This window comes from Ovis aries, chromosome 8 (genome assembly GCF_016772045.2).
Source record: "Ovis aries strain OAR_USU_Benz2616 breed Rambouillet chromosome 8, ARS-UI_Ramb_v3.0, whole genome shotgun sequence".
Taxonomy (NCBI): domain Eukaryota; kingdom Metazoa; phylum Chordata; class Mammalia; order Artiodactyla; family Bovidae; genus Ovis; species Ovis aries.
The window spans coordinates 65,646,773-65,718,861 of NC_056061.1; positions in this window are offsets into that span (position 1 = coordinate 65,646,773).

The window sequence follows — 72,089 nt, forward strand, 5'->3', positions numbered from 1 at the left end:
TAAACATGAATATTAGACATAAATCATGAAGCATGTATGTTGTAATCTCTTGGCTAAGTCTTAAACAATAATGAAAGAGTAAATATTTCTGAACAAATAAAGGAGGAAACATAATTAAATACACACAGAGAGACATATCTTAAAAAAGGGAAGAAAAAGAAAAGGAAATAGAGGACATATGAAAAGCAAAAAGTAAGATGGTAGCTTTAAACTCAAACATGTGAATGATTGCATTAATTATAACTCAGCTAAGGTTCAGATGAAAAGACAACAGCTCTTCTAATAAACAGCAAGGCACACACATAAATATAGCTACACAGACATAAATAATATAAAGAAAAACATTATAATGATAAAATGCTAATTGCAGACAGATCATAAAAATTATATATTTTAAAAACCAACTAATATATCCTGAAATAGCTATAAAACAAATACTTATAAAATTGAAAGGCAAATCTACAGTTATAGTAAGAGATTTTAATATATTTCTTTCAGTGACAGAGTAAGATAAAAAATTCAAGAACATAGAAAATTTCAATATACAACTAGTAAATTTGAATTATTTGATATATATGAAACACTGAACACATTTAAAAGCAAGCTACTCAATAGTTAAACTGTACTTAAAACCTTAAAAAACACTGCATGCTTCACCACAAAGCAGATCTCAATTAATTATGACGAAGTAAAATTATAGAGTATGTTTTATGGCTACAATAAAATTAGGCTATAAATCAAAAACAAAAAGATTACTAACAAAATCATAATTTGGAAATTAAGAAATTTACTACTAAATAAGCCATAGATCAAATTTAAATCAAAATTGGAATAATAATGCAGGTTAATCATAATGAATTAGATACATTAGAATTATTAGGAACAAATAAGCTATATTTAAAATTTATGGCTTTAATTCACATTTTAGAAAAGAAGAAAAGTTGAAACTCATTGAGTTAACTGTGCATTTCAAGAAGCTAGAAAAATGTGGAAAATTAAACCTGCAAAAATATGAAGGGAAAATAAGAATGAAAGTGAAAGTCACTCAGTCATGTCTGACTCTTTGCGACCCTATGGACTACACAGTCCATGGAATTCTCTAAGCCAGAATACTGAAGTGGGTAGCCTTTCCCTTCTCCAGGGGATCTTCCCAACCCAGGGAGCAACCCAGGTCTCCCGTATTGCAGGCAGATTCTTTACCAGTTGAGCCACAAATACAACAGAAACAAGAGTACAATAGAACCAGAATGTTAAATTATACTTCTTGGAAATTTGATCTGAAGAGAGCTATCAAGAGGGTGAAGTTCCACTACTTTGGCTACCTGACATGAAAAGCCAACTCACTGGAAAAGACCCCAATGCTGGGAAACACTGAAGGCAGGAAGAGAATGGGAAAAGAGAGGATGAGATGTTTGGACACTATCACTGACTCAATGGGCATGAGTTTGAGCAAGCTCTGGGAGATGGTGGAGAACAGGAAAGCCTGGTGTACTGTAGTCTGTGGGATCTCAAAGAGTCAGATCCAATAACAATCAAGTAATGAGAGAAAACACAAAAAAACTCAATATCAGGAATTTTAAAAAAAGCTATTTACTATAGTTCTTGCAGATTTTCAATATTGTAAAAATAGAATATGAGCTAAATGTCCATGATTTGGAAAATTCAAAACTGTCAGATGTCAAATGTCCCAGGAATTAAGTGTGAATTAAATATAATACTAAAAAATTCAAGGTTTTTCATTCCTTTATAAAGGTCTTAAGTTGATTAAGAAAATATCATTACTAGAATGATTATCCTTAGTATGATTTATTTTTATTTATTTATTTTTAATTTTTATTTTTACTTTATTTTACTTTACAATACTGTATTGGTTTTGCCATACATTGACATGAATCCACCACAGGTATACATGTGTTCCAAAGCTGTTTTACAAAATGTCTGCTTCTTACATTAAAAAAAAAAAAAAGACCCTTAAAAAAAAAAAAAAGAAAATATCATTAAAAAATAGCCGGTTCATCCTTGAAAATAACCATGGTGCACGATTACTCAAATTGATAAATTAACAAAAGACACAGAACAGAAACAAAGCAATTCAATGAAATCCCTATCAAGCTACCAACGATATTTTTCACAGAGCTAGAACAAATAATTTCACATGGAAATACAAAAAACCTCGAATAGCCAAAGCAATCTTGAGAAAGAAGAATGCAACTGGAGGAATCAACCTGCCTGACTTCAGGCTCTACTACAAAGCCACAGTCATCTGTGGTTACTGGCACAAAGACAGAAATATAGATCAATGAAACAAAATAGAAAGCCCAGAGATAAATCCACGCACCTATGGACACCTTATCTTTGACAAAGGAGGCAAGAATATACAATGGTTGAAGACAATCTCTTTATCAAGTGGTGCTGGGAAAATTGGTCAACCATTTGTAAAAGAATGAAACTAGAACACTTTCTAACACCATGCACAAAAATAAACTCAAAATGGATTAAAGATCTAAATGTAAGACCAGAAACTATAAAACTCCTAGAGGAGAACATAGGCAAAACACTCTCCAACATACATCACAGCAGGATCCTCTATGACCCACCTCCCAGAATATTGGAAATAAAAGCAAACATAAACAAATGGGACTTAATTAAACTTAAAAGCTTCTGCACAACAAAGGAAACTATAAGCAAGGTGAAAGGAAACAGCCTTCAGAATGGGAGAAAATAATAACAAATGAAGCAACTGACAAACAACTAATCTCAAAAATATATAAGCAACTCCTGAAGCTCAATTCCAGAAAAATAAATGACCCAATCAAAAAATGGGCCAAAGAACTAAATAGACATTTCTCCAAAGAAGACATACGGATGGCTAACAAACATATGAAAAGATACTCAACATCACTCATTATCAGAGAAACGCAAATCAAGACCACAATGAGGTACCATTTCACACCAGTCAGAAAGGCTGAAATCCAAAAGTCTACAAGCTATAAATGCTGGAGAGGATGTGGAGAAAAGGGAACCCTCTTACACTGTTGGTGGGAATGCAAACTAGTATAGCCACTATGGAGAACAGGGTGGAGATTCCTTAAAAAACTGGAAATAGAACTGCTTTATGACCCAGCAATTCCACTGCTGGGCATACACACCGAGGAAACCAGAATTGAAAGAGACACGTGTAACCCAATGTTCATTGCAGCACTGTTTATAATGGCCAGAACATGGAAGCAACCTAGATGTCCATCAGCAGATGAATGGATTAGAAAGCTGTGGTACATATACACAATGGAGTATTACTCAGCCATTCAAAAGAATACATTTGAATCAGTTCTAATGAGGTGGATGAAACTGGAGCCTATTATACAGAGTGAAGTAAGCCAGAAAGAAAAACACTAATATAGTATACTAACACATATATATGTAATTTAGAAAGATGGTAACGATATGTATGTGAGACAGCAAAAGAGACACAGATATAGAACAGTCTTTTGGACTCTGTGGGAGAGGGCGAGGGTGGGATGATTTTGGAGAATGGCATGAAACATGTATAATATCATATATGAAATGAATCAACAGTCCAGGTTTGATGCATGATACTGGATGCTTGGGGCTGGTGCACTGGGACGACGCAGAGGGATGGTAGGGGGAGGGAGGAAGGGGGGATTCAGGATGGGGAACACACGTATACCTGTGGCGGATTCATATTGATGTATGGCAAAACCAATACAATATTGTAAGGCAATTAACCTCCAATTAAAATAAATAAATTTATATATAAAAAAAGAAATATCTATAAATTTTACAAATGAAACAGAAAGCAAAACAAAAGCAGAATGGAATAACAAAACCAAAAGTATACTCCAAGAATACGAAGAGTTAGTCAAAGATGGTAATAGTGATCACGAAAGAAAGAGAAAAGGCATATATAGACACATGACTTTAAGAAAATAAACTGGAATATGGATATGAAAACATTTAAACATTATATTAAGGATAAGATAAATAGCCTTCTATCAATACACGCAAGAAAATTTAATTCAATCACTGTATTGGAAAAACTACTTAATACTCTGCCTCAAGAGAACACCCAACAAAGCCTATAATTAAAACAATTAAAATAATTTTTTTAATTCCAAAAAACAAAAAATTAGCCACAGAACAAATAAATGCATCTGAAATCTCAACAATACCAAATTCACATGGCTTTATAATTCATTTTACTAAACCATCAAGAATCAAAAAGCTGTTCCCTTATATATAATGCTTAAGAGATTTAGAAGTTAGAACATTTTCCCAACCCTTAATGATCTTCATAAACTCTTATTACAAAAACAATAATTTTTCTTATTATAAGAAAAAATAAAGATATAATTAGAAAGGAAAACTATCAACACAGATACAAGTATCCAAAATAAAATACCAGCAATCAAAACTAGCAACTGACGTGAAACAAGCAAACGATAAATACGTATAGTGCATCTTAAGAATGCAAGAATACTTTAAAAAATATTGACTCTTAAAATAGTTGAAATATGTTATGATATTTGCCACATTAACCTCTTAAAATATGAATCATTTAAAATATATCAATATATAAGGAAAATATTGAATTTCAACACTCACTTGCTATTACATTTACATACTCATAACATTAGCTGCGATTCATGGGGTCACAAAGAGTCATACACGACTGAGTGACTGAACTGAACTGAACATTTACCAACACTGAAATTTAGGGAGCAGAAACCTCTTATGGAACTAAAAACAGAAAGGAACCACTTCCTAGTAATGGGCTCTAATCAATACTATATCAAAGAGATACACTTCAGAGTAGGATATAAAGATCATGGTTTTATATTCAGAAGTAATACAAAGACACTGCTACTACAGACACTAATAAAGATTGTACTAAATAAAGGCATAAGGAAGATAGTTGTGGGAAACTAAGAAACAAAATATAGTTTCTCATTAAGTAATGTAACCATCTAAACAGAAAATCCAATGTATCTATGGCTCTAAAAGTCTTAGAAAATCTGGATAAAACAAGTGAGAAGAAAATTAGGAATGTTGTACATAAGCTTAGACTATTTCTAAGATATCCTTTTCTAATAAAGGCCTTATTTACAATATTATCACAATGCTAAGTGATCAGTCACTTCAGTCATGTCCGACTCTGTGTGGCCCAGTGGACTGTAGCCTGCCAGGCTCCTCTGTCCATGGGATTCTCCAGGCAAGAATACTACATTGGGTTGCCATTTCCTTTTTCAAGGGATCTCCCCCACCCAGGAATTGAACCCACATCTTCTGCATTGCAGGCAAATTCTTTACCACTGTACCATCAACTAAATTACTGAAAATTTCATGTGGAATTCAGATATTTCACATATGCTTTTTGCTTTTTTTGTTTTATTTTTGGACTTTTTATTTTGTATTGGGCTATCAGTTCAGTCCAGTGCAATCGCCCAATGGTGTCTGACTCTTTGTGACCCCATGTACTGCAGCACCCCAGGCTTCCTTGTCCATCATCAACTGCCAGAGCTTGCTCAAACTCATAAACGTGGAGTCAGTGATGCCATCCAACCATCTCATCCTCTGTTGTCCCCTTTTCCTCCAGCTTTCAATCTTTCCCAGCATCGGGGTTTTTTCTAAAAGAGTCAGTTCTTCACATCAGGTGGGCAAAGTATTAGAGTTTCATCCTCAGGCATCAGTCCTTCCAATGAATATTCAGGACTGATTTCCATAGGATTGACTGGTAGTCAATTCATTGGTGCTCAGCTTTCTTTATGAGCCAACTCTCACACAGAACTGACTCTACAGACTTTTGTCGGTGAAGTAATATCTCTGCTTTTTAATATGCTGCCTATGTTTTTCATAGCCTGTCTTCCAAGGAGCAAGTGTTTTGATTTCATGGCTGCAGTCACCATCTGGGTTGATTTTGGAGGCCAACAAAATAAAGTCGGTCACTGTTCCATTGTCTCCCATTTATTTGCCATGAAGTGATGAGACCAGATGCCATGATCTTAGTTTCCTGAATGTTGAGTTTTAAGCCAGATTTTTCACTCTCGTCTTTCACCTTCATCAAGAGGCTGTTTGCTTCTTTGCTATCTGCCATAAGGGTGGTATTATCTGCATATCTGAGGTTACTGATATTTCTCCCTGCAATCTTGATTCCAGCTTGTGCTTCATTCAGTCTGGCATTTCACATGATGTACTCTGCATGTAAGTTAAATAAGCAATATGATAATATACAACTTTGAGGTACTGCTTTCTCAATCTGCAACCAGTCTGCTGTTCCATATCCAGTTCTAACTGTTGTTTCTTGACCTGTGAATAGCTGATTAACAGTATTGGGATACTTCCAGGTGAACAGTGAAGGAATGCAGCCATACAAATACAGGTATCAACTCCCCCCAAATGAGACAGAGTAGTTTTAATCCTCATCTGCCTGTGATATACATTCAGAGATAGATTATTTAGAGATGATAACATTGAATTTAAGCTTATAGGTATGAGAAATTTTTTAATCTGAAATGATATAATGCCATCATTATAATTAACATGCTGAAATTAACCTTGTTGAAAACAAGATGAAAAAGTGGGAGGTAGTAGAGAATCATGGACCTTTTATACATTAAGTATTATCTATAATGCTTTCAGTGGAGAAGGAAATGGCAACTCACTCCAGTGTTCTTGCCTGGAGAATCCCAGGGACAGCGGAGCCTGGTGGGCTGCCGTCTATGGGGTCGCAAAGAGTCAGACACGACTGAAGCGACTTAGCAGCAGCAGCAGCATAATGCTTTCAGAGCAGTAACTGAGTTGTCTGCCCAGTGCTTTTAATTTTGTTGTTGTTTTTGTTTAGTCGCTAAGTCAAGTCCAACTCTTTTGCAACCTCCTTGGACTGCAGCCCGCCAGGCTCCTCCGTCCATGAGAATGCCCAGGCAGGAATACTGGAGAAAGTTGTCATTTCCTTCTCCAACTAGCACAATACATTGTACTAAAATGTTTTGATTAATGCAACCAAGAGTCAAGAAAAAAACCTATTAAAATTTAATGAAGGGTACAAATAAACTGAGATGTATTTAAAACTTGAAGGCTATTTCCAATGCAATATCGATAAAGACTCTCCTGGAAACACATTTTTTTTTTTCACCAAAATTCCCAGGGACAAATAAAGTGAAAAAGGGAAGCAGGAAGAGAATAAAAGAGGAAGATGACTTGTCCTACTCAGGTGGTATTGAACAGTCAGGTTAGAACTACAATTCCTAGAATCTTTTAATATAGTTTTAGTTTATAGTTAAGAAAAAGAGAGATTGCACTATATCTAGAAGATAAAACTGAAGCAGAGTTCATTGTATTCTGAAGGCTATCTTAGGGCACCAGGCATGATTGCATTTCAGAGACTGAGGACAAGCTGCCTCTGCACCTGAAGCTCTTGCCAGCTGGTAAACAAAAGCATAAATGGGAAGAAAGCATACTAAATCTTAAATAGTAAGGTGTGACAGTGAATGAAATCTAGAAAGGGTACAAAGTGGACTTAAAGAAAAATTTCTCAAAACAAAGTTAAAGGTAAAAGCGGCAAAATGTATATTTCATATATCTCAGTGGTGAGATGGGTACGTGTTTATACTATCTTCTAAATACTTATTTCAAATAGTTTTCATTTCAACAAATTACTGAAATAGGTAGATATGGAAGAATATGTAGCTATACAGCATGAAACAAAAATTATTAAAGAAAACAGTTACCAAATTTGAATTTATTCAGAAATATGTGAGATAAACCATCATAATGTTAAGAAATACAACTATCACATGTATATCTTGTATTTAAAAATGATAAGCAATATATAGTCTAGATATTTTTCATTCTTTAGATATTTGATTGAAATTTGTATTGATCTGTAGGTTATACCTTTTTAGCCTGCTCATATTCCATTATAATTTTCTCTCAATATTCAAGTAAATAGGAGTGTGGGATCTCTGTCACTAGACTGCTGATTTTGACCAAAATGAAATATATTTACTAAAGCTTATTGGTATGTTACTCTAGGCACTATCATTTTTAATTTATACTCACAATACTATTTTAAGTAACTTTTTTATTTAAGAGCAATTCATTAACTAAAGTATGCATATATTTTATGAAAATATCTTTTTTAGTATTTACTCTATTAATGTTTTATCTGTTAAGTCCTGAAATGATTAGAGTTACTTGACAACTGCATGCTATAATTCTACATTAAATATTGAAAATCGCACTCAATTTGAGTGGTATATAAATAATAAAACAGTAACTATTTACAACTTGTAAGTTATGTTACTTTCATCTACTTAACCATTTCATATTTATTTATAAGCATTGAAACAAAGATAAAATTGTAATTGGCTTAGAAAAATCATCAAGCTTTTGTGATTTATGTAGATGTTTGGTCCCAAAGCAAAAATCCTAGCAGAGTCAAGTAAGTAAATTATATTACACCAGTTTTAGAAAGGTAACTTACCTCTAAAATAACAAAAGATTTTTACTATGCGGTATTTGGCTTTCTTTGCCATAAACCATCCTTACTGTTAATTGTCATCTCATGTTCATCAAGTAGGACTTAGAATGAACATAAACAACCTAGTTAGAATCCATGATGTAGGTCCTTAAGTAAAAAATTTGGTGATAAAAAAGCTGCCATGCATATGAAGAGATGTGAGCTAAAGGGAATGCTTCACATGGAAAAGATTAAAATGAAGGATAACAGCCGGGAACTAAGATGAACTGGAGGTACCTTAGAGAACTGTGATGTGAAGAGAAAACCCGAGAATAATGCAAAATCTTCAGTAACACTGGCAAGGATTTGGTTGTCTCTAATCATCAAGCCTGGGACTTCCTAGGTGGCACTAGCGGTAAAGAACCCACCTGTCAATGCAAGAGGCAGGTTTAAGCCCTGGACGGGGAAGATCTCTTGGAGAAGGAATTGGCAACCCACTCCAGTATTCTTGCCTGGAGAATCTCATGGACAGAGGAGCCTGGCAGGCTACAGGCCATAGCATTGTAAAGAGTCTGGACACTGCTCACGCAGTCACAAAGCCCAGACTGTCTTGTTTCCCCTTAACTACCCTCTGATTGGCAAGCTGAGTTTGGTGGCTCCCACTCATAGCCCCAAATCTCTGCACATTTAAGAAGTCTATGCATTTCCAAAAAGGTTTATAATGCTTTTGGAAGTCTTGTCCATATGCTTTCAACTTCAAGAAAACAATCCCCTCATTCACTTTTTTTTTTTAAAGCAGTACTTAAAGCATATATACTTAATGCATGATGAAAGGGATATTATTAAAATACAACTGCAGTGTCTATGCAAAATGATATTTTTACGGTTGAAACTGCATGGTGAGTTGAACTTTGAATAGCAGTTTGAGGCAATAACTCTTAAACTGGGATTATCTGCTTCCATAGTTTCACTATTTCATATATCTCATGTAAGTCCATCATTTCAGACATGAAAATCAAGGTGATCTGGTGCTCTCCTAGTAAAAGGAACTAGCTTTCTGGACTTTGATATGCATGCAATGTAACAGTGGGGTGATAAAATCAGTCCCCAGTTAAAATGCCTTTAAATCTGCATCTCTCCAGAATGATAAAGTCTGGCTTTATTTAAATGGTCCACTTTTCCCTGGTTGCTTGCTTTGTGTTCATTTTGCAATATTCCTGTGGCAAAGGCATTAAAACATGATTGTGTTGTGCTCTCAGTTGAGCAGATCTCATTACTAAAAATTGTGCCTAATAATTATCAGCTTCCAGGAAAATTATGATTGAGTCCTTCCAGACTCTTTAACCTTTTCCGAAATTGAAAATAGAGACATTTAGTACTTGATGCCTCTGGCCCCATGGCTTCTTCAATGTTCTTCCTTGGTTACCTAGTGATTTTCTATGCTTTTTCTTTCCCACTTTGCCTAGTAACTTCTACTCCTGGGGGGCGGGGGCGGGGGACACAATTTAATTTATACTACATTCTAAAAGACTCATTTAAACTTTTCATGTTATTCTTCTCTGGGAGATTTGCATCTCATGAAGTTCCTGGAAGAGAACTTTAACAGTGGTATCAGTAGTATGGGCTTCCTTGATAGCTCAGCTGGTAAAGAATCTGCCTGCAATGCAGAAGACCCCGGTGTGATTCCTGGGTCAGGAAGATCTGCTGGAGAAGAGATAGGCTACCCACTGCAGTATTCTTGGGCTTCCGTGGTGGCTCAGCTGGTAAAGAATCCGCCTGAGATGTGGGAGACCTGGGTTCCATCTCTGGGTTGGGAAGATCCCCTAGAGAAGGGAGAGGCTTCCCACTCTAGTATTCTGGTCTGGAGAATCCCGTGGACTGTATAGTTTATAGATGACAAAGAGCTGGATGGGACTGAACGACTTTCACATCATATCAGTAGTATGGATGAGGAATTATTTTGAAGCAATAAAGTCTCTACCCACTCCAGTATTCTTATCTGGAAAATTCCATGGAAAGAGGAGCCTGTTGGGCTACAGTCCATGTGTTTGCAAAGAGTTGGACACGACTGAGCACGCACACATGCATATGCAGAAATAGAGTATGTCCAGATATGGAATATCTGTTCATGAGGTGAGCGTCCCTTAACACAGGAAAAGACACGTGCGAGGGGGAGAGGAAAATCAGAGTATACGTGACTATGAAAGGAGCACATACATTAAAAGGGTTGTAACATGATAAGAAACAGATTTTATTTAGTCTCAAAATGTTTCCTTTCTCCATAAATATTAACAACAGTATATCATTAGTCAAAATGCAAAATTTACATTACAATCGTCAATTTAAAACTCAATCATTTATCTTTCCCACAATATCTCTCATATCAAACAGTAAAGTTTTATTTTTTAATTTCTTGAATTAGTATTGAAATAAAGTTTCCTGAAAACACTGCTATTTAAACCAGTGTTTAAATTCCTCTGCAGAATTTCCTCCTCAGAAAGTCCTTGCCCTCTCATGATTTTAGAGTAAGTCCAACAAATCTATCCCTCTCCTGTTTTCGTATGATTTCAGAGCTTTGCAGAAATTGCACATCTGGCTCTTTGCCTGTGCACCTGATGTTATCTCAAGAGAAATTATATAAATTAAAAACAGACATTAAAAGAGTCTATTTGAATTTAAAGCAATAGAATATATATCTAGACAACAAAAAGAGTTAAGGGACATTAGTAATATTAAGTTAGGAAACCAACAAAATGATAACAGTATAAAAATGAATGTTGTGAAAACAACAATATACAAATTAGGGTAGGAAAATAGATTGTGTGTTTAAGAAGAACTTTAAAATCATTTTCTTTCATCCACATTTGGAGCTGTGGTCTTTGACTCTCTTATGTATACATTTTTAAATTTGAAAATAGTGGAAGCTTGATGCATTTGTCAAAAAATTTCATCTCTTGCTTCATTTCTACTGCCTCTGTTTATGCAGAATCATGCTTTGTCCTGCAGATTCAGGTTTACACCTAAATTTCTGAGCTGACTATCAGTGAGTGACTATCCAATGTCATTTCTCATGTTCCTATTACATTACCCACTTTCGCCAGATCTTTTTAGAGATAAAAATAAAATTATTATCTCACGGCAAAAATTATACCTTCTGATCCACCATTTTGCACACTACTCAAAAATGTGTTAATTGCTCAAGATTGATTCCTTGTAAAATAGCCTTCCAGCTAGACATGCGGCCTCTTGAACAGCCCCATGGAATGCTAAAGAAATGGGAGATCAGGATCTAACATAAAAGGTACACAAGATTGGAAAGCTACAGTTATGAGTCTTGGACATCACACCTTGATCATACCAGGGAATATACAGATATCCCTTAATCATGTACCTTGAAGTGAAAGAATAAGGCTGCTAGCTGGAATTCTACTACATTATATGGCTTTGAGATCATAGCATCCATGATGCCAAGGGAGGGATACTCCTTAATCACACAGCCTAAAAGCCTAGTAACCAAAACGTCAGAATACATACAGTGTCTGATATCCAAACCTGCTAGATCCCTGTGTGCTTCCTCAGAATGCAGTGATAATGAGAGCCACTTGATTGCAGCTTGTGTTTCATCTAGCCCAGCATTTCACTGATAAGTTAAATAAGCAGAGTAACAATATACAGCCTTGTTGTTCTCCTTTCCCAATTTTGAGGCAGTCTGTTGTTCCATATCCAGTTCTAACTATTGCTTCTTGACCTGCAAAAGATTTCTCAGGAGGAAGGCAAAGTGGTTTGGTATTCCCATTTCTTTAAGAATTTTCCATAGTTTGTTGTGATCCACACAATCAAAGGTGTAAGCATAATCAATGAAGCAGAAGTAGATGTTTTTCCGCAGTTCTCATTCTTTCTCTATGATCCAACGAATGGTGGCAATTTGATTTTTAGTTCTGCCCTTTCTAAACCCCTTCTGCACATCTGCAAGTTCTTGCTTTATGCAGTGCTAAAGCCCATCTTGAAGGATTTTGAGCATAAACTTCTTAGCCTCTGAAATGAGCACAGCTGTATGGTACTTTGAACATTCTTTGACATTGCTCTTCTTTGGGACTGGAATGAAAACTGACCTTTATCAGTTCTGTGGCCACTGTTGAGTTTTCCAAATTTGCTGACGTATTGAGTGCAGCACTTTAACAGTAACATCTTATAGGATTTAAATAGCTCAGCTGGAATTCCATCAACTCCATTAGCTTTGTTTTTAGTAACGTTTCTTAAGGCCCACTTGCCTTCACATTCCAGGATATCTGGCTCTAGGTGAGTGACCACATCATTGTGGTTAGCCAGGTCATTAAGATTTCTTGTGTATAATTCTTCTGTGTATTTTTGCCACCTCTTCTTAATATCTTCTGCTTTTGTTAGGTACATATCAATTCTGTCCTTTATCATGCCCAACTTTTCATAAAATATTTCCTTGATATCTCAATATTCTTGAAGAGATCTCATTCTAATTCTTTCTCATTCTAATGTTTTCCTCTATTTCTTTACATTGTTCATTGAAGGAGGCTTTCTTAATTCTCCTTGCTATTGTCTGGAACTCTGCATTCAATTGGGTATATCTCTCCCTATCTCCTTTGCTTTTTGTTTCTCTTCTTTCCTCAGCTATTTGTAGAGCTTACTCAGACAACCGCTTTTTGTTCTTGTATTTGTTTTTCTTTGGGATGGTTTTGGTCACTGCCTCCTGTACAATGTTACTAACCTCCATTCACAGTTCTTCAGGCACGCTACCTACCACATCAAATCCTTTGAATCTGTTTGTCACTTCCATTGTGTAGCTGTAAGGGATTTGATTTAGGTCATATCTGAATGGCCTAATGGTTTTCCCTACTTTCTTCAATTTAAGTCTGAATTTTGCAATAAGGAGTTCATGATCTGAGCCACAGTCAGCTCTATTTCTTATTTTTGCAGACTGTATAGGGATCTTCTGTCTTTGGCTGAAAAGAAATAGTCTGATTTTGGTATTGACCATCTGGTAATATCCATGTTAAAGACATCTTTTGTGTTGTTGGAAAGAGTATTTTCTCATGACCAGTGTGTTCTCTTGAGAAAACTATGTTAGCTTTCCCCCTAATTCATTGTGTATTCCACAGCCAAATTAACCCATTACTCCAGATACCTCTTGATTTCCTACTTTTGCAATCCAGCCCCTATGATAAAAAAAGACATCTTATCCCGGTATTAGTTCTAGCAGGTCTTGTAGGTTTAAACAATTCAACTTTAGCCTCTTCAGCATCAGTTATTGGGTGGAGACTTGGATTACTATGTGATGTTGAATGATTTGTCTTGAAAATGAACTGATCTCATTTTCTTGTTTTTGAGATTGTACCCAAGTACTGCATTTTGGAAGCTTTTCTTGACTATGAGGGCTACTCCAGTTCTTCTAAGGGATTCTTACCCATAGTAGTAGATATAATGGGCCTCTGAATTAAATTCGCCCAATCCTGTCCATCATAGTTCACTAATTCTGAAGATGTCGATGTTCACTCTTGCCATCTCCTGCTTGACTACATCCAACTTACATTGATCCATGAACCTAACATTCCAGGTTCCTGTCCAATATTGTTCTTTATAGCATTGAACATTACCTTCACCACCACACACATCCACATCTGAGAATCGTTTCTGCTTAGACCCAGCCACTTCAATCTTTCTGAAGCTATTTGTAATTTTCCTCCACTTTTCCCCAGTAGCACATTGGACACATTCTGATCTAGGGGACTCATCTTCCAATGCTGTCTTTTTGCCTTTTTATACTGCTCATAGGGTTCTCATGGCAACAATGCAGGAGTAGCTTGCTACTCATTTATCCAGTGGACCACATTTTGTCAGAACTCTTCACTATAACTCCTCAGTCTTAAGTGGCCCTGCACAGCATGGCTTATAGCTGCATTAAGTTATGCGAGCCTCTTCGCCACAACAAGGCTGTGATCCAATCTATTACACAATTCTGTATACTCTGTAGGCCAAGTAAACATTAATCCATCTATATCTCTGTAACACTAGTTACAACATCATAGCATTCAGTGTGATCAACTCACTTTATTGTTACGATAGTCACTTCATTCATCTCTCTGATTAGACTCTTGACCTAACTTTCACAATACACCCCATTAATTTTTACTTTCCTTACATGGTAGACTGTTAAAATTTAGCTATAATATAATACACATATTGCAAATAAAATGCAAATATTGTAAGTCTGTAAATTTTAGCCAAATAAATTCTTCATATTTTCATCATAGATCATGAAGTAAAACATTTGGTCTTTCAGATAGTTGAGCTATTGGCCTAAAACAAATCTTTTCACACAGTATCCACAAACTATACTGAAAACTGAATCAGATCAACTGAAAGAGTAAAAGAAACAACACACATTCTACTCTTTCAGCAATGCTAAAAAAAAAAAAGAAAACACTAAAAATTTTAAATTGATTTCATTAAAAAGTGACACTGAAACCAGATAAAGATAGCACAGAAACAAAATCAGAAATCAGTATCATTTATGAAAATGTATACACAAATTATACTGTAAAATATAAGTGAAATAATTGAACACACACTTTAAATAGATGTGCCATCCAAATTGATTTATTCCTATAATGCAAGCTGATTGAATGTTAGGGTATCTAGTAATATCATACACTGCTTCCATAGACCTAAGGGCTGAAAATAAATGTCCATAGATACTGAAAAATGTTTAGCAAAATTCAACATTCATTGAAAACTTTTAAATATGCTCAATAAAGTAAGAATTAATGATATTCTATTCTTACTCATCCCTCTCTCTCTCTCTCTCTCTCTCTCTCTCTATATATATATATATATATATATATATATATATATATAATAACCATAAAGCTATCATCTCACTTACAGGGAATTTTAGGGACATGGCCACAAAAATTAAGAAAAGGGAAAGATGTCCACTCTTCCATTACTTTTCAACATTGTATTACAAATATTAGCCAATGCATCAAGTCAACTAGAATCTCAAGAATAGGAAAAGAAGATCTGAAAAGACCTCTCTTTGAAGGTTTTTCTACATTATATTTTCCAGGAAGTAAACACAGATGGGGAGATTCTCATTTAGGATATTTTGGAGGGAATGTCTTTGCAATCAACAACTGCCAGGGAGCCAGACATGTAGGACCGGTAGACCTATCTTTAGAAATATGCATGACCTATCTCCAGAGGGTCCCAGGGCCTCATGCACCAAAACACAGTAATCTTTGGATACATGATATCATCAAAAGAGTGTGACTTATGATAAGGCTTCTCCCTTTAGGTGAAACGAATTCACGGAGCCCACAAGTGCCAGTACTCCAGCAAGTGGAGCACTGGATTCAGAAGGGAGAAATCCGAGAGACATGCTACACAGTGTCTACTACAAAAACAGTGTAATAGTATACCTAGAAAGTCCCAGGAAATGAATAGCTTCACATAATTCTAAAATTACAATTTTTAGTAAGGTGGAAGAATATAAACACATTAAAATCAATAGCCCTTCATATACATAAAAATGAGGTAGAGGATATAATGTAGAGAATTCCTTGTATGAAGTAGTACAAAATAATGATAATATTTAGAAATAAATCTAACAAGGAATGTTCAAAATCTATTTAAATATGGATATAAACACTCTTGAAAGAAACAAAATAGACTGGAAGAAATTAAAAGACTCTCTTGTTTCTGGGTGAGATTACTCAATATCACAGTTATTTGTTAACTCTAAGTAGATTTACACATTCAACATAATTTCAATAAAAACACCAACAAATTTTTATGGGGATATAAAAATAAAAAGGGCTTAGAAAATCCAATTCTCAAAAATAGCAAGGAGAACTTTAAAGAAGACAAGCTAGGAACATTTATTGTTGTTCAGTTGCTAAGTTGTGTCCTACTTTTTGTGACCCCATGAACTGCAGCACAGCAGGCTTCCCTGTCCTTCTCTATATCCCAGAGTTTGCTCAAAGTCATGTCCATTGAGTTTGTGATGCCATCTAACCATCTCATCCTCTGTCTTCCCCTTCTACTTCCCTCAATCTTTCCCAACATCAGGGTCTCTACAATGAGTTGGTTCTTTGCATAAAGTGGCCAAAGTATTGGACTTTCAGCTTCATCATCAGTCCTTCCAATGAATACTCAGGGTTGAGTTCCTTTAGGATTGACTCGTTTAATCTCCTTCCAGTACAAGGGACTCTCAAGGGTCTTCTCCAGCATCAAAATTCGAAAGCATTAATTCTTTGGCTCTCAGCCTTCTTTATGGTCCAACACTCATATCCATATATGACTACTGGAAAAACCGTAGCTTTGACTATGCACACCTTTGTTGGCAAAGTGATGTCTCTGCTTTTTAATACCCTGTCTAGGTTTCTCATCACTTTTCTTCCAAGCAGCAAGTGTCTTTTAATTTCATGAGTGCCATCACAATTTTGGAGCCTAAATAAAATCTGTCACGGTTTCCATTTTTTCCCCAGCTGTTTGCCATGAAGTGATGGAACCAGATGCCATGATCTTAGTTTTTTGAATGCTATGTTTTAAGTCAGCTTTCTCACTCTTTTCTTTCACCCTCATCAAGAGGTTCTTCAATTCCTCTTTGCTTTCTGCCATGGTATCATCTGCATATCTGAGGTTCTGCTGGAAGCTAAATTATTACATATAACTTCTACAATTAAAATAGATTGATATTGGCCTGCTGGTCAGTAGAAGATAATGAAAGTTCATTAAAAAAACTTAAAAAGCAATCTTAATCACTGAATTTAAAGTAGAATTTTTAAATAAATAGTGCTGAGAAAACTGCAAGGCCATTTGGAAAAAACAAAGATAAAATTTGTACATACATCACACCATATACAAAAGAAGCCCCAAACTGATCAGAGTCTTGACTGTAACTATACAAGCTTTAGAAGAAAACAGGATTAATTCCTCTATAAATAGGATATTAAAAAAGAAAAGCTTCAGTGTGACTTAAAATTAAATGTAATAAGTGGAAAGACCAATACAGTTAAATATCCAATTAAGATTGCATACAAAACAAAATACCATGAAGAAATCAAAACACAAATAAATATGGATATAAACACTCCTGAAAAATACAAAATAGACTGGAAGAAATTAAAAGACTCTCTTGTTTCAGGGTGGGATGACTTAATATCATAGTTATTTGTTAACTCTAAGTAGATTTACATATTCAACATAATCTCAATAAAAATACCAACTAGGCTTTATGGAGATATTAAAAAAAAAAAATGTTGGAAGACTGTTTGCAACATAAACCGCCGAAAAAAGAATGGCATATATAATTTATAAGGAACTCTTTAAAAGTGAGGAAAATGTTTTAAATACATGATTGAAAAGTTGTTAGTTATAAGAAATCAGTGATAAAAATAATAAAATTGCTAAATTTTAAAAAATTATGTTCAGCCTCAGTCATTATTAGAGAAATGTTAAACATAATTGCATGGAGATACAATTTCTCCCCTATCATATTGGCAAAGTTACAAATTTCACAAATGTTTTGTTGGTAAGGCTATGAAAAAACAGGTACTCACATTTTGATTAGAATGCAAATTGATTTAACCACATGGAGAAAAATTTGGCAGTATATAAGAAAATCACACTTTATTTTTTTACTTAGCAACTTGCTTCTAGGAATCTATCTGATAGAAGAACACACATGCACACATTTATTCAGTCAGGGATTATTTGCAATTAAAACATACTGAAAAATAAAAGCCCTAAATGCTCATACATGGAAGATTCCTTGAAGAATGGTTGTTCACCTACTCAATGGTGTACTATGAAGATACTTTCAAAAATTAAGAGTGATTTTTATGAACTTATGCTATGATTTCAAAAGAAAAAGAAAAATGCAAGACACTTCTGTTTTTTAGCTTTTGTGTAAGAATAAGGGAAAGCTCTAAAAATATTCATGTAACTTCCTGTTTTGCCAAGAAATGCATAAGAAACCTCAATTGAAAATTTAGGAGATTAGTTGGGAAACGAGGTCAAGGACTTAAGAAGACAAATACTGAGTAAATTTTTTTTTAGTATGGCTTTGATTTTTGGAATTCTATAAAGTGTTTTATGAAAATAGTATATAAAGAGACATATGCTTAACATACAGTATCAATTCAGTTCAACTCAGTTTGGTTGCTCAGCTGTGTCCGACTCTTTGCAACCCCATGGACTGCCGTATGCCAGGCCTCCCTGTCCATCACCAACTCCCAGAGTTTACTCAAAATCATGTTCATTGAGTCAGTGATGCCATCCAACCATCTCATCCTTGTCGTTCCCTTCTCCTCCCCACCTTCCAGGGAAGGGGTCTTTTCTAATGAGTCAGTTCTTTGCATCAGGTGGCCAAAATATTGGAGTTACAGCTTCAACATCAGTCCTTTCAATGAACACCCAGGACTGATTTCCTTTAGGAGGGACTGGTTGGATCTCCTTGCAGTCCAAGGGACTCTCAAGAGTCTTCTCCAACACCACAGTTCAAATAACAGTTCAAAAGAATATAAGCAGAAGGAAACATATTTGAAATATATTTCAAGTAAATGAGAACAGAACTAACCTATTGAATGCCTCAACGACCCTGTACTCCTTCAAGGAATTGGAAAGAATGACTGCATCCCTTTATCCCCACATCCCCACTATAAGGTAGCAAATTTATGCAACTTTCTAGTTTTTAATATTCTAAAGAATGAAAATAGTGTGATATTAATGTTTTGCATTACTACTCATGAAAAATACCTTTTTATATTTAACCAACTGCAGTATGTTAAGCATGACAAGTATATATTAAACATGACAAGTGTACGTGTTCAGTTGCTTCAGTTTTGTCTGACTCTTTGAGACTCCGTGGACTGTAGCCTGCCAGGCTCCTCTGTCCACGAGATTCTCCAGGCAAGCATACTGGAGTGGGTTGCCATTCCCTTCTCCAATTAAACATGAAAATATGTATATAATATAATTTAAATGTAACAAATATGACATATAAAGTCCATAGTCCAATGTCTAGTTAAATAAAATTAATTCAGCAAAGAGAAAGGCAACTGTACCAATAAATTTGTTTCAAACCTTACTTAGCATGAAATAATTCAATGATCTTTTTTTCACAGTGTACAAATATTACAGTAATTTTTCATAGAAAAATTCTCTCACCTCTAAGAAAGTTTTAGTGAAACATAACATTCACCTATATACATACATATGTATTTATATACATATACATATTTAAGAACTATTTAGCTGTATTTAGCTTATAAGAAGTATTTATAGCCTAAGTAAAGATGTATCTTGGTATACAAATGCTAACATTTTAACTACAGAAAAACAGAGTGCTTGTACCTAATAAATAAATCAGTAAAATATAAATAGTTAAAAATAATCAATTTTTGGATTAACTTTAAGTCTCTAAATTTCCATGGGGTAGGGGGAATCAGGTTCATGGCAAATAGATGGGAAAACAGTGGAAACAGTGACAGATTCTATTTTTGGGGGCTCCAAAATCACTGCAGATGGTGACCGCAGCCATGAAATTAAAAGATGCTTACTCCTTGGAAGAAAAGTTATGACAAAACTAGATAGCATATTAAAAAGGAGAGACATGACTTTGCCAACAAAGGTCTATCTAGTCAAGGCTATGGTTTTTACAGTAGTCATGTATGGATGTGAGAGTTGGACTATAAAGAAAGCTGAACACTGAAGAATTGATGCTTTTGAACTGTAGTGTTGGAGAAGACTCTTAAGAATCCCTTGGACTGCAAGGAAATCCAACCAGTCCATCCTAAAGGAGATCAGTCCTGGGTGCTCATTGGAAGGACTGATGTTGAAGCTGAAACTCTAATACTCTGGCCACCTGATGCAAAAATTCAGGGAAAGATTGAGGGCAGGAGGAGAAGGGGGTGACAGAGGATGAGATGGTTGGATGGCATCACTGACTCAATGAACATGAGTTTGGGTAAACTCCAGGAGCTGGTGATAGTCAGGAAGGCCTAGCATGCTGTGGTCCATGGAGTCACAAAGAGTCAGACACGACTGAGCGACTGAAGTGAACTGAATCTCAGAAAGTTTAAAGTGACTATATCTAATGCAACCATTAATGTACTTATACTCTCTCCAGAAGTGGGAAGCTCTCCACAAAGAGCAAAGGGATTGTAACAGGCAGGGTTCAGTTAGAGCATGCATTATGGGCCAAAGAATGTATTCTAGAAATGGTGAGAGAAGCAGAGGAAACATGGGTCCGATACAAGGAACTGGAGCATCAGAATCAGTAACCAGTCCAGACAAGTTTAGTTGCTAGAATCACACTGAGAAGAAGAATGGGGATGGGGGGTGGGGCGTGGGGAGAGGCTGACCCCTGAAGAAACCTATGGCCTAATAGTCTAATGGTAAGCCTATAGTTCCATGTTGATAGAAGTCAGGATAAAGAACTTATCATAATTCCAAAAAAACGAAGGGTATTACCTCTAAACAGGAATACTTCAGAGAGTAACAGATGCTGTCATTTGTCTTTCAAATCATGAGTGCATTTCCCGCCCCCCTCTCCCCCCCCCCACACACACACTTTATTGACAAGAATTCAGAAAAGGGATTTTCTGGGAAATGTAGTGGTACCATTACCAAGTTAGCAAAGTACAAAGCCAACGTGTCCATCCCTTGTTCACACACAACTCCTTAAACCATGCTTAACTTCCAGCTGAAGGTATAGAAAATCTCTCACATAAGGGATGCAACTATTCCTCATATAACCAAAAGCATAAAAACACTCTATACAAAAGAATGTCACAGATGACACCTCAGCCATGTTGAAATAAATTTTAAAAATTAAATACACACACAGATATTTTACACATATATATTCAAAGATGCATATGTATACATATAAATATATGTGAGACTACCAAATTAAGAAAAATATTCATAATTCATTTCAGTAATGGGTCAAATGGTGGTAATGATATTTATGATTCCTGTCTTCTATTCCATTGTCTCTTTTCCCTGAGCTGGCCATGATTACTTGCCTAATGGAATGAAGCCAAATTTAATTACTGAAGTTAGTAGTGATGTAGTAATCCCTTGATGTAGATGATCCCATGGGTTACAAACTATTGTGGTTCCCATTTTTGTAAAAGTCATCCAATTTTCACTTGAAAATCGCAATCAATCATAATAGCAAGCATATTAACAACCTTCCTTACCTATTGATGTCATTGATTTACTTCCTTCTGAAGTTTCAAATTTCCTCTGTTTTCATTTCCTTCCTACTTGGGGACCTAATTTTCTTCAAGAAAATTAGAGATACTGAGGGAACATTTCATGCAAAGATGGGCTCGATAAAGGACAGAAATGGTCTGGACCTAACAGAAGCAGAAGATATTAAAAAGAGGTGGCAAGAATACACAGAACTGTACAAAAAAGATCTTCACGACCCAGATAATCATGATGATGTGATCACTAATCTAGAGCCAGACATCTTAGAATTTGAAGTCAGGTGGGCCTTAGAAAGCATCACTACGAACAAAGCTAGTGGAGGTGATGGAATTCCAGTTGAGCTGTTTCAAATCCTGAAAGATGATGCTGTGAAAGTGCTGCACTCAATATGCCAGCAAGTTTGGAAAACTCAGCAGTGGCCACAGGACTGGAAAAGGTCCATTTTCATTCCAATTCCAAAGAAAAGCAATGCCAAAGAATGCTCAAACTACCGCACAATTGCACTCATCTCACATGCTAGTAAAGTAATGCTCAAAATTCTCCAAGCCAGGCTTCAGCAATACGTGAACCATGAACTCCCTGATGTTCAAGCTGGTTTTAGAAAAGGCAGAGGAACCAGAAATCAAATTGCCAACATCTGCTGGATCAAGGAAAAAGCAAGAGAGTTCCAGAAAAACATCTATTTCTGCTTTTTTGACTATGCCAAAGCCTTCGACTGTGTGGATCACAATAAACTGTGGAAAATTCTGAAAGAGATGGGAATACCAGACCACGTAACCTGCCTCTTGAGAAATCTGTATGCAGGTCAGGAAGCAACAGTTAGGACTGAACATGGAACAACAGACTGGTTCCAAATAGGAAAAGAAGTATGTCAAGGCTGTATATTGTCACCCTGCTTATTTAACTTCTATGCAGAGTACATCATGAGAAATGCTGGACTGGAAGAAACACAAGCTGGCATCAAGATTGCTGGGAGAAATATCAATAACCTCAGATATGCAGATGACACCACCCTTATGGCAGAAAGTGAAGAGGAGCTAAAAGCCTCTTGATGAAAGTGAAAGAGGAGAGTGAAAAAGTTGGCTTAAAGCTCAACAATCAGAAAATGAAGATCATGGCATCTGGTCCCATCACTTCATGGGAAATAGATGGGGAAACAGTAGAAACAGTGTCAGACTATTTTTTGGGGCTCCAAAATCAATGCAGATGGTGACTGCAGCCATAAAATTAAAAGATGCTTACTCCTTGGAAGAAAAGTGATGACCAACCTAGATAGTATATTCAAAAGCAGAGACATTACTTTGACGACTAAGGTCCGTCTAGTCAAGGCTATGGCTTTTCCTGTGGTCATGCATGGATGTGAGAAGGCTGAGCGCCAAAGAATTGATGCTTTTGAACTGTGGTGTTGGAGAAGACTCTTGAGAGTCCCTTGGACTGCAAGGAGATCCAACTAGTCCATTCTGAAGGAGATCAACCCTGGGATTTCTTTGGAAGGAATGATGCTAAAGCTGAAGCTCCAGTACTTTGGCCACCTCATGCGAAGAGTTGACTCATTGGAAAAGACTCTGATGGTGGGAGGGATTGGGGGCAGGAGGAGAAGGGGACGACCCAGGATGAGATGGCTGGATGGCATCATGGACTCGATGGATGTGAGTCTGAGTGAACTCTGGGAGATGGTGATGGACAGGGAGGCCTGGCGTGCTGCGATTCATGGGGTCGCAAAGAGTTGGACACGACAGCGACTGAACTGAACTGAACTGAACTTGGAGACCAGTTTTAGACTTTTTTTCTTTTCCCAGAGAAGATGTTCAGAAAATTTCTGAAATTTCACTTTAATTCCTGAGGGATATTTTTGCTAGATATAGAATTCATAGATGATAGGTCTTTTCCTTCAGCACTTGAAAAATGTATCACTTCTTCTGGACTCAGTTGTTTATATGAGAAATCCACTGTCATTCAAATCAGTGTTTCTCTACATGAAACTGCTCTGTGGTTGCTTATTTTGTCTTTAGTTTTCAGAATTTTAATCAGGAGTCTTATGATGTGAATGTTAAATCTATTTTTGTTCAGGGGACCCTAAGATAATAAATTCAGTTCAGTGGCTCAGTCGTGTCCGACTCTTTGCATCCCCATGAACCATAGCACAACAGGCCTCCCTGTCCATTGCGGACTCCTGGAGTCCTACAAAATCGGTGTCCATAGAGTCAGTGGACCATCCAACCATCTCATCCTCTGTCCTCCCCTTCTCCTCCTGCCCTCACTCTTTCCAGCATCAGGGTCTTTTCCAATGAGTCAGCTCTTCACATCAGGTGGCCAGAGTATTGGAGTTTCAGCTTCAGCATCAGTCCTTCCAATGAATACCCAGGACTGATCTCCTTTAGGATGGACTGATTGGATCTCCTTGCAGTACAAGGGACTCTCAAGAGTCTTCTCCAACACCACAGTTCAAAAGCATCAATTCTTCAGTGCTCAGCTTTCTTTATAGTCCAACTCTCACATCCATACATGACTACTGGAAAAAATATAGCCTTGACTAGATGGACATTTTTTGGCAAAGTAATGTCTCTGTTTTTTAATATGCTGTCTAGCCTGGTCATAACTTCCTTCCAAGGAGTAAGCACCTTTTAATTTCATGGCTGCAGTCACCATCTGCAGTGATTTTGGAGCCCCAAAAGATAAAGTCTGACACTGTTTCCCCATCTAATTGCCATGAAGTGATGGGACCAGATGCCATGATCTTAGTTTTCTGAATGTTGAGCTTTAAGCCAACTTTTTCACTCTCCACTTTCACTTTCATCAAGAGGCTCTTTAGTTCTTTTTCACTTTCTACCATAAAGGTGGCATTATCTGCGTATCTATGTTATTGACATTTCTCCCAGCAATCTTGATTCCAGCTTGTGCTTCCTCCAGCCCAGTGTTTCTCATGATGTACTCTACATAGAAGTTAAATAAGCAGGGTGACAATATACAGCCTTGACATACTCCTTTTCCTATTTGGAAGCAGACTGTTTTTCCATGTCCAGTTCTAACTGTTACTTCCTGACGTGCTTATAGGTTTCTCAAGAGGCAGGTCAGGTGTTCTGGTATTCCCATCTCTTTCAGAATTTTCCACAGTTTATTGTGATTCACACAGTCAAAAGCATAGTCTAAAAAGCAGAAATAGATGTTTTTCTGGAACTCTCTTGCTTTTTCCATGATCCATCAGATGGCAATTCGATCTCTGGTTCCTCTGCCTTTTCTAAAACCAGCTTTCACATCTGGAAGATCACGGTTCACGTATTGCTGAAGTCTAGCTTGGAGAATTTTGAGCATTACTTTACTAGCGAGTGAGATGAGTGCCATTGTGCGATAGTTTGAGCATTCTTTGGCATTGCTTTTCTTTGGAATTGGAATGAAAATGGACCTTGTCCAGTCCTGTGGCCACTGCTGAGTTTTCCAAACTTGCTGGCATATTGAGTGCAGCACTTTCACAGCATCATCTTTCAGGATTTGAAACAGCTCAACTGGAATTCCATCACCTCCACTAGCTTTGTTCAGAGTGAAGCTTCCTAAAGTCCACTTGACTTCACATTCCAGGATGTCTGGCTCTAGGTGAGTAATCACACCATCATGATTATCTTGGTTGTGAAGATGTTTTTTGTACAGTTCTGTGTATTCTTGCCACCTCCTCTTAATTTCTTCTGCTTCTGACATGAAATTTAAACTACTCAGCATGGAAGCATAACATTCACACACAAAAGCACGTGCCTGGCCAAGCCGTTACCTAATCTCCTACTATTCCAGTTATGGATGCTCTCTGACTCCAATAACATTAGAGTTCTGAAGAACCAGAATTGCCTAGCTGAACTCCTCCCTAACTAGTGACCCACAGAAACATGGCCAGTAAACAAATGATTGCCATTGTTTTAAGCCACCAAGATTTGCAGTGTATAGTTGCATGACAGTGGGTATCTAGAACAATCACATTAGGAAGATGGTAGGGAATCGACATGCAAAAGAAGAAAATAGATTTTAAAAAGGCAAATAAGGATACGTCCGGCATTTTCTATACAAAATATACTTCAGTGTAACCAAATAGTTAATGGTGAAATTTTTATGTCAGAAGAATATTCTGCTAGCGATTGAAGAAGTAGTCCAAGTTTATTAAGGTGTTTTAAAAGCTCAGTGTATTAATGCATTGAGGCAATACCTATCAATTGTTGATAACCAAGTAACTATATGTTATCTCTCTCTTGAGGAAATAATGAAAAAGTGTCTATTAAGAATTATTACAATAAAAAAGCAAAACTTTGATATGATAAATCCTCTAGACATGACTCTAATTTACAGAGACTATAGTAGATATAGGATGATGATAATTGTGGGAAACTCTATAAGGACAATCAACTCCTTTCTTTACTAAATAACAAGAAAAGAAAACAGAGAAAATCTATAGATAAAAGTATATATCTTGGGTACATCAACTAGTTTGAACATATGAACCTTACCTGAGTAGCTGATTCACATATGAAAATAAAAATGTTTTGGGCTGATTATGAAAATATTCACATTGAACATGTATTTGGCAATATACTGAGTTTGTAACTCATATGTATTATATTATGTTCTATTTTTTTTAAAGTTTTTGTATGTTTTAACAGATGTAAACTGGAATACTTATGGAGTAAGTAATATTACACCCAGGTTTTTCCCCAAAAGTTTTGAAGGAGAAATGGGAGAGTAGAAATAAATTAGCCACAGTTGATATTTGGTAAAGATAAGTGACATAAGAAAATGGCAACCCACTCCAATATTCTTACCTGAAGAATTCCATGGACAAAGGAGCCTGGCAGGCTACAGTCTATGGGGTTGCACAGAGTCGGACATGATTGAGCAACTATCACTCACTCAACTGACAGTGCATGACACTGTTTTACCATGTTAGCCACTCCATTTTTTAAGTATATTTGAAAATTTTCATAATAAAAATAATGATGGGTAACTCTGAAATTTTTCCTGAGAGGAAAGATTACCTTTCATTGTTACAAATATTACATATACATTCACTGTTGTAAAGATATGTTAATACCATGAAAGAAATCTGGTCTTACTTGGATCTGTTTTCCCTTTTGATTAGAGACAGAAAATGAATGCAAACAAACAAGAAACTCTACATGAAAAAACATAGTTTTAATCTGGTGCTAATTGGAAGGGGAGTTCATCTGTTCCTGGAAGGCAGTTTTTATGATAAATATCTCCTGTGTTTTTGTCATTTAGGATTCAATGTCTATAGGGAATCAATATCTCAAATTCAGAACATAAACTTTTTGGAAGAAGAAAATAATTCAATATATGAAATTTATTATTGACATATACATAATACATATATACATGCACAATTCTATGTCTGTATGGGAATATACATTAAAGAAATATCTCTTTATAACCCAGCACTATATTCTATATGGAAATATATTCTTCTAGTTTCAACACTTTATGTCTTTTCTCTTTTATTAATTAGTCTATTCAATGTTGTTTTGATCCAAGTAGACGGTTGCCATATAGCAACCATCATTTTCATCCCAAACTGGAAATAGTTTTTCTTTGCAACTTAAGTATAATCATCTATTTACTTCTATGTGTCTCTTTTTGGTCTGTGACAATAACTCAGACTTTAGAAAAATAAGATTTATAACACTTTTCCCAATAAAAGATGCATTTTAAAAATTTTTTTACATACATCTTTTAATCTTCATCTTATGTACCCTCTATAAACATGTAATTGCTGGATATAGAAAACTATATTCAAACATTAGGATAAATGGGAGAGAAAGAAATCTCCCCATTGATATTTCATGTGGATTCTCTTAGTGAGTGGTGAGCCCAACTTTTATGTCTTACTTGAGTTACTCTACCACCTGTACAAGGCTTAGTTCAAGACTTGTAATCCTGCTCCTGGGACTGAGGCAGCTCTCTAGAGAGACCCTCAGGAGAGGGTTTGGGGGATTGAATGCTCTTCCTTTGTTATCTGCTGATCAACCCCAGGGACAGAAAGGTATTCTACACAAGCTAAATAGAGGTCATTCAGAGGTGAGTACAAGTTCATGAAAAGGTAAATAAATAGAATATGCTCTGGAAGAAATCATAATAAAGGGATCTTCAGGGAAGGTTAAATTGTACCCAAACTGAGTACCTGTATCCTAGAGCTATAATCAACTAGTGGTCCCTCTTTGAAACACTGAGTGCCTGTATTTATACACATTCAAAATAACATGGGATAAGTGAAGTGTTCTTGAAAATAAATTTAGACTTTCTCATTAAAATACTAAATTTGCACATGTATCTTACTCAAGAGGGAATCTTAGCTGCCTTATGGTAGAAATTATAGATGAGAGATCATTTTCAGTGAACACATTTCTAAAAATACCTTCCCAAGCACAAATGTATTTCATTAATAAGTGAATGTAATAAAATCGAGTACCATAGTACAGCTGTTATATTCATACATTATGTGAGAGAACACAAGCAACTATAGCAAATATATATTTAAACTTCAAAGATAACAAGATATTAAATGATAGGTTACATTTACAGAGATTTCCAAAAGTTATTATTATTGGGAATTTCTTAAAAACATGTCACCAAAAGAATTATTAGAAACATGGGAAGATAATAAGTGATAAATTTGACTTAATATCATTTCTCACATGATACTTTTATAAAGATCTTATAATAATCCTTTATAGTTTAAAAATACTTCTATATTTCAAATAAGTTAATAAAATTTTTACCATATCATAAGAAACAGAATATTAGTGATTGTTATACTTGGTATAGATTATATTTAGTAACAACAAATCAAGCTAAAGTATGACACAATCTCCTACTTTAAAATACTGATTATTTGTGGATCAGTCAAGCCTAAAGTAAGTGTTGTGACTTGAAATTTGTTTTCTGGCAATCATTTCATCCACTGATGTCTAGTTTTATGTTCACTACAGGAACTGGAAAGGTGGTTCCTTCATTCTCCTCTTGGTGGTCATTGACAAAGTGATGGAGTGTGTTTCAGAAGTCTATATTCTTGACTTCTAGCTCAATTTTTACATATTTTTAAACATATTGCCATACTCTAATTCATTAGAATCACTAAGAAACTTTGAGAGGAAAAATTGTCTTTCATGGAGCAGCAGAGTAAAAATTGTACAAAGAGAATCAGAATTCACTCTGATGACATATACATTCAACTCAGTTCCTACAAGGCTTTACTCTGAATATATTTTTGATCAGACAATTAAAAATAGGAACCCAAATCTATGAATATAGTTATTTATACAGTTAAATTTTTAAAGCATTGTTGTGTCATTTGTTATACATATATGCAAATCGAATGGCAAGTGACAAAGGAAGGATGGCAAAATAAATACAAGCATGGTGCTCCTTCCATGGTCCTCCTTTTCACAGAGGATCTCTGTAAAAAAACCAGTGTCTGCAGAAGAATATCAGCCTTTCATGTGCTTAAATTCAAGAACCTCAGAGATATTCTGTAATAAGAAAGAACTGCTAAAGCAAATACATTTAGAATAGATAAAACATTTCTCTCAACATATCCAAAGGCTTTCTATGAAAGCCAAAAAATAAAAAATAGATATATTTTCATTAGTGTATCTGAATTGGTGACTCTAAGTTATATAGTGATAACTAGAATGCTACTTTTGATGAATATGAATATTTTTTTGTACCTGGTATCTTGCACATGTCAATTTGTTTCTCTGTTCCGGTTACCATTTTATGAAATAAAGGTAATCGATTTTCAATTAGGATACATTATCATAACATATTGTTAATTAGTGTGTACTGTGCTGTGTGTTTAGTCACTCTGTTATGTCCGACTCTTTGTGACCCCATGGACTGCAGACCACCAGGCTCCTATGTCCATTAGCAAGACATGTATTTAGTTGCCAGTATTTGACAAAAGAATTTGTTATATATGTAATATATATTATATACAAAATATACTGTTCTTTATAGAATTTACAAGTGTGTGTATTACATGAAAAATATAACTTCTAAGATCATCTAGAATCCAGTATTTCAGTTGGTAAGCTTAAAGCTAAAATATCTAAAATTTCTAGGGCATGTGAAATTCTTTAATTTAGTTGATTGACAAGTTTTCTTATTGAACTTCATTAAATAATTATGGATTACATAATTATTATTTAACACTGCAACATCTTTAGATGATAAAGAAGGAATATTATTGTGTTTTATTTTATGGTATTATTCATTAGCATCCTTGCTTTCTCATATTACTTTTGCAATTACTAATAATAAAACAGTTCGGCTTACAGGGCTTCTGCTGTTCACTTTTTTCATGTGTTATCTTGTTTTATAATTATAAAAAATCTCTTCTTGTGTGTATTCAGAATACTATACTTATTAAAATGTACTCATGTATGATAAACTAAGCTATCTATTTTTAATATATGTTACCTATTAATACAACATATATTAATAAAATTTGTATCTAATTTAAAAATTTGAATCTATTTAAGAATAAATAATAATTAATTTTGAAAGAAACTGAAAATTAATTATTATATAAAATTAATTATGTTCCATGACAAATTTCATACTATTGTGAGGCAATTAAAATTTCCCTCAAGCTCATGAAGAGAGGTCAAATATATTATAACAAGACTTTTAAAATAACCAGACATAAAAAATGAGGTGACACAGTAGTTTGATGTTTTATCAATTATAATGTTAATTATGTAATTGAGTATTAATTATATACACACATATTCTACTATCTCTATATAGGCTAAAGAATGCTATATAGGTTGTTTTCTTTTTCTGATATACTATAATTGTGTCTTCAAGACATATTAAAATACTGTGTAAATAGTAGTTGTATGCACACGCAAATCCTCAAAATCACTATGTGCCTTTGAATCACTCTCTATGTGACTTTGAATTACTTCCTTAATCTTGCTAGACTTCAATTTTCTTATATATAATTTGAAAAATGTCTAGATGACAAAATTGTTGGCAATTAATTTGTATTAAGTATATAAAATGTTTAGTATATATCAACATGTTAACTATAATAATATAATCTTTTTAATTTTTTATTTAGTTCTTTAAATTGGAAGCTAATTACTTTACAATGTAGTATTAACATTTGTGATAAATTATTTTATGTCATTGTACAGACCTAAATTTTTGAAAAGGCATTCTGCTCGCTTACCATCAAATAATAGTCATAAATGGCTGAAAATCTTTCTTGAGCCAATATCTATTCCAAAAATAATTGTAATGTCATTGTATACAATGATTGTGGGAAAAGTCATACTTATAGATATGGTAAGAGCCTAAAATCAATGACATTGGTATAAGTCATTAACTGATTTACTTTCTGCCAATGATATGCTACCTGCTCCTCATCTAGCACTTTTCAAAGCTTGATTAAGTCTAGATATTAAGATATCTATGATACTGCTCTTTATTTTATTTTCTCCCTTATTTCCTTTGATTCTCACTGTGAACCTAAAAAGTAACAATTGCAATTTTTTTTTCAGGAAATTTAACATCATAAGAATAGTTGATCCTAGACTCCTACATTGTTCTTTAAGTATAAATAAATTTTCCAGGTTTCTAGAAATTGGAGAAAGGCAATTGATATTCTCAAATTAGTTCAAATACTTTTAAATTATAAGCTGTATGAAACAAACCCAGTGATTCACTTATTAAAAGCAGTGGTGCAAAAGATTAAAAAAAAATGTAACTATCAGTCTTCTAATTTACTACATATGTTAGTAAATATAGCACATTCCTCCAATCTCAAATTTTATAACACTATTAGCTTTTTTCCAATTAAATTCTGTTCACAAGGAAATAATGTCATACTTGCTTTTCTTTCACTTTCTCTGAATTAAAAAAAAGCAAGCATATAAAAATAAGACAATGAAAATTAATTGTATCGTAAATGGACCATTCAATTACTCAAAACTTAATTATTTTATTTATTTACCAAAACATATTACATTTTGGAAATAGGAAGTTAGAAAACCAAGTGTAGAGTTTTGAACTTGAAGGTATTTTTTTTTAAATCATGAATTAAGAAATCTTGGGTTGATCTTGAAACAAAATATAAGAGAAATAGGTCAGAGCAGTTATCAGACTTAAAGACTATATTTTCTTTCCAGTGTAACTTTTTCCTTGAGTATTTCTGGCTAAATTTTTTTTTAAGATAAAGGACAATATTATAAAATCTCATGATAATCTCTGTTTTTAAATAGACATTTTAAAATGGTATTCAAAATGGTATTAAATAAATTACAGACTGATAGAATGAGGCACTGGCTGAACCTGTCCAGCAAAACTGGCAAGAAATTAAAAAACAACAACAAAAAAAAACAAACAAAAAAAACACTAAAAGTCTCAGGAAATGGTGTCAGCAACATAGAGAAGATAAAGAAACAATTATTCAAGGAAACATAATTACTGTAATAAGACTGAGAATCTGTTGCATTTGAACTGAGATTTGCTGCCTTAATTGCCCCTTCACACCTGGAAGATAGAAATACTGCTCTAGATAAGTGCAACCAAGAGCACTGGGCTACTTCTTCTTCCAGCTCCAACCAGGAGGATATTTTCCCAAGAGGGACAGGACATGAGCATTCTTCATTCTGAACCCAGCTACATGTTGTTGAGGTTAAGATATGTGTATATATTGCTGGGAGTAGGAGCTCCCTTCTTTCACTCAGGACCACACTGTGGGTTGGAAACTCTACTTTGGATATGGTGCCATTAACAATATTAAGGTCCTGATTGTGCCTAGCTCTTAAGGTATTGATTCCACACTGGAAGTGTCAGGAAAGAAGATTTTAGCCAAATTCCCCCTCCTTTCTCCAACCCTGGAACACTCAATTCCTAAAGCAACTGTATCACTCAGAGAAAAGCACACCACTGTCTTCATATCCAATTCCAGAGATGGGGCTCAGAGATTTTGTTTGGGGTGAGGGGAGAGAGGGAAGCAAGTCATACAAATGATAGCTCTGAGTCTCTTCTCAAAGAAACTGAACTTGAAATAAAGTGTGGAAAATTTTGAGCCAAAAACAGCACAAAAATAAAGGGAATTTGTGAGGAGATTGATAGGTTCATTGGGCACACAGGCTAAATTGTATGCTAATTACTTTGTCTTGAGAGAATCAGAGAAAGAGACAATTGTGAGGATTCACCTAGAGTCAGGAAAAAAAAAAATCCCAAACTTTAATCTCCAGAATTATCCCTTCAAAGGAACACAAACTTGAATGGCTTCATCTATGGATCAATTTATGTCCCAGCACACTGATAAACATTATAAAGCAATAAGTTGGCAATTTTTGGAACATAACAGCTGGATAAGGTCATGGAAAGAAACTAAGATAGCCCTGTCAAAAGCACTATCATATCAGAGTGACTGAAAATAAGGGGCTTAAATAATAGAAACACATTATTTTACAGTTCCAGAGGCTAGACGCGGTTCATAGGGTAGCAAAGAGTCGGACACGACTGAGCAACTGAGGCTAGAAGCCCAGAATTAAGTGTTGACAGGGTTTATTTTTTCTGAGGGTTATGACAGACAATCTTTCCCATGCCTCTCAACTAGTTTCTGTTGGTTTGCTGGCAATCTTCGGTGCTCCCTGTCTTGTAGAAACATCCTTTATCTTCTCACAGTGCTCCTCTTGTATGCAAGTCAGTGCCCAGATATCTTCTTTTTCTAAGGACACCAGCCATACTGGATTAAAGTCCACTCTACTCCATACTTGGAGAAGGAAATGGTAATCCACTCCAGTATTCCTGCCTGGAAAATTCCATGGACAGAGATGCCTGTTGGCTACAGTCCATGGGATTGCAAAGACTTCTACATGATTGAGTGACTGAACATTCATTTCATACTACCTCATCCTAACAACTAATTACATCTGCAATGATCTTATTGTCTAATAAAATCACATTCTGTGGTACTGGGGATTAGTACTCCAACATATGAATTTCAGAGGAAAAAATGTAATTGCTAACAGCCCCTGTGAAGAGCAACATCAAAGGTTTAAAACTTTCTTGGGAGATGAAGAGTTTCCACTAAAACAATTCAGCTAATCACCAAACAAATAAGAAACAGATACAAATAACAAGTTTAAGAGGGGATGTACCCAGAAGTGTTACAAAACATTATGTAAAATTTATCCTTTTCATCAGCAAAAAATGAGATATGATAGAAAAAATAGGCAACAGAAGCTGCCTATAATAGTGAATATGTTTAGAATTTAATAGAAAAAGACTTCACAATGCTATTGTAAATATGTTCAAAGAATAAAAAACTACAATTAAAGAAATAAAAGAAATATGATGACAATATCTTATTGAACAGAAAATATAAATGGAGAGATAGATATAATGGAAACAAGTGGAAATTTTGGAATATAAAAGTGTAATCAAAGTGGAAAGTTCAGTAGCGGGATTAAACAATAGAGTTGAACTGGCTAAAGGAAAAAATTCAGTTCAGTTCAGTTCAGTTCAGTAGCTCAGTTGTGTCCGACTCTTTGCGACCCCATGAATTGCAGCTCGCCAGGCCTCCCTGTTCATCACCATCTCCCGGAGTTCACTCAGACTCACGTCCATCGAGTCAGTGATGCCATCCAGCCATCTCATCCTCTGTCGTCCCCTTCTCCTCCTGCCCCCAATCCCTCCCACCATCAGTCTTTTCCAATGAGTCAACTCTTCTCATGAGGTGGCCAAAGTACTGGAGTTTCAGCTTTAGCATCATTCCTTCCAAAGAAATCCCAGGGCTGATCTCCTTCAGAATGGACTGGTTAGATCTCCTTGCAGTCCAAGGGACTCTCAAGAGTCTTCTCCAACACCACAGTTCAAAAGCATCAGTTCTTCGGTGTTCAGCCTTCTTCACAGTCCAACTCTCACATCCATACATGACCACAGGAAAAACCATAGCCTTGACTAGACGGACCTTAGTCAGCAAAGTAATGTCTCTGCTTTTGAATATACTATCTAGATTGGTCATAAGGAAAAAATTAGGACATGTAAAGCTAGAGTGATAGAGGTTATGCAAACTGAAGAACAGAGAGAAAAAGAAAGAATTTTTTAAAAAATCTCTGAAAAAGTGGGCATTATTAAGTATACCAGTGTAAGAATAATGAGAATATTACAAGAAGAAAAGAAAGAGAAAGGAGCAGAAAAATATTCAAAGACTTGCTAGTTCACACCTCTCCAAATTCATTGAAAAACAATAGTCTGCACATTTATGAAATTCAATCAACTTCAAACAGCATAAAAGCAAAGAGATCTGCAAACATATCACAGTAAAAATGCCAAAATCAAGAAGAAGGAAAAAATCCTAAAATTAAAGAGAAAAATAATGCATCGCTTACACTTAAGCTCCAAAAAGATGATCAGCTTCTTGTTAGAAACAATGAAGGCTCGAAGGCAATGTAATAATAACATATCACATTCAAAGTGCTCATAGAAACAGTAAACCAAGAGTCCTATTTACAACAAAGCTATCTTTCAAATTTAAAGTGAAATAAAAGCATTACCAGATAATCAAAAACTGAACAAATTTGTTGCTAGGAGACCTACTTTACAAGAAATTCTAAAGGAAGTTCTTCAGGCTGAAATCAAGTTAATCCAGATAGAAAATTAAATCCACACACAAAAAGAAAAAAATTAGCATAGTAAAAATAATTCAGTTCAGTTCAGTTCAGTTGCTCAGTCACGTCCGACTGTTTGTGACCCCATGAACCACAGCATGCCAGGCTTCCCTGTCCATCACCAACTCCCAGAATATACTCAAAATCGTGTTCATTGAGTCAGTGATGCCATTCAACCATCTCATCCTCTGTCGTTCCCTTCTCCTCCTGCCTTCAATCTTTCCCAGGATCAGGGTCTTTGCAAATGACTCAGCTCTTTGCATCAAGTGGCCAAAATATTGGAGTTTCAGCTTCAACATCAGTCCTTCCAATGAACACCCAGGACTTACTTCCTTTAGGATGGACTGGTTGGATCTCCTGGCAGTCCAAGGGACTCTCAAGAGTCTTCTTCAACACCACAGTTCAAAAGCATCAGTTCTTCAGTGCTCAGCTTTCTTTATAGTCCTACTCTCACATCCATACATGACTACCGGAAAAATCATAGCCTTGACTAGATGGACCTTTGTTGACAAAGTAATGTCTCTGCTTTTGAATATGATGTCTAGATTGGTCATAACTTTCCTTCCAAGGAGTAAGTGTCTTTTAATTTCATGGCTGCAGTCACCATCTGCAGTGATTTTAGAGCTCCCCAAAATAGAAGTCAGCCACTGTTTGCACTGTTCCTCCATCTATTTGCCAGGAAGTGATGGGACAGGATGCCATGATTTTAGTTTTCTGAATGTTGAGCTTTAAGCCAACTTTTTCACTCTCCTCTTTCCTTTTCATCAAGAGCCTTTTTAGTTCTTCACTTTCTGCCATAAGGGTGGTGTCATATGCATATCTAAGGTTATTGATATTTCTCCCAGCAATCATAGAAGATTATATAAATGCATATTTCTTTTCCTATCTTCTCTTAATTGATTTAAAAGATGGTTATACAAAACTCTCTCTCTCTGTATATATATACATACATCAGTTCAGTTCAGTTCAATTGCTCAGTTGTGTCCAACTCTTTGCAACCCCATGAATCACAGCACGCCAGGCCTCCCTGTCCATCACCAACTCCCGGAGTTCACTCAGACTCACATCCATCGCGTCAGTGATGCCATCCAGCCATCTCATCCTCTGTCATCCCCTTCACCTCCTACCCCCAATCCCTCCCAGCATCAGAGTCTTTTCCAATGAGTCAACTCTTTTCATGAGGTGGCCAAAGTACTGGAGTTTCAGACATACATTCATATATATATATTATATACATATATATATATATATATATATATATACATTGTTGATAACATATAAAAATGCAATATTTTTTTCAAAAGCAATACAAAAGAGACAGGTAGGAGAAAATCTGTATTGGGCTAAGGAAATGATTCCAGATGGTACTCAAATCCATAGTAACAAATGGAAAGAAAAAGAAATGGTGAATCAGATTAATATAACAAAAGCTGTAAATATTTACTTGCTGGCTTCTCTCCACTCAGCTTCTTTAAAAGATATAAAATTTTATTCTGTAATAATTATAACAAAAGAGAATAGAGGTATAACATTTCTCTATCAAATAGGAATTAAGTTAGTATAAATCTAGAATTGATATGGATATAGTAAAGAGTATATGGAAAGCCCTAGAAGATCCACTAAAAAATATCTGAAGATATCTAGTGAAAAATTATTAGAGAAGCATATATGATACATTACAAAGTGTTTACTTAATGCCATGTGAAAAAGTAAGAAAGAAATGGAGGGAGAGGTAAAAGACATATTGGAAATAAACAGTAAAATGGCAGTCACAAATCTGATTACATTAATACAGTGTTAAATGTGAATCAATTTAACCATCCATTCAAGTCAGACTGGATGAAATAAATACAAGATCCAACTATTTGCCTTTTTTATTGATAATCTAATTGGCTTCATTCAACACTTATAAATCAAACAGCACCCCATCTAGTCAGTAGAGGGGAGTGCCAAGGAACTGTACAAAATGGGATGTTTTTAAAGGTAGAGAGATGATGGGATAAAGAAGTCCCTATTTGCTCTTAAAAATCGTTTCGATTCAAAGGCAAAGAGAGACAGACAACAACTCTAAGAAAGCTGGAGTGACTATAGCACTATAGGACAAAATACATTTTAAAACAAAAAGTGTTACTAATGATATGAAGAACATTTTATCATGATAATAGTGCCAGTCCTTCATAAGGTAGAATAGTTATAAACGTACGCTGCTTCTGCTCAGTCGCTTCAGTCATGTCTGACTCTGTGTGACCCTATGGACAACAGCCTGCTAGGTGCCTCTGTCCATGGGATTCTCTAGGCAAGAGTACTAGACTGGGTTGCTATACCCTGCTCCAGGGATCAAACCTGGGTCTCTTGCATTACAGGCAAATTCTTTCCCTCTGAGCCACCAGGAAAGTCCCTATAAATGTATGTGCACCTAATAACAGAGCACCTGAACATAGAAGAAATTTCTAAAAATGAACACATATAGAAATTCAAACATAATCATTGGAAAGTTCAATAATCTAATTTTCAATAATAGAGGAAGGAAGATAAGCAAAGACTTGAACTACACTACAAACAAATTAGATAGCAGGTATCTACAAGTAGCACTCACTAAACAACAGCAAAATCTATCTCTTTTCAAGAGCACATAGAACATTCTCCATTATAGACCATATATGAGACCATAGAAAATCTTCAATAAATGTGTGCTGTTCTTAGTCAAGAACAGTCTTGACTGAGTCAAGTCAACTGAGTCAAGACTCAGTCTTGTCCAACTCTCTGCAACCCCATGGACCATAGCCCACCAGGCTCCACTGTCCATGGGGATTCTCCAGGCAAGAATACTGAAGTGGGATGCCTATCCTCCTCTAGGGGATCTTCCCCACCCAGGGATAGAACCCCATACTCCCACATGGCAGGTGGATTCTTTACTGTCTGAGCCACCAGGGAGTGTAAAAGGTATATGTTCTTCAAACACAATGGAATTAAATTACAAATCAATTCCAGAAAGATATTTAGGATACTTACAAATATGTGCAAATTAAACACACTGATAAATAACCAATGAGTCAAATAAGGAAACAGATAGGAAATCATAAATTACTTTGAAATGAAAGAAAATGAGAGGCAATATAGCAGAATTCATGAAATGCAGAAAAAGAGCTTACGATTAAATTTAAGGCAGTAATGCCTATCCTAAAAAAGAAGAAAGTTATCAAACCAGTGATCTAATCTTCTATCTTCAGGGAAAGGAAAAAGCAAGAAGAGGAAGGAAATGATAAAGATTAGAACAAATTAATGAAATAGAGAGTAGAAAAACAATAGAGAAGATCAATGAAAGTAAAAGCTGATTCTTCAAAAAGCAACAGACAAATCTTTAGCTCAGCTGACCAGAATCACAGAGGCAAATACATAGAAATCATATCACTAGAATCATATCAGAAGTAAAAGACACGATATTATTACTCACCTTAGAGAAATACAGTTTATTACAAAAAAACATAAAATTGCATATTAATGAATTAGCTTAGTTGAAATAAAAAATATCTTTTAAAGATACAAACTACCAAAACTGACTTAAGAAATAGACAATCCAATTAAAGATATTAAGTAAAAGCATTTAATTAATTATCAAACACTGAAAGTGAAAGCGTTAGTTGCTCAGCCATGTCTGACTCTTTGTGACCCCATGGACTGTCCTGTCAGGTTTCTTTGTCCATGGAATTCTCCAGGCAAGAATCCTGGAATGGGTGGATATCACCTTCTCCAGGGGATCTTCTAGACATATCCACAAGAAAGTCAGGTCCAGATGGTTGTGCAACTGAATTTGACCAAACATTTTAAAATACAAATAATACCAAATACTCTCATATACTCTTCTAAAAAGTAGAAGAATGGGTAGCATTTCCCGACTCATTCTCTGAGTCTAGTATTACCCTCAAGCCCAAAGGAGATAAACATCGTAAGAAAGCTACAGACCAATATCTTTTTTAAAATATGGGCACAAAAAATCTCAAGGACATACTAGCAAAGTGAAACCAGCAATGCAAAAATAAAGGACTATAGTTTATGACCAAATTAGATTTACCCCAGGTACACAAGATCAGTTTAATATCAAATAATAGTTAATGTAATATATCAATCACTTTTTAAACAAGATTATATCAACATATAAAAGGCATTTGACAAAACCCAACACACTTTCATAATAAAAGTACTGAGCAAACTAGGACGAACTGAAGAAAACAACCTGATAAAAGGCATTTATGAAAACCCCATAGCTAACATTACAGTTAACAGTGAAAGACTGGAAACCTTCCCCACAAAACCATGAAAAAGAAAAGGATGTTTGTTCTCACCATTTCTGTTTAATTTTGTAATAGAGGTTCTAGCCAGGATATTAGGAAAGAAAAAAATGCATTCAGATTGGTGAAAAACTATTCTTTCTTTACTAACATGACATTTTACATAAAAAATTCTGAGGAATTCACCAAGAAACCCATGAGCACTAATAAATGAATTCAGCAAGGTTGCAGGATATTTAATATGCAAAATTCAATATATTTATATATACTTGCAACAGACAATCTGAAAATGAAATTTAAGAAAACAGTTCCATTCACAATAGCATCAGAAATAACAAAAATAAAAAATAAAAGAGATCAGCCCTGGGATTTCTTTGGAAGAAATAATGCTAAAGCTGAAACTCCAGTACTTTGGCCACCTCACGAGAAGAGTTGACTCATTGGAAAAGACTCTGATACTGGGACGGATTGGGGACAGGAGGAGAAGGGGACGACAGAGGATGAGATGGCTGGATGGCATCACTGACTCGATGGACGTGAGTCTGAGTGAACTCCGGGAGTTGGTGATGGACAGGGAGGCCTGACGTGCTGCGATTCATGGGGTTGCAAAGAGTCGGACACGTCTGAGCGACTGAACTGAACTGAGCTTACATGAAATGTTCCCTTGGTATCTCTAATTTTCTTGAAGGGATCTCTAATCAAAGAAGGAAATAACTGAAATATCCTTGAAGTTTAAACAAAAAGTGGTATACTCACATGATGGAATTAATATTCAGTCATAAAAAAGAATATATTGATACATGGTACATGATAAAATTATTATACCAAATGAAAGAAGCCAATATCAAAAGATTCCATTTGTATGATTCCACATCACAAAGGATATATTTGAATCATATCATATATCATTCTATATTACATGATTCCATTAACATGAATGTGCCTTGCATCTCAGTATATTATTTTTTAAAAATGAAAGAAAACTATATTATCTTTCTTAGTAAATTCATTTACAGGCCTATAACTAAAGTTACACTTGTATTTATTTGCATTACACCTTTATTACTTTTCTTACAGCATAAACCCTGTTTATGATATATTTTTTATCCCCAGCACTATCTGTGCATAAAAGTTTCTTCTTCTTCAACAACTATCTGGAATCAGTGTTATTGCATAGTTTTAGGAAAGCAGTTAAGAAAAGGGACATACAGCTTCAAATATGCAATATAATAATACAAGTTTTGATTTTGGTTCTAGTTCTGGCATTTACTATTTGTTGATTTTGACACAAAATTTATCTTTTCTAACATTCATTTTCCAATCTACAAAATTAATATTAATATCTGTCTTCATTGTTTCATGTTGATGAATGAAATAATATATGTGTTAGGCTTCATCTTGGCCCTGGCACATTATAACTCTTAGTAACTGTCTACCCATGTTATCGTTTCAATATCAGGGATGTTGCAGTGATCTTTATGAACAGATGTGATTAAGTAGACCTGGACAGATAGAAGGGATGATCCTTTATTTGATAATTTCCTTTTTTCCAATGTAAAGACATAATTTTTTTCTTTTTACTTTGTATGAATCATCCATTATATATTAAGAAATTGAATTATAACAGAAACTTGAGTTTTTATTGTCTGTTTGTTTGGCTGTTTTTTTTTTTTTTTTTTTTTGGAAAGTTAGAACAAATAACTTTGTTAGTTTTAAACTGTAGATAACATGAAAGAACTTTGTTATGATTAGTCATTAAATTTAGCTTTTTCTGAATACTAAACTCTGATCAAGTAAATACATTTGAAGATTAAAAATGCTTTTAAATGTGGTGATTATTAAGAGCTGAGGGGAGGAGAAAGTTAGGAGGTACAAATCAATGTTCGTAAAATTCCAGTTAAGCACGATGAGAAATCTGGAGAAATTCATTGCATCACATGGTATCTATAGTCAACCATAATGTTTGGTACACTTCAAAATTTATGAAGGTTGATCTCATGTTAGTTGTTCTTACTACAATAAAATAAAATTAAAAGACAATTAAGGCTAGTTTTTTTAAATTATAAACTTATTACCTAAAGCCTAAGCATTATTTTTCAAAATATAACAATTTTGTTTCTGTAATGAGAAAAATGTACCCTTAGCCTCCAAAGACACTAGATACATATACTCATGTGAATTTTTTCTTATAGAAACAGTATATTTGCTGTTGATTTCCTTGATAACAACACTTTTTGTAAATATTATTAATGTATAGGCATTGAGGATTAAGTCAGTCTGAATTAGAAAGAGAAAATACCAATTTTATCTAAGCCTCATTGGAACTTTTATAATGAGTAGACATGGGTCTAGAGTCCTTAAAAATGAGTACACTCTATTTTTTAGGTTAACTGTCTTTTTGACCTTATAAATTGCTATTGATTGATTAGTAATTTTATTTTTCTTCTTAGATTTTAGAAAGGTGAACATTCCAGTACAGGTTTCTATAATTTATGTTTTAATCCTCAATTAAATATATTCTGCATTGTTCATCTTTGCTTGGCTAGCATTGGATTGGGATTCCTTAGTTCAAATTTTAACACATGTCTATAAAGTGTTTCAACACAGTAGGAGGGCAATTGTGTTTTATTACATCACTCTTGGCTTCTTGTCTTACATTCCTCTCAGTAAATATTAGTTGATGGTAATGTCACCATTAAAGACCTCTCAAATGGCAACATTCTTTGTCCTGTAATATTAATGGGGCACATCCAGAACTATGACACATAACTCAGACTTTTTATTTCAGCAATTTTCTATTCTATTTACTTTAACTGGCACCCCTAGAGTTACAGTGCTTTATTAGCTTAGTTTAAATGTGCTATTGTTACTTATGGGTTAAGCAGGTAGGCTGATTGCATTAATAAAAATTGATAAGTAGGCAGGTTATCCTTCCTAATTTATTTCCATGGCAACAGACAAGCAATCGTGTCTTGTTTCTCGGGAGCAGAATGCTAATAACCAAATGTGCTTTACCCAGATGAATATATAATACAGTTTACTAATATAAATGTCTCGACATTGTGTATATTACTGAAGAGAAATACACATTAATTCTGCATCTAAGTTACATGATGGATATGCTCAGGAGAATGAGAAACTAAGAAAGTTCCTCTGAAACATCAGAATTGTTCATTAAAGTAATGTTTTTCAAATAGTGTGTACATTGAACAATTTAATTCTCTGACACTGCTATTGCTTATTTTGGGAGGTGTTAATATTATAGAAAAATGTAGTAAAGCATAGTTATTTTGACATCTCAGAAAATAATGGGTCCTGTACAAGAGTTCAATTAAGCAATAATCCCTGGGAAAAATGGTCATTACTAACAGTTAATGATTGGTTTGTTAGTTAATGGCCCAAGGCAAAGCTGAGGGCGGTTAAGACTAACAAATGAGTTGTGAATTGTAGCAATGGCTTGTGAATTGTAGCAGTGAGGGATTTTAAAGGATTTTTTCCCCTGGTTATAAACCACCTTTAATGGTTTACAGTAGCAGTAATGTGCCTTTTAAAACTGATTATAACATAGGATAGTCTTTGAAACAACTGATATTTCTAGCAAATTGACAATTGATTTTCTTCTGATATGTCCTGAAACTATAAATTTGCTGATGTGATTTTGGGTTTAGAATATATCCAATTATATTATATACATATATCATTCATTTATTCAAAATAGATGCAAGGTTAGCCGGGCTATAAAGAACATTCTCCTTTCATGGTTTTCTTGGTTATAAAATATTGTGAGGATTCCTATTATATAATAAGATATGAAGTGATACTTATATATTTTTCTTAGATGTCTTAGCTGGCAAGTTTTGACCTGTGATATTAGTTCAGCTTTATCTAGAAATGAGATCACCCACAGGGTTATTACTAAAAAGGCTTTAAGGGCTCTTGAATTCCCTACATCTCTCAGCTCCCACTGGAAGAAAACACCATCGGCTCTTAAGACCCAGAGCCATGTCCTCTTGTGTTCACGAGTAATTTAACAAATAAATATGTTATATTCAGAATTTCTTTGCCTAAAATCAGTGATATCTTTTTGCCTTTTTTTTTAATCCATAGGAAATTAGACTTCATTAGTCTGGGTGCTTGCCTCAGAAAACTACTTATAATGAAACTGTAATAGCTTTTGGGAAACAGGAAGGCTTCATCTGCTCTTAGAAATAAGACTTTGTACTCAGTCTCAATTAAGTCTAGGTCTGCATAATTGACAACCACAACTAGTCAACTGGTAAAGTGATGTGGGGTATTCAGTGAAACCAATAATTGGGCTGTCGAGATGTATTTTTTGGGAAAAAAATTGATTTCTTTTAAAATAAGTTTTCAGTTCATTGAGTTAACATTTTGTAGGCATCAGCTAGAAGTTGTAATTGACTTCAATCAGAGATTATGTGGAAGAAGAATTAGTCTAATTCTATAGATATATTACAAAAATTATTTGATTAAAATTGCTCTATAAAACCACAGCATCTTATTAAAGTGTTCTATGACTTACATATGGGGATTTGCTTTTATCCAAAATGGCTGCCCACTCCAGTCTTCTGGCCTGGAGAATTCCATGGACTGTGTAGCCATGGGGTCGCAAAGAGTCGGACACAACTGAGTGACTTTCACAAAGAACATTCCATGGTTGCATTTATTTTTATCTAAAAACGATAACCCTTCTCTCTTTGTCTCTCTCTGCCTCTGTCTCTCTCACTCAACTATCACCTGAAGAGAGAGAGAGTTATTAACTTTGCATGAATAAAATGAGAATCTCATTGATTTATGCTAAATGACTTATACAATGCCACACAGGTATAATTAGCAGGCCTGGGTTTCAAAACAATTAGGTCTGGGTGTTGTGAATTCAAATTATACGTTTATTTATTTGTGAGACATAAAATATCAGAGGAAAAAGTTATTATAAAGCAAACACAATCCTAAAAACAATAAAAGATCTTGTTAAAATACGTTTGAAGTAAAAAAAATAAATGTTTATATTGCAAAAAGAATACTCTTTATTCTAAAATGTCAGTATTAAAGCTTTTAAAACCTGAGAATGATGAATGTCCTAAACACAATAAGAATCTCTGTGTTCTCTATGACACATTTTAGCTTCAGTATCAAATAGAGAACTATCAAGATCCAATAGATTTGGGCTTTATATTAAGTCAGAGTGGGTTCAGCTGCTGCTGCTGCTGCTAAGTCGCTTCAGTCGTGTCCAACTCTGTGCAACCGCATAGACGGCAGCCCATCAGGCTTCCCTATCCCTGGAATTCTCCATGTAAGAACACTGGAGTTTCCATTTCCTTCTCCAATGCATGAAAGTGAAACATGAAAGTGAAGTCGTTCAGTCCTGTCTGACTCTTAGCGACCCCATGGATTGCAATCTACCAGGCTTCTCCGTCCATGGGATTTTCCAGGCAAGAGTACTGGAGTGGGTTGCCAATTCCTTCTCCTCGAGTGGGTTCAGAGGGGCATCCAATTCATACATACTATTGACCTTCAATTCATACACATATACAAAAGGTGAAATCTGGGTATTTGAAATTCATCAGTTCATGCTATATGTTCAAAGCTTATTCCTATTTACTAAACCAACCTACTATTCACTGGTATTTTGTTTCTTAATGCATATTGTGTTCAGAAAAAGCAAAACACTTGATGTTAGATAAAGAATTGATGACACATAAATAATGACTATTAGCTCAATAAAGACATTCTGTCAGCAGAATATCTTCTATCTCTTTCCAACTTAATTGGGAATGCAGTGCAGTGTGTACATTATGTTGCTTCAATTAATTCAAATCATTCCTAATTGGGATCTCTTAAATAACTCCCTCCTGGGTCTAGAGAGGAAATTGAATCAAGGATTAAATCAGGAAGTCATCACTATCTTTTCATATATTGTTATTCATTATCAAATATGCTTATGTTGATATTACTAGAGAAAATTTTTTTTTTACTCTTTCTAGGTAAAGGGGTGCTGGTTAGTTAAATTTAGAGCTAACTAAGAGTGATAAAAACTAATAAAATACTAAATGCATATTCATTTCTGTGGGCAACTAGAACTACTTACTTGAAATACTTATGATAGAGAATCAGTGATACAAATACAAACCTAGAGACAGCAGAAGCTGATTTAACTAAGAGTTAGAAAATGACTCATTACTGTGAATGATGGTGCAGAGATAGTATTAAGAAGGAAGCAATTTTAGCAGCAAAATAGATAATGGGAAAGGAGGTTTAATATTGAAATAGTAACAATAATCACATGGAGAAAAAGAGCAATGGTTTTTCATGGGCAACCACAATGAAAGAAAAAGATATAAAGGAGCTTGCATATCCTAGGATGGGGAGCATTCAGAGCATTGTGAATCTATTGTTCAGAGCAAGCTTGGGAAATTACCAACTAAATAGCACATTTTCAGGAGGTATTGAGGAAAGTAAAGGTTTTAGAACTGATATCATAAGGGACAGGTAAAGGGCTATAATGGCTTTGTGTAAAATACAGATTAGGATAGGATAATCATTTTCAAAGCTTTTTAATGTTATGAATTGGAAGAAGGGCTCCACTTGTATTGTTCTTCCCTACTTATTTCTCCCCACACTACCTAGGGTATTAAGAACTTGTCCTGCTAGGAGAAAGGTTTTGAAGAATCCAGGGCCAGCTTGGAGAATTTTAGCCTGAGACAATACAGAATGGCCGTTATTCTAGCATAGCTGTTGAACTCTAGGCACAGGCTGAAGTGTTAGTTGCTCAGTCATGTCTGACTCTTTGTGATCCCGTGAACTGTAGCCCACCAGGCTCCTCCGTCCATGGGATTTTCTAAGCAAGAATACTGGAGTGGGTTAGCATTTCCTTCTCCAGGGGATCTTCCCAACCCAGGGATGCAACCCAGGTCTCTTACATTGCAGGTCAACTCTTTACCATCTGAACTACTAGAGCAATATAGTCATAGGCTAAGATTACCCCAACATCCTTAGGTGAGGAGGGAGACAGGTGTAAACCAATGCACCATAGGTAACACTTCAGTCAAATATATTTTTAAACACAATCAAGGCACTTCCGTTTCTGTTAGATAAACTTGGATTTTTTGCTAATCACTTTATCTCTCTAGACTCCAATTCTTTAGCATTAATGCCATGCTCTGTCTATTTGGTTTTCATTCTGTCTGCCCTCTGATAGATGAGGGTAAGATGCTTGTGCTGTGCTGTGCTTAGTCACTCAGTCATGTTCGACTCTGCAACCCCAAGGACTGTAGCCCTCCAGACTGCTCTGTCCATGGGGATTCTGAAGACAAGAAGTGGAGTGGGGTGCCGTGCCCTCCTCCAGGGGATTTTCCCAACCCAGGGATCAAATCCAGGTCTCCCGCATTTCAGACAGATTCTTTACCATATGACCCACCAGGGAAGCCCTAAGAGGCTTATGGAAGCTTTCTGATTGGAGGGACTAGCTGTGAGTAAAACTGGGTCCTGCTCTTATGGGCAAGGCTATGCTCAGTAAATCTTTAACCCAATTTTTGGGTGGGGCTGTGTTCCTTCCCTGTAGTTTGGCTCTGCTGCAGCTAGAGCCCTGTCCCTGTGGCAGGTCACTACAGACCTGTGCCTCAGCAGGAGACACTCAAGCACTCAAAGGCAGGTCTGGCTCAGTCTCTTCTGGGGGTCACTGCTCCTTCCCCTCAGTCCTGGTGCTCACAGGGTTTCATTTGCATCCTCTGAGAATCTCTGGCAGGGATTTGATTTTAAATGCAATTGTGCCCCTCCTACAATCTTGTTGGGGCTTTTCCTTTGCCCTTGGAAAGGGAGTATCTTTTTTGGTGAGATCTAAATTTCTCCTGTTGATTACTGAAAGATGAGCTCCCCAGGTTGATAGGTGCCAAATATGCTACTAGAGAAAACCAGAGAAATAGCTCCATAGGAAATGAAGAAGCTGAACAAAAGCAGAAACAATGCCAATGTGTGGGTGTGTCTGGTGGTGAAAGTAAAGCCTAGATTCTGTAAAGAACAATATTAATTGCATAGGAACCTGGAATCAAGGTATATTGGAAGTGGTCAAACAGGAGCTGGCAAGAGTAAACATTGACATTTAAGGAATCAGTGAACTAAAATGGACTGGAATGGGTGAATTTAATTCAGATGACCATTACATTACTACTGTGGGCAAGAATCCCATAGAAGAAACAGAGCAGCCCTCAGAGTCAATAAAAGAGTCCAAAATGTAGTTCTTGGGTGCAATCTTAAAAACAACAGAATGATCTCTCTTCATTTCCAAGGCAAACCATTCAATATCACAGTACTCAAAGTCTATGTCCAACCACTAACACTGAAGAACCTAAAGTTGAACGGTTCTATGAAGACCTACAGGACCTTCTAGAATTAACACCAAAAAAGATGTCCTTTTTCATAGGTCACTGGAATGCAAAAGTAGAAAGTCATGACATAAATGGAGTAATGGGAAAGTTTGACCTTGGAGTACAAAATGAAACAGGCAAAAGCTAACAGAGTTTTGCCAAGAGAATGCACTTGTCAAAGCAAACACCCTCTTCCAACAACACAAGAAAAGACTCTAGACGTGGACATCACCAGATATTCAATACCAAAATCAGACTGTTTTAATTCTTTTCAGCTGAAGATGGAGAAGCTCTATACAATCAGCAAAAGCAAGACCAGGACCTGACTGTGGCTCAGATCATGAACTCCTTATTGCCAAATTCAGACTTAAATTGAAGAAAGTAGGGAAAACCACTAGGCCATTCAGGTATGACCTAAATCAAATCCCTTATGATTATACAATGGAAGTAAGAAATAGATTCAGGGGATTAGATCTGATGGTCAGAGTGCCTGAAGAACTATGGACAGATGTTCATGATATTGTACAGGAGGCAGTGACCAAAACCATCCCCCAAGAAAAAGAAATGCAAAAAGGAAAAATGATTGTCTTAAGAGGCCTTACAAATGGCTGAAAAAAGAAGAGAATTGAAAAGCAAGGTATAAAAGGAAAGATACACCCATCTGAATGTGGAGTTTCAAAAAAAAAGCAAGGAGAGATAAGAAAGCCTTCCTAAGTGAACAATGCAAAGAAATAGCAGAAAACAAAAGAATGGGAAAGACTAAGGGATCTTTTCAAGAAAATTAGTGATATCAAGGGAATATTTCTTGCAAAGATGGTCACAAAAATAGTATGGAGCTAACAGAAGCAGAAGAAGAAAATGTGGCAAGAATACACAGAAGAACTATACAAAAAGATCTTCATGACCCAGATAACTATGATGGTATGATCACTCACTTAGAGCTGAATGTCTTGGAGTGTGAAGTCAAGTGGGCCTTTGGAATCATCACCATGAAAAAAGCTAGTGGAGGTGATGGAACTTCAGCTGAGCTATTTCTAATCCTAAAAGATGATGTTGTTAAAGTGTTGTACTCAATATTCCAGCAAATTTGGAAAACTCAGCAGTGGCCACAGGACTGGAAAAGGTCAGTTTTCATTCCAGTCCCAAAGAAGGACACTGGCAAAAAATGTTCAAATTACTGCACAGTTGCATTTATTTCACATGCTAGCAAAGTGATGCTCAACATTCTCTAAGGCTGTAACAGGACATGAACAGAGAACTTCCAGATGTTTAAACTGGATTTAGAAAAGGCAGAAGAAACAGAGATCAAATTGCCAACATCTTTTGTATGTTGAAAAAAGAAGAGATTCCAGAACATCTACTTCTGCTTCATTGAATACATTAAGGCCTTTGACTGTGTGGATCACAACAAACTGTGGAAGATTCTTCAAGAGGTGGGAATAATATACCACCTTACCTGCCTCCTGAGAAACCTGTATGCAGGTCAAAAAACAACAGTTAGAACCAGACATGGAACAACAGACTGGTTTCAAGTTGGGAAAGAAATACGTCAAGGCTGTATATTTTCACCCTGCTTTTTTAACTTCTATGCAGAGTATATCATGCGAAATGCCAGGCTGGAAGAAGCAGAACCTAGAATCAAGATTGCCAGGAGAAATATCAATAACCTCAGATATGTAGATGATGCCACCCTTATGGCAGAAAGTGAAGAACTAAAGAGCCTCTTGATGAAAATGAAAGAGGAGAGTGAAAAAGCTGGCTTAAACCTCAATATTAAAAAAAATTCACAATCATGGCATCTGGTTCCATCACTTCCTGGCAAATAGATGGGGAGAAATGAAAGCAGTGTGAGACTTTGTTTTCTTGGGCTCCAAAGTCACTACAGATGGTGACTGCAGCTGTGAAATTAAAAGACACTTGCTCCTTCGAAGAAAAGCTATGACCAACCTAGACAGTATATTAAAAAACTGAGATACCACTTCGGTGGCAAAGGTCCAGGTAGCAAACTATGGTTTTTCTGGTAGTCATGATGGTTGTGAGATTTGTACCATAAAGAAGGATTTAGTTGTTAAGTGGTGTCCGACCCATATGACTTCATAGACTGTAGCCCGCCAGGCTCCTGTGGCCATCAGGATTTCCAATTTGGACCATAAAGAAGGCTGACCACCAAAAAATGGATGCTTTTGAACTGTGGTATTGGCGAAGACTCTTGTGAGGCCCTTGGACTGCAGGGAGATCAAACCAGTCAATCCTAAAGGAAACCAATCCTGAATACTCATTAGAAAGACTGATGCTGAAGCTGAAGCTCCCATACTTTGGCCACCTGACAGAAAGAGTTGATTCATTATAAAAAACCCTGATTCTGGGAAAGGTTGAAGATAGGAGGAGTAGGGGACAAACAGAGGACAAGACAGTTGAATGGCATCACTGACTCAATGGACATGATTTTGAGCAAGTTCTGGGAAATGGTGAAGGACAGGGAAATCTTTCATGCTGCAGTCCACTCAGTTGTAAAGAGTCAGACACTACTGAGTGACTGAACAGCAACAATATCTATTTGAGTTGGCTTGATGGCTATCAGATGAGATTTTGGTTAAAAGACTGACAACAGACTAAACATGTGTGAATCTACATTTATGCACATTTACACACCTAAAGGCATGCAGAACTAAAGGGATGTTGCCCATAAGCTTAAACTGTGGATAACAGCCCACCTCTGGGAACCCTGCCTCCCAAGGAATGAGCATTAACATGCAAAATACCTTTCCTCATCTCACAGGAAACATCATGACCAAACACACCTGTGAACAGCAGCAGGAAGAAATTAGCATATCCCTTCAGAGTCTGGCTGAAGCCAGGACTTTCCCCTCCCCTCTTTTAGTATAAAAGAAGTCTGAATTATAACCCAGAGAATACGATTCTTTGGGACACTATTCCACCATCTTCTTAGTCTCTAGCTTTCTAAAAAGTTGTTATCACTTGTCCCAACAACTTGTCTCTCAATTTATTGGCCCGTCTTGTTGCAAGCACGGGCTTGGACTCAGTAACATGTCTGACACCAACAGACACATCTGGAATATTTCTCCTGGTTTCTGGTGGACACTCAGTAATTTAATGTGCAGATCTATCTTACCAAATGTTTGCCCATTTGCTGTCCACTGAGATGTTTATACAAGCTTTTCATAACCAAGCAGTGTTTTCATAATGTTCTCCTTAAGCTTTCTTGTGGTGTTAGACCATTCTTCAAAGAATCCTATACTTTTTCATTATTCGTGTATAGGAATGCAAGGGATTTCTGTGTGTTGATTTTATATCCTGCAACTTTACTATATTCATTGATTAGCTCTAGTAATTTTCTGGTGGAGTCTTTAGGGTTTTCCATGTAGAGGATCATGTCATCTGCAAACAGTGAGAGTTTTACTTCTTCTTTTCCAATTTGGATTCCTTTTATTTCTTTTTCTGCTCTGATTGCTGTGGCCAAAACTTCCAGAACTATGTTGAATAGTAGCGGTGAAAGTGGACACCCTTGTCTTGTTCCTGACTTTAGGGGAAATGCTTTTAATTTTTCACCATTGAGGATAATGTTTGCTGTGAGTTTGTCATAGATAGCTTTTATTATGTTGAGGTATGTTCCTTCTATTCCTGCTTTCTGGAGAGTTTTTATCATAAATGGATGTTGAATTTTGTCAAAGGCCTTCTCTGCATCTATTGAGATAATCATATGGTTTTTATTTTTCAATTTGTTAATGTGGTGAATTACATTGATTGATTTGCGGATATTAGTAGAAAAAGAAATTAAGGAAACAATTCCATTCACCATTGCAATGAAAAGAATAAAATACTTAGGAATATATCTACCTAAAGAAACTAAAGACCTATATATAGAAAACTACAAAACACTGATGAAAGAAATCAAAGAGAACACTAATAGATGGAGAAATATACCATGTTCATGGATTGGAAGAATCAATATAGTGAAAATGAGTATACTACCCAAAGCAATTTACAAATTCAATGCAATCCCTATCAAACTACCAGCCACATTTTTCACAGAACTAGAACAAATAATTTCAAGATTTGTATGGAAATACAAAAACCCTCGAATAGCCAAAGCAATCTTGAGAAAGAAGAATGGAACTGGAGGAATCAACTTGCCTGACTTCAGGCTCTACTACAAAGCCACAGTCATCAAGACAGTATGGTACTGGCACAAAGACAGACATATAGATCAATGGAACAAAATAGAAAGCCCAGAGATAAATCCACACACATATGGACACCTTATCTTTGACAAAGGAGGCAAGAATATACAATGGAGTAAAGACAATCTCTTTAACAAGTGGTGCTGGGAAAACTGGTCAACCACTTGTAAAAGAATGAAACTAGATCACTTTCTAACACCGCACACAAAAATAAACTCAAAATGGATTAAAGATCTAAATGTAAGATCAGAAACTATAAAACTCCTAGAGGAGAACATAGGCAAAACACTCTCAGACATAAATCACAGCAGGATCCTCTATGATCCACCTCCCAGAATTCTGGAAATAAAAGCAAAAATAAACAAATGGGATCTAATTAAAATTAAAAGCTTCTGCACAACAAAGGAAAATAAAAGCAAGGTGAAAAGACAGCCTTCTGAATGGGAGAAAATCATAGCAAATGAAGCAACTGACAAACAACTAATCTCAAAAATATACAAGCAACTTCTGCAGCTCAATTCCAGAAAAATAAACGACCCAATCAAAAAATGGGCCAAAGAACTAAATAGACATTCCTCCAAAGAAGACATACGGATGGCTAACAAACACATGAAAAGATGCTCAACATCACTCATTATTAGAGAAATGCAAATCAAAACCACAATGAGGTACCACTTCACACCAGTCAGAATGGCTGCGATCCAAAAATCTGCAAGCAATAAATGCTGGAGAGGGTGTGGAGAAAAGGGAACCCTCCTACACTGTTGGTGGGAATGCAAACTAGTACAGCCACTATGGAGAACAGTGTGGAGATTCCTTAAAAATTGCAAATAGAACTACCTTATGACCCAACAATCCCACTTCTGGGCATACACACCGAGGAAACCAGAATTGAAAGAGACACATGTACCCCAGTGTTCATCGCAGCACTGTTTATAATAGCCAGGACATGGAAACAACCTAGATGTCCATCAGCAGATGAATGGATAAGAAAGCTGTGGTACATATACACAATGGAGTATTACTCAGCCATTAAAAAGAATTCATTTGAATCAGTTCTGATGAGATGGATGAAACTGGAGCCGATTATACAGAGTGAAGTAAGCCAGAAAGAAAAACACCAATACAGTATACTAACACATATATATGGAATTTAGGAAGATGGCAATGATGACCCTGTATGCAAGACAGGGAAAGAGACACAGATGTGTATAACGGACTTTTGGACTCAGAGGGAGAGGGAGAGGGTGGGATGATTTGGGAGAATGACATTCTAACATGTATACTATCATGTGAATTGAATCGCCAGTCTATGTCTGATGCAGGATGCAGCATGCTTGGGGCTGGTGCATGGGGATGACCCAGAAAGATGTTATGGGGAGGGAGGTGGGAGGGGGATCATGTTTGGGAATGCATGTAAGAATTAAAGATTTTAAAATTTAAAAAATAAAAAACTAAAATTAAAAAAAGAAAAAGAATCCTATACTTTTGTTCAATCCCATGTTAAAGTCCTTATATAGGTATCTAAACTTCTGAAAATATTTGTAAGATTTGACACTACATCACGTGTAGCATGAGATTTAGAAATTATACAATCATCTCTCTGGAAGAATTTATTGTTACTTTTGGGTATTTCATGTAGAGATCTGGGCAAATGGATAAAACATTTTAATGACCCAACCAAATCTGTCATAGGTGTCCCTGCAAGTATGAGAAAGACCTCTTCAGCCTTAAAGTTTTTCTTTCTTTTTTTTTTTTTAAATTTTAGTCATTTATTTATTTTTAAACTGGCTTCTGTAAGTAGATGCTAACTCCATCTTTAAAACCAAAGAACATTTCCTCAAGAAATTACAGCTTATCTAGTTGTTAACAAATCATATAAAATTGGGTAAGTCTCAACTCTTAGGTGCTGTATGGAATACATCTCCCCTCCAAAACCTCAATGCCACTAGGAATATATTTTTGTTAAATTTTATCTGACTTTATTTCACTCTATTCACCTGGCAAATTAACCATCATAGGAAGGGTCCTTCTTTGGAGCAGAGAGAACTGAACCATGGGAAGACCATACTAATAAACATGAATGTCTGCAATTTATAGAATATAGGCATCTTCTTCTCTGCTCTGACTGTATATATGCACAGCCTGCATAGACAACCATAGTAGATCATGGAAACTTGTTACTTTCTGGACATAACAGCTCATCTCTTCTGGGGTCTGGACCCCAGAGGGGTTGCACCACCTGCTTCTGAGTATACACAAGCAAACAAAACTGTTAAAAGGCACTACCTTCCTGGAGCTTCTTTAGAGCCACCTGCTTCCTGAAAAATTATACTTCCTTATCAGCATCAGAGTTCTTTTTGTTACTAGTAGAGCCTCTAGAATCTTGGCCCCTGCCAAGGTCCAGAGAGAAGATACCTCTCTACTCGGCTGCTAGGGCTATGACTCTGTACCAGACTACCTTCCATAGACTTCCCCATTTTTACTTATGTTCCTCAAGTGTGGACATTAGGAAAGGATTTCCCTAGAAGCCATTCTGACCACCCTTTCTAACTCCCAGAGAACATTCCTCCTCATCTCCTTAACATTTTCTTGTCAGCCACTTCCATCCAGATTTTCCAAATCAAATTTAAGTCTGTGTTCCCTAATGAAACTTTTGAAATACGAAGAAAAGAACTGAACCCAGCAGTGGGTCAAGCTGAAGAATTCAATTCTTTTTAATTGGTTCTGATGTTCATTTGAGGTAGCTGTAACTCAGTGATTGAAAAGCCAAGCTTTATTTTGAATATGCCTTTTGTTTAACACTACAGAATTGCATTTTCAGTGACGGTGAGAGGTTTATAGCTAAAAGAACCATGTCTAATGGGTATTGAAATGTAATTTCACAGACATTCTTAGAACAGCTCCTCTAATAATATTACTTTGCACTTAACTAATCTATTTGCCTAATGTGAAGTTAGCAAGAAAACTAAAATCAGAGAAGTAAAAAATGCCAGGTCCATTTTCATATGTAAAACATCAACAGAAAATAAATGCACATAGGCACACAAAAACTGACTTGCATGTTTTGACTAAAATACATGTTTATCAACATGATCGCCATATAAAGAAAATCAGGGCTGTTATTTGATAGCTTATTTTTGAAAGTGATTGCAAGAGAGACTAAACCATAAGAGACTACTTCCAGCTATAAATAGGTCACATATTCATATACATAAACTTTTCCTCACAATTGGGAACATAAGCAAATAAGTTGGCATATTTTTATCACAAGGGAAATATTCAAGTAGAAGCAGAGGGAAATAAATATCCTCTAGAATTCCAATCCTAAAATGGAAAAACCACCCAGTAAGTTTTCTATGAGTATATAAGTAAAATCTTCTCAATATCGCCCACTAGATGCTTGTTGTCATTAAATTACTTTGAGTCAAGGAAAATCCTGGGATGATATCTAGACCTGGAAATAATAGAACCTTCCTTTTTTTTTCTTCTCTAATGACATCACTTAACTACACTGGATCAGCAAAAGAAAAATATTCTTGAAAAACAAGTCGGACAAGTACAGCTACTCCCACTTCAGCTAAATGTGTTCCACGAAAACATGTTAGAGAGGACTCGAAAAACAAGGCCACTTATTAGCAGGGGTTCAGTGAGTGTGCTGTGTTTTATTTCAGTCCATATCCCCAAGTGTCCTGGATACAAAATAAAAAAAAGAATGTGTTGCACCACACAATAGTCATAGGAAGGGCAATTTTATTTCTATTATCTTAGATTTTGTAAGCATTCATCTTCAGACCCAACTTGCATAGAATCAGATTTGGAAGAATTTCATCGGTCTTCTAGTCCATAATTTTTTTTACTTAACATTTTTTTCATCACTGCTTGCTAACATTGTTATAACATTTCATCTCGACTCCTACATTGTTATAACATTTCATCTTGACTCTTGTTATCAACTACTTCACAAGGAAGTCTTGGCTTGGTGTTAAGCTAAAGTCCATCACAATTTCTACATTTTGTGTAACATTTACCATCCACTGCTCCAGCTCTTTTAATTTCCCTTGTACACCTGACATTCTAAGATAAACAGTTTTTAGAAATCGCCTATTAAGTAAGGAGAATAAAGGCTCTATTGTTTACATTATCCCAGATATTACATTCACAAGTTCACCTTAAGCCAGCACTTGCTCTTTTTAAACTCACCACACTATTAATGAGTATTGAACTTGTCTGCTAAAATCTCTAGCCAGTCTTCAAATTAGTTTCTGTGATCTTGATCTTTCTTTTCCATACTTAGAAATACACCGTTGATAATTCATGGCATTTTTCAATTATGATTTTGATACAGTTCACATAGAATCTTGTTTCTAATGTGTTTTAGGTTAATCGTCTGTCAAAGTTTTTTCTCTCTTGCCAGTTTTATACTTATTCTTTGCATATCTTCCTCCAAAAACCAGAACAAATATCAACTCATTCAATCTAGAAGTTTTGATCAAACATCATCACCTTTTAAGCTTATCTCAGGCAATGATATGGCTCTCTATACATGACTAAATATTTGTTAAAAGCACACTGTATCACTTTATTTGTATTACCCTATTTCAGGGGGAAATTACCATAATTTTATATCAGATTTATATAAAATTATGATTACTTATTAAATTATATTAACTCACCTAGATTATAAGCAGCAGAGCTTATAAGAATTGTACTGCTGTCACAGTCTCTTCTAAAGAGGAAGTGAGTAATACAAATATCTTATTCTCCCCTGCTAATTACCATAATATTTCTTGATGCAAAAATGCATCATCTCCTGATGCTCAATGTTAGAAGAGAGTACAAAAATATCAGTTTTAATATTTTTCTCCCTTAGCACTTGAACATAAATACATGTACTCTGGGGTTTCTTTCAACTTCAGAACATTCTGACCTCAGAAACAGCTTTATCACAGTCAATACTACTGCTGACTTACTTGCTGGAATAATTGTTTTGTTAAAGTTGAGAGAAGAAGCAAAGAAAAGTTCATGATTTATTGATCTGTTTTTCTGGCTGGCTTGAAATAAGTGAACTGGTATCAATTCTCTATGCATATATTGATCATTATATAAAAGGCCCTTAAGAGGGGCAGTTGAATCCTGTTGAAAGTGGCTAAAAATGTTTCCTGAGGAAACCTTTTGAGAGTTGCATGGGGTCAATTTTATTTGAGCACTGCATTCTTCTTCTTGTTATTCTCAAATAAAAGAGAAAGCTAATTTAAGCCAGGTATAGCTTTTTATTTATGAACCCAAAGGGATCAATGATCCTAATGGGTTAACAGCAAAGCTGTAAACTGAAAACTACATTGGCCAATTCCAGTTTCATAACTAGTATAGTATCTAATTCTCATTCCCTTTATCTGAATCTTTCTTCCCATAGCTTTAAATCTAAACCTTGCATGCATTGCCACTACATACAAAGATAAGTAGTATGATCATTATCTAATGTTAGATAATGTTCCCTTCACCAGAGGATCTTCCCAAGCCAGGGATAGAACCCAGGTCTCCCACATTAGAGGCAGATTCTTTGCAGCCTGAGTCAGGAATTCTCTATCTAATATTATAAATGCTTAAAACATAGTAGGTGTTTTCAGAAACCACTTTCAGGAAACATTCCTGACTAGAAGAGTAGAAAGAAACAACTCATATTTTCATTTTTTAAAAAACCTTGATACATTTACAGACAAACCTGAATTTCTTGTGCTTTGCTTTATTGAACTTCACAGATATAGCATATTTTACAAATTGAAGGTTTTGACAATTCTGCTTTGTTAGACGATGGTTAGCATTTTTTAGAAATAAGATAATTTTAATTAATATGTACTTTTTTTTTTAAGAATTAATGCTGTTTCACATTTGAAACAGTATTTGCAGTATAGTGGAGGATCGTGTATAAGGGTGACTGTTTTATTATTCATAAAGTAACTCAGCTCCACTTAAGTAGAACTAGATATATTTCATTTACGAACATTGAAAAAAAATCCCTGTTCATCTTCACAAGATTCCAGTATCTGAGGAAGTAAACTTTTGAAATATTGAGACTTACTGAGATATTTGTGTGTGTGTGTCCACGTGTGCTCAGTCTTATTTGACTCTGCGACCCAACGAACTATAGCTCACCAGGCTCTTCTGTCCATGGAATTCTTTAGGCAAGAATATTGGAGAGGGTGGCCATTTCCTACTCCAGACGCTCAGCGTAACCCAAGGGTCGAACCCTTGTCTCTTGGGTCTCCTGTGTTGGCAGGCAGGTTCATTACCACTATGCCACCTGGGGAGCCATTGAGCTATTTAGATTAAAATTATTCTCCTCCTCAGGAAACATTAAAGAAGAGGGTAAAGTATTATACTAAGATTGGAATTTGCCCAGGGAGAACAATGAAAAAATGTTGGTGGTTTTTTCTTCTTTTTTTGTTTACTATTTTTTTGTCAGTTAAAATGCCCAAATGAAGCAATTTCGGCATCTTTCCCCATGTAGAAAAGATGATCAAGCCCATTTTAGTTCAGCCACTTTTATCTCTTGCCCATGATTCCTGGAATTTTGCACTTTCTAAATACAAATAAAAAATTGAAGTACCTATTGAAAAAAAAATTGCTTTCAGAATGAAGTTCATCTGCACAGTATTTCCAGAACACATGTATTTATGAAACAAAGATAAACTATCTGACAAACATTTTTATAATTTCATTTTTAATGAATAAACAAAAAGCAATCTTTGAAAACCAGAACAATACAATGTTGATTCATATTGCCTTAAGGGCTGAAGACCACAGCCAAAATAAACCAAACAGGAGCCAAAATAAGCCAAACAGGAAGAGGAAATAGTACATATGGGCAATGTGAATTGGAAAGTGTTACTAAGGAACTGTAACTTTTCACTTTAATAACTGTAATATGATTCAATTTTCAATTTTAACATTAAAATAACTCACATTCCTAATTTTCATGCATTTCTGAATATCACATTCCTTGTTCTTGGAATTGTAGCTAGCACTATTTCCTCATTAGCACATTTACTTTATTTTTGTCTCTCAAAGATATTCAAACATTTCTGTGTAATAATTTTCCAGCTGCACTTTGCATTCTTCACTCAAAAAATTGCTTTCAGAAACAATGTTAAAACTCTGACATTTCATATTTTTAAAATTAAAGAATTTAAATTGTGTAAATTAGAGAATTATATTTCTATACCTTTATTCATTTGCATTTACAATTTACTTTAAATGGGCAACAAAATCAAAGCAAGTAAACATATTAAAGGACTTATTTTTTCTTTCCAGTCTGTTTTTCTCAAGTTTGTACCTTGTATGTTAGTGTTAGTTGATCAGTCATGTCTGAAACTATGTGACTCCATGAACTGTAGCCTGTCAGCCTCCTCTGTCCATGGAATTCTCCAGGCAAGAATACTGGAGTGGGTTGCCATTTCCTTCTCCATGGGATATTCCCAACCCAGGGATCGAATCTGAGTCTCCAGTATCTCCTGAATTGGCAGGTGGGTTCTTTACTACTAGTGCCACCTGGGAAGCCTTGTATGTTAAGAAATGCAATTTTTGATTAACTCTGCCATATGAAGTAATCATATGGATTATTTGAAACCAGAAATAATCTAATCTGTTTAAAAATTATCTGAAAAGTGTACTAATGCCTTGGCATCCCATTTTCCTTCTTAAAAAATTCTTAAGGAAAATATATTAAATTTTTTTTATTTAAATGGCAGAGATACCTATTATATCAAATCTTATGCAAGACTCCATTTATAAAAAAGATCAAAGTCTACTTGCTTTGGATGAATGGAAATGTTGTATCCTGCTATATAATTTTCTACTTTTCTCTGTAGCAGCTTCTAAACACCCAAAATTAACTCACGGTTGCACAAAGCACTGTTGGAAAATCAGACTCTGTTGTCAAGCTTGGTAATTGGATTCCTAGCTTATTCACCAAGAAAAGAAGCATTGTTTTCCACTTTTGTCCCTCACCAGCTTCCCAATTCATTTGATCCATCCTCTCTCATTATATTTCAGATTTTACTCTGTTTCTTTACAGCAAGTTTGATTTCTCCATAAATTTGGAGATTGTAGCCATCAAGGTTTTTAAGTCTCCATTTGCTCATGTGTTGTACACACAGTAAGTAAGAAATGTTTGTTAAATAAATGGACTAATGAATGATAAATGATTGACTAAATATGTAAAGAATAAATAAATATATATATTGACCAATAATAGAATAATTGGTATGAGTGTTCAGTAATACTAATTTGCTACTAATAATTCATTTGTAGAAAAACAAACCCAGAAAGGGCACAACAGAGGAGGAGATGCTTGGATGGCATCATCAACTCAATGGACATGAGTTTGAGCAAACTCCAGGAGATAGTGAAGGACAGGGAAGCCTGGCATGCTGCAGTTCATGGGTTTGCAAAGAACAGGACATGACAGAGTGACTGAACAACAACCATTTTGGCTTATGCATGTGTAACCTCAGTAAAAAGTCTTCCTTCCACATGTGTAAACATATTCCTTCCCCTGTAATTTAGATTTTCCATCTTTCTAAGTTTGCAAGAACTTGTTTGTTATAGATTACTATCCCCTCCCCCATTTGTAATCTTTCCTACACTAATCATTTCTCTTTAGAAAATAAGTGCTCTCAAGTTTGTCTAAAATTAACCACATAAACATTCCCCCTCCCCCTGCCGCCAATACCCACAGAGAAACAAATTTCGTTAATCCATTACGCTTCTTTTCTCAGAATTTACAGCCAAGCATGTAACAATGTTATTTATCTCCACTAACCTATGTTTCATATATTTAACCTGCTGCCTGCATCTTATCTGTTATCACTACAATACATCTTTCTGGAGGTGGAGATATTGAATAGTACCCTCTGAGAGGGAAACTTAAAGACCAAAGACCAAAGCAGTTTACTCCATACAGTACAATTTTAAAGTGTTTTGTGGGTAACCTGCATAGAGAAAAGATCAGTAGGACAATAGTGATCCAGTGATCTGGAAACATTCACATTTGCACTAAGTGCATGCGTAGGACTTCCACACAAACTTGAAGAAAAAATTCCTGCCCCTACAAGACCTTTCATCTTGTCATGCAGTCATGTAAAATGGGGTGAGGAGACTGTATTATCTGAGTTATGCTAGTGTAGAATTCTTTTTTCCTAGTGGAGGAAAGCTACCCCTTGCTAGACAAGAGTGGTTTTATTGAATTGGAAGACGAGATTTCCATCTTGTCATGTTGTTTTACTTAAGAAACCAACCCAGCACAGCAAAAAAGGGGTTTACTCTTCTGTTTTGGCTGCTTGATAGTGATTATGAAATAGATTTTCAGTTTTCTTATGGGGGCGAAGAGAAATAAGTATGGGACCCATGGAGGAATCTGCAGTACCTTTTAGTATTTTCTGTTGAGTAGTAAAGATTAATGATAGGATAAGCAAAAATAAAAATAAAAAAGGTAGGCCTTTTGAGGACTCACTTCCTCCAGAATGACAGTTTAGTCACACTATCTACTAAAATCTGTACAAGCTTCTTTTTTTTTTTTTTTCCAGAGCTTTGTGGCATAGAGAAAGTTTATTAAAAAAAAAAGAGTCAAAAATATTAACAATGGACATGGCCATTTACTGAAATACATGTGTTAAGTCACTTTCAGTCGTATTCAACTCTTCGTGACCGTATGGATTGTAGCTTGCCAGGCTCCTCTGTACATGAGATTTTCCAGGCAAGAATACTGGAGTGGGTTGCCATACCCTCTTCCAGGGCATCTTCTTGAACCAGGGATCAAACCCGACTATTTTATGTCTCCTGCATTGGCAGGTGGTATCTTTACCTCTAGCATCACTTACTGAAATATGGACTATGGTTATTTTGTACAGTTTCCTTTTGCAGATTATGTGTATACTTGTTGGTGTATATTACTTATACTTTCCCTTTCCTTTTATTTCTTGTATTTCTATAGATAATATATTAGTGGTTATTTTAAAGTTTAGTCTTCAGATAACAGAAAATTTGTGGAATTATAACTGAATTTGATTAGTAATTAATATATCCATTAATGAATATTGGAACTGAACTGTGTGGGTCATTATTTTAGTGAGAGGAATAGGATTTCACACTGTATAATGGATAACACTTTTTTATTAGATGCAATCATAGAGCTGCTTATTTGCTTTATGGAAATTCCCACTGTTTGATGGCTGCATTTGGAAACTGGAGAGCCAAAAGGGCCGACCATGCTCATTAACAAAAATGTCTTTCATCTCATAATTCATCATTCTTCTATATGATACTAGAACTAGACCTCATAGATATTTCACCTTTGTCAGGGTCTTTTAAGAAATGGTTCTTGAAAGACCTGCAAACCGGAGAGGTGGAAAGGCACTTCCTTCCTGTATGTACTGTGCTGTTTTTCAACCTGAGCGCCAAGACAGTGGCATCTGGGAAGCCTTGTAGTGCTCACTTCAGCTGTCCACAAGAAAAGCAGTGGTCTAAGTATCTAAGATACTTCTTTTTTGTCACCAAGCAGGTCACTCCTGCAGAACAACGGTGGCCATGCCCTTTTGAAAGATTTTTCACTACCATGTGGATTTGCTTATGACCTCCAGCAACCTTCTTTACCACTATCAATCTGCATGTTTTTATGGTAGCCATTTCCTTGCCAAAAATGCTTGAATCTCTGTATTAGCAACGAAGGCTTCATTTAGGTTTTTAATTATTTTTTTGTTCAATCTCCCCCTCAGCCCTAGAGGTAATAGCTGTTTTCTGTGTTTTCTAGTTCAGAATTACTTAACATTCTTTTTTTTAAACCTCTTTTAGTAATTAACAAATATTTATATTAAATTCTCCCTGCTTCAGTTACTAGTATGCTTTCTGTTTCCTAACTGCAGCCTGACAAATACTAAAGGATTTCCTCAGGCAGATATAAATGGTCCCATAAGGAAGCACAGGAACCAAGAACGGAAGGAGAAACAATGAGAAGGGTAAATATATTGCATACTGACTGCATTGCATTGTCTTATGAAGGTTCCAATATGTGATGCAATAAAATACATGGCAATGATAGCACAAAACGTGGAAGGAGGATTAATGCATTTAAGTGATTCTCCAATGCTGGCATTTTCCAGGAAGAGAGTCCTACTTTATATAATAATTTAATAAGTAGAGGCATATTATATTACAGAAGATAAACCCTGAAACAATAGTATAACTAAAGGTATAAATAAGACAATATTGCAGAAGAAACACTAAATGATGACAATGATGATGACGATAGTAATAATAAAAACAAAATAAATAATAATACTTGGTTATTACAGAAAAAGCTGATCAAGTAGAAAAACAGATCAGACAGAAAAAAATTGAGAGAATGTGAGTTATAAACTCAGATACAAATCTACAGTGAAGGTAAAATTGAAGTTAAAAAATTAGAATAACATTCTCTTTCCACTATAAAAAAATAAAATAAACTTTAGTGTATTCTGAAACTTTAATTAAAACACAAATATCACCATACTGAAATAAAAGAAAGTCAAAACCCAACTCGACACAGAAAGGTAAAAAAAATGAAAAGAAATGAGCAAAAATGTTATCCAAAATAAAGCTGAAATGTTCAGTCAGTAAATGAGACATTTAAAAAGTATCAACCACTCAAGTCTTCAGATTTAAAATATTACAGACCTATTTACATTCCACTAAAATTTATAAAGTAAAATACATGGAAATGTGAAAGAACTAGGTAAATGCACTCTCATAGTAGAATTTGACCAGTTATCTAAGAGAAGTTTTCCTTTTTAAATCATAATACATTTTGCCAAATTCATTTCATGCATATTTTGAGGTAATATTATTTTTTCCTTTATTTTTTAATAGAGTAATTTCACCTACTGATTATTTATTAATGTTAACTCAATCTGAAATTCCTTGTATGACTCTAACTTGACTATTATAATGCACTAATTTTAAAAGCATTGATGAATTACTTCATTAATTTTTATGATATTGTATCTATACTCATAAATGTATTTGGCCAATAATTTTCTTTTACTGTCTTTAACTAATACTATTTTCATTAGTCTTCTTGTCCTATAAAATGAGTTGAAAAGTGTTTCTTCTTATTTATTTCTTAAAAGAATGTGTGAAATTATAATTCATGATTCTTTCAGTGTTTCAAAACATCCCCTAAAAAGCTTTCTAGGAGTGATGATTCTTTTCTGGAGAAATTTTTAATAACTGATTGAATTATTTAAAGGATTATTTTACTTACTCTTGTTATTTTATTTACTCCTGAATAAGTTTTGGTAAATTGTACTTTTCCTGAGAATTTAATTAGTTCTGTTTACTATTAAAATTAATTGATTCAATGTATTATAACACTGTATTATTATACATTTACTCTTAGCTGCTTTTAAAATCTATACATCCTTTTGCACCCTGAGAAATATCTTTCACTCTTGCTTTTTTATTTATTAATTTTGCTAGAGATTGAACTATGTTTTTTAATAAAAAATAAAAATAATGTTGCCTTTATTAATCACTAACATATATTTTTCATCCTATTATGTTGCTCTTTGCACTGGTGTTTCAGATGTAAAGAATCTATCCACAATGCAGACCTGGGTTCAGTCCCTGGTTTGGGAAGATCCCCTGGAGAAGGGAATGGCTACCCATTCCTGTGTGCTTGCTTGGAGAATTCCATGGACAGAGGAGCCTGGTAAGTTACAGTCCATGGGGTCACAAATAGTGGTACATAACTGAGTGACTTTCACTTTCACTTGCTCTTATCTTTAGGGTCCTATTTGGTTTTGAATTATTCCAAATCCTTGCATTCTAGAAACTTTTACCAAGTAATTTTATTTCTCCCAACTTTCAGTATTTTCCAATTTTTATTACAATTTCTTATTTGCCCAAGGAGTTTATTTTTGTTACAGAATAACATTTCAGAAGTGGTCTTATTAAATGAATGGATATATACAAATTTAAATGTCCATTTGACTACTACCACTTAGATCAATATGTAAGCCATGTTCAGTCCTCCAGAAGCTTTCTGGATACCTCTCCCCACTTTAACATGTAATTTTTTGACCTGACATTATTTGCTTATAATTTCATCTGTGTGACTCACGCAAGTTTTGTGTAGCAGAAGTTCAGTCCTATAGCTCATCCAAAGGAAGTGCCACAGTTTATTTATTATTATTTTTGCTGATAAATATTTGATTTATTTCTAGCTTTTTGGTTTTTAGATATGAAGCTTTTATGAACACCCTTGTACAGTATGCAGTCTTTTTTTCTTGGGAATGTAACTCTAAACAAGAAGGAAATTTGGAATTTCTAGAATATATAATAGAAATATATATATTATTATATGTATATATAATAATATTTATGTATACATATACATATTGTGCTTAGAATATACAGTCTATATTTTGGCAAAATTATTTGTCATTGTTGATTTGTTGATGCTTGCCTTTTGGGCTGTTACATTATTCAGTATCCAGTGTTCCTTGAGTGTTCTTTGATTTTGCATATTCTCAAACTGGTGAGTTCTTTTAGTTCATTCTTGGTAATTATGCTTTTGAAGTCTCCTGTGTCATTTGTGATTATTTTTATCAATTTTAACTATCAATTCCTAAGATATGTATTTAAAAGTATCCACTAAATTAGTAGATTTTATGTCATTTCCTTGAATTTCTCGCAAATTGCACTTTAAATATTATCAAGTTATATCATTAGCTACATCCACATTTAGAACTGTCAAACTCACTTGTGAATTAAATGTTTAACCATTATAAAAGTTTAACCAAGATAAAAAAGAGTGATCTTTTTATCTTTAGTCATCACAGTTTTACTTATGTGATTTTTTAATCTGATATTGATTTGTCCATAGCAGCATCTTTCACTTAGTTTCTGCTTTATATACATCTTTTTAATCTTTGAAGTTTTATTTTTTATACCCTTACATTTTAGGGTTGTATTTTGAAATAAAAATCACTTTTAGAGTACATTCATAGATTACATATTTCTATCACTTTGAACTTCATTTTGAAAGGTTTATTTCATTTTCATTTATATGATTATGGATATGCTTGCAGTTACATCTATTTTAGCAGCCATTCCCAATCTTTTTTACCTAAGAGAGAACCTTGACATATCTCAAGGGATTCTTGCAAAAATTTCAATGTATCTGCACATGTTATGTAGCATAGTTAATAAATTATAGATATAATAATCCAATAATAGTCATAAATCCTTTTTGGATAGAGTAATATTTTTCTGTAGCTCCATTTGTTGATTATCACACTATTTTTGTATGATTTTTTCCTTCCTGCTACTAAAGAAAATAATGTCGATAGTAGATACTCCCATTTTTCTTCCTCTTTAATTAACTTATTTATTAATCCAATCCTAGTTGGCCTAAAAGGTTTGCCACACATTTCTACTATTTAGAATTCTAAGGAGGTTATCTGTGAACCGGGGTCTCCCATGTTGTAGGCAGGCATGTTGCCGTCTGAGCCACCAGGGAAGTCCTCTTCGAAAATACAAGAGTTGTCCTTCTTTCCTTCCTCTTCTTAAAGTTGAAAAATGACTCTTCAACCAAGCCTTCTCAAAAAACAAAAAAGGAAGTATTAAGCTTGGTATAACTTTTTTGACATTAATTTATTTCCTTTTCAAATATTTTATAACTCATAAAATAAATATTTAAGCAAGTATTTTAATTAGATATTATTCGATGTTACCATATGAAAGGGATTGATTTGAATGATAAAACTAAAACCATAAACCAAAGGCATGAAATTAAAATTACAGTATAAGATATCATTTACTGTGTTTGAAAAAAACATTTTCTAAGTGATATGATTATACTCAATATGTCAGTTATAAACTGTTACACTTATTTGTTGGTTACATAATCTTTTAAATTATTCTCTATACACATAAAATTATTCTGAACTCAGCTGTAAAGAATGGCTCTTACATAGTAAGTATAAAATGTGTACTTTTTTTGGCTGCACAGTTATTTAATGATGATCAACGTTACAGCTAACAGATGATTTTAATTTTTAACAGAAATGAGACAATTTCTGTTCTTACAGTCAATGACTGTTAAACAAGAAGTTTGAATATACATGAAAGAAGTTAAAAGCTTCCTCAATGAATGAAGGCAGTCAAAAGATATAAATTTACAGCTATAAGATAAATACAAGAAATACATTGCATAACATGATAAATATAATTAACACTGCTGTATAGTGTATATGAACGTTCTTAAGAGAGTAACCTTAACAGTTCTCATCACTAAGAAAAAAATTCCACCATTTTCCCTCTAATTTTGTGTCTATATGAGATACTAAACTTACCGTAGTCATCATTCCACGATATAAATCGAATCATTATGCTGTACACCTTGTATGTATACAGTGTTGCATGTCAATTATAAATTAATAAAACTGGAAGGAAAAACTACATGAAAATGCTCAGTGCTTTCTTCTGACATAAGGGATCTTCTTTCACAGATCTATAGAACTTGTCTAGAGACAGATTGATAACTCTAATCTTGAGTGTCTGACCAGACTGCAGCTCACAAAATACTTCCTCTTCTTTCAAAGTCAAGTATGCAGACTGAACAGAAGTGTCACTGAAAGGGTCTATCACTGTCATATATTGGTGTTGAGAGGGAGAAACGATTCTGCTCAGTGCTTCTCTGTAGTTCTCCAGATGTTTTTCAATAAGCTTTTTGCCTTGTTCCTATTCTTTCTCAAATGGCAACCCACTCCAGTATTCTTGCCTGGGAAATCCCATGGGCAAATGGGCCTGATGGGCTACAGTCCCTGGGGTCTCAGGAGTCCAGCATGACTTAGCGACTCAGCCACCACCACCACTCATTCTTTCTCACTCCAAATCCAAGCAACAGTGGAATTTCAAGATTTTCTTTTATAACATAATTTTGCATATATATGACTTTTTCAATTTTAAATACAAAAATCTTATCATTTGAAGTAAAATGACATGTTATAAGAATTGTTAAATTGGATCACGTGATGAAAAATGTCTGCCAATTAGGCTCATTTTTGCAGTCATTTTTCACCTAAAGTCCTCATCCAAGGCTGACCTACATTTTTTTTGAAAGTGCTCCTATAATTTCCCTTTCAGTTATAGCATCCTGTCAGTAACTGTTTCTCTATTAAACCACAAGATTCCTTTGTGTAACATGAGATGCATTTATTTTGTGTATATATATTCTTTGCCTGAGTTTTTTTGTTTTTGATTTATACAATCTTTTAAAGAGTTTTGAGTAAGTTCTTGGTTTAATAAACTTGACCATTCTACTTATTAATATTTCATTTTCATGCATTTTTAAACCTCAGAACATATCTGTGAACATAGCATTGTTTTATGACAATGCTGGGACTCTGGATTTATTACAGATGGGAGCCAATCACTGATGGGATAACTCTGCAGATATTTCAATGCACTTCCTCCAAGATAGAATTTCTGCCCAAGTTATAAAGATTAAACACCAAGTACATGTAGCCCTTTGCTTGTTTCAGAGAACACTCTGCACAGGGGAACCTATAATAATATTCATCACCATTTACACATATTACAAATGTTACAGAATGATATTATTGATAGCATCTGTTGACTCATCAACCTGAATAGTGAAGCTCTTGTTTTTTAGGTTATTGTATAAAATTTTTTCAATGTCCTGTGACATATCAACCTTCCAAAAAAGGAACCGTATGGCATCTGGTCCCATTACTTCATGGCAAATAGATGGGGAAACAATGGAAGAGGCTTTATTTTTAATAAAGTGGGAGGCTTTATTTTCTTGGGCTCCAAAATCACTGCACATGGTGACTGCAGCCATGAAATTAAAAGACACTTATTCTTGGAAGAAAAGCTATGACAAACTTAGACAGTGTATTAAAAAAACAGAGACATTACTTTGTCAGCAAAGGTCCATGTAGTCAAAGTTTTGGTTTTTCTAATAGTTACTTATGGAATGGAGAGCTGAATAATAAAAAAGACTAAGCACCAAAGAATTGATGTCTTTGAGTTGTGGTGCTGGAGAATAATTTTGAGAGTCCTTTGGACAGCAAGGAGTTCAAACAAGTAAACCCTAAAAGAAATCAACTCTGAATATTCATTGGAAGGACTGATGCTGAAACTGAAGCTCCAGTACCTTGGCCACCTGATGCAAAGAACTGACTCATTGGAAAAGACCTTGATGTTGGGAAAGATCAAAGGCAGGAGGAGAAGGGGACAGCAGAGGATGAGATGGTAGAATGGCATCACTGATTCAATGGACATGAGTTTGAGCAAATTCAGGGAGATACTGAAGGACAGGGAAGACTGGTGTACTGCAGTCCATGAGGCCACAAATGTTGGACATGACTGAGCAACTGAACAACAATAATATAAATCCTTTCCAATGTTCTATGCTGCTGCTGTTGCTAAATCACTTCAGTCATGTCCAACTCTGTGTGACCCCATGGACAGCAGCCCACCAGGCTCCCCTATCCCTGGGATTCTCAAGGCAAGAACACTGGATTGGGTTGCCATTTCCTTCTCCAATACATGAAAGTGAAAAATGAAAGTGAAGCTGCTCAATCGTTTCCGACTCTTAGTGACCCATGGACTGTAGCCTACCAGGCTTCTCCGTCCATGGGATTTTCCAGGCAAGAGTACTGGAGTGGGGTGCCATTGCCTTCTCCAATGTTTTGTGACATATCATCAATACATTGGTGATCACAGTCCTTGAGAAAAGAGTCTTTCAGATTTTCATTCAGCATCTTGTCTTAGCAATTTCCTCACTATAATTTTACAATATTACTGGAAAAGCCATAACTTTGACTTCATGCACCTTGGTTGGCAAAGTGATGTCTCTGCTTTTTAATATGCTGTTTAGGTTTGTCATAGCTAGTCATAGTTGTCACGCCCACTAGTCACATACGGATTTGAGAGTTGGACCATAAAGAAAGCTAAAAGCTGAAGAATTAATGCTTTTGAACTGTGGTGCTGCAGAAGACTCTTGATAGTCCCATGGACAGCAAGGAGTTCAAACCAGTCAATCCTAAAGGAAATCAACCCTGAATACTCATTGAAAGGACTGATGCTGAAGCTCCAATGCTTGGGCCACTTGATGTGAAGAGCTGACTCATTGGAAAAAACCCTGATGCTAGGAGAAAATGAGGGAAAGAAAAGGTGGTGACAGAGAGTGAGATGGTTGAATGGCATCATTGACTCAATGGGCATGAATTTGAGCAAAGCCTGGGAGACAGAAGGACAGGGAAGCCTTGCATGCTGCAACACATGAGCAAAGAGTCGGACATGACTTAGCAACTGAACAACACCAGTAATTTTACATGCTGGAATTATCAGGTTTTTGACAACTGTGTGATTTATCATATTCTGGACAATATTCTCTGCTACTGAATAGCTTGATTCCTTTTTACAGGATGAACTTTTTAAGGAAAACTTTATTTTCAGACTCTAAAAGCTATAAGGTTGACTCTTGAAGAAGAGGGATTTAAATTGTGTGTTTCCACTTATACACTGAATTTTCTCAATAAATATAATACCTATATTTTCATTTTACAGATCTCTAACTAAGTGTGGGGCAAAGTTTGTGTTTGATTAGAAATCATACTATGCGACATTAAAAGAACTACAACATTTGTCCTGATTCTATGGAAACCGTTTCAGCTTCCTGCCCTTATGTGAGCCTTTATTAAATCATTACCTTCTGAGGCAGAAATAGCAGTTCACAGGTTTCTGACTGTGCAGGGGTTGGTGCCCCTAACCCTCACATTGTTAAAGGATCAACTGTAAGGTTATCAGTAGCATTATCTGTCAAATGACTGTGAGTCATAAAATAAGTTTCTTTAATTTTTCTGGCAAATTTTTGCACTTTGAATTCCCACAGACAACCTAAAGAACTATGCCAAGTTGGACTGTCAGCCCATGTAAAACCCACTGACACAAAGCTTTCACAGTAAGACAGATATCATGTATCACTTTTCAAACTGATGCATCATTTCAACGTTTGTAATTCTTTATCAGTAACCTTTGTAGATTTGTCCATTGGTCCAGCCTTAAATCCTCCTCTTCATTTCTGATCTCATCTATATAGATCATCACATTTATCATCAGACACATTTGTAGAACAAAAGAGCTAATGAAATGTAAGATAAAAAGGTATGGGACACAACTAAATACATGAGAATTTTATGGATTTCTAGCTTTCTCATTACCTCAGTGATGCATTAAAAGCTTGGTTTTTACATTTTTTTTTTCCAATATCTTGTTATTTTGGTCCAGAGTAATCTTCACCTGGCTTTTAGTATTGTTAACTCAAAATGGTTTTTCTATTGAACAAACATTTCAGTATCACTTCCATGCTTGAAACTGTTCTTCTGATTACCTTGCTCTTAGATTACAAACTCTATGTTATATGCATTGCAAAATCTGCTGTGATCGATTTTCCTGCACAACTCTTTTGTCTTCTTATTTTCTCCCTTGCCTCTTTTCACCACCACTCATTCTGTTCCAGACTTTTTTTTAAAGGGTGGCTGTCACTTCCTTATTTCTTTGCTTTAGTTCTTATGACTCACCCCTACATAAACTCCAACTGTTTGCTGGGCATCATTTTGATCAAGAGTCCTTGTCTAGTGGCTACCCTTCATCCTTTCTCACCTTTTGTTTTGTTAGAAAGTAAAAACAGACACACTGCATCATATCCACCTTGTTGTTTAACTTTTTCCCCG